At 46.8% G+C, this 69,318-nt stretch overlaps 1 protein-coding gene across 1 annotated transcript; it reads right to left on the bottom strand.

The window, feature by feature from the left end:
* Positions 1 to 941: 941 nt before the first annotated feature.
* NECTIN2 (nectin cell adhesion molecule 2) lies at positions 942 to 40,882 on the bottom strand. The gene is made up of 8 exons (XM_032227661.1): positions 40,489 to 40,882; positions 36,666 to 36,959; positions 35,933 to 36,050; positions 33,885 to 34,033; positions 7,982 to 8,126; positions 6,508 to 6,571; positions 4,933 to 5,037; positions 942 to 3,043 (listed from the first exon to the last, which is right to left on the bottom strand). The coding sequence occupies exons 1-8, from the start codon at positions 40,880 to 40,882 to the stop codon at positions 2,840 to 2,842; spliced, it is 1,473 nt and encodes a 490-aa protein (XP_032083552.1). The 3' UTR covers positions 942 to 2,839.
* Between the last annotated feature and the right edge of the window lie 28,436 nt (positions 40,883 to 69,318).

The following is a 69,318-nucleotide window of genomic DNA, read 5'->3' on the forward strand; positions in this document are numbered from 1 at the left end:
GAGCCTCTCCTTGCAAAGTATTGGAAGATAGACTGGCCAAGTTTCCTTGCAAACTGGGTTTGTCTGGTGAAAAGAAGGATCATCATAGCTCCGTTCCAATATTTGAGGGGCTGCCAGAAAGAAGAGTCGGGTCAACCTATTCTCCAAAGTACCTGAAGGCAGGACAAGAAGCAATGGAGGGAAATAAATCAAGGAGCGAAGCAACTTAGAACTAAGGAGAAATTTCCTGACTGCGAGAACAATTAATCCGTGGAACAACTTGCCACCAGAAGTTGTGGGTGCTCCAACAATGGAGGTTTTTAAGAAGAGATTGGAGAACCGTTTGGAGTGGTGTGGGGTTTCCTGATTGAGCAAGGGGTTGGACTAGAACAGGAGTCACCAACCTTTCGGACCTCAGGGACCATTAAAATCATAATTTTAAATCCCACGGACCACTAATATGAATCTTTTTAAAAGATAAATGGTATTTAGCGTGATATAAATAATGCAAATAATTTTTCAGCGGACCACCAAAGTTTTCTCACAGTGACCACTGAACTAGAAGACCTCCAAGGTCCCTTCCAATTCTGCAGAGTTGCTTTTCAAAAATGTGCACCTATTTCTGAAATTGTTTCTTGCATTTGTTATTTGCAATACAATAATTTGCATAGGCTTAGAACACATCTGCATTTATTCTGCTATCCTTTCCCTGCAGTTGAGGCAAAATGCACCATGAACAGCTCTCTCCCCCCCCCCCAACAACCTTCAAGGTTGCCAGCTATCATTCTTCCCAAATCCTCCTGAAGCATCAGACTACAAATACAATGAACCTGCTGGCTGAGCAGTTTAGGAATTGGGGTCCCACATTTGGAAGGCATCAAGTTTGGAAAGATTTACAAAGCTCAAGAGAGGACTTTGTGCTCCCTTTCCCCATCAACAGAACACATCGTGGCAGCCACATAGATTTGGAAAATTGTATTTATTTATTTTTTAACAAACATCTATCCGGAGTATAAAAATTTCCCTCTAGTGTCCTGGCTGAAATTCAACCCCCTCAAAAGTGTCAGATTGAGGCACATAAAAGATAGCAGGAGGGGGGGGGATCAGGTATAGTGTGCTTGTGTGTGACAATTGTGTGTGACAATTGTCCCCCCCTCCATTGCCCCTGAGATTCAGGTCTTGTTAGCAGGATTAGGTGAGCAACAGGTATGACAACAAAATGATAAACACAATTAAAAAATCCCACAGTGGCAATTGGTACCCGCATCTAAAAAAAAAAACAGAGCAGCAGCGGCAGAGCGTAAGAAAGACTGCCTCGGAATGCTAAATTAACTCATTTAAAAAAAAAAAACCCTCATTTATTTAAAATGTAGTTTTAAAAACATCCAACTCAAGAACGGCGATCGGGAAAAAAAACACACACCACACCCTTTCACATTTTCAGGTCAGGAGCCCCAAAGGATTAGAGTATTAACGGAAGCAGAACCGAAGATCTGGGGATGCAAAAATCACAATTCAAATAACAGCTGGAGCCTGTGTCAGAATGCTAAAAAAAAAAAAGCAGGAACAGTTTGGCACACCGGTTTTTACTAAACGGAGCAAGCTCCCCATTTAGAAATTTGGAAGGCTGTGCCCCCTGGATTGGAAACCTCAGTGCGGGAGCATTCAGGTCAAACTGAGTGCCACACAAGTGTCAGCGTATAAATCCTGTGATATATATATATATATTTTGGCCTTCTTTGTGCAATACACAGGCGACCTTACAAACTGGTTAATTCACAACGATTTGGGGAGTGTATATGCTGGTGTTTGTTTTTTTCAAAGCTGCATCTGTAGGATAAGCCTTTTCCTAGCCGAGTTTAATTGTGCTGTTAGCCTACTTCCAACAGAACTTCTCCATGCAATGCAGTGGAATTAGGGGCAGGATTTATAAGAAGTCTTACAAAACTATTTCTGCATGATTCATTTCAGAATTCCCCATCATGCATCTGTTTCCCTTTTTGGGGGGAAATTCTCCATGCATGGTCAGCTTGACGCTGGAAAGTCCCAGTCTTTATACCTGGTCTCAGGTATAACCTCTCTGCATATGACTTTTTTTTTTTAATGTTTTTTTTGAAGGGTTCCAGAATAAGGCTTAATCGAGCAGATTTTGGGCAAAAAAATAAACCCCATGATGCCCGTCACTGCAGTTTTTAAAAACGCTTTGCTCAACCCTGCAATTCAGAGCATCGGAGTCCAGGATTAGATTAGGCTGGCTCCTGTGAATCTTTTTAACAAGATTCCCCGCAGCCTCGCGGTACGGGATAAAATCTGAGGAAGATGGGAGGACACTCCCCCACCCCATTGAGGTGAAAGTGCAAGGCACTTACAGGTTGCAGCCCCCACAGTACGACCGGGTGTCTAGAGCGCTTCCACCTCATTGTAAACAGATTCCCCAAGCATTCAACTACATTCCCCGGATGGCAACATCCTTGCCGCGTGTGTGTGTGTGTGTGTGTGTGTGTGTGTGTGTGTGTGTTCAGAAGCAGCACAGGTTGGTTTGGAAGATCTACTAGATCTCAGGCCTGGAGCCCTTGGAGGAAAGATCCAGAACTGAAAAGTCTTAAGAAGTCAAGAGCACAGATTGGTCAAAACTACTGGAAGAAATACTGCTTCTGGCTGGATTGGCGTGGAAGGCACAGTGAAAGCCTTCTGAGCAAGAGAGGGTCTTGCCCACCTAAGGCCTGTGTGAAAACTGGAAGGTCCGGGAGATGGAGAAAGAAAACGCTTCTCTCCAGGACCGACACGGGGTATCTTTTTAGCAGCATCCCGGATTTGTTTGTTTTTTTTGGACTGTGGCCGTTGAGATTAGCCGGTAGATTTAGACGTACATGGCTCTGGACATCACGAAGGCCTTATCGGTGGGCAGAGAGCGCAAAGCCTCGTCGTCCTCCGCGGCCGTAAAGGAGAGGGCGTCATAGATGGGGTTGACCTGGTCTAAATATTCGTCTTCCAGACTGGGGCCGGCCTCGCTTGCCGCCTCTCGTTCCTCCAGCGTTGGTAGCTCGTGGTATCGCGGCACCTCCTGCAGAAGGGGCAAAGGAAGAGGGGGAGGGGAGGCAGTCACTAACTGGGACTATAATGCAGTCCTACTAACGACGGGCAGAAGAGTGGGGGTTTTTTTGTAGCGTTCTGAAGATGAAGCACTTCCCACAACCTGACATTTGATTATTTCTTAGATTTTTTTTTATCCTGCCTTTATATCTCTATATAAAAATGGTTGAGGTTTTTGTGTGTGTGTGTGTGTGTGTGTTTCAGCATAACTCTGGAACGCCTGGGCTACTGAAATGAAAAGGAATGAATTGTGTCTATAGTGTCAAATGACAGTACTTTCGACAGTGATAGTGTGCATTTTGGATTCAAGTTCTGTTAAGATAGAGCCTGTTGTGCCTTAAAATGGCTTCTACTGTACAGCACAGTGGAGTTGCTATGGTAACGGCTTCACAGTACTCCACAAGGGGGTTTCCTCTGATAAGGGGGATTAGTTCTTAAAAAAACAAACAAACATCCCCCTCTTGTATGGAGGATTGATTTGACACTATAGATATAATACATTCCTTTTCCTGTCTAAATAGGATTAAATGAATATCCGGGCAATGCCAGGTTATCAGCTAGTTTGATAAGTAATTCAAGGTGGCGGAAATACCAAATATCCCTTCTTCTCTTCTCCCCCGCTCCCTCCACAACAACAGCTCTGTGAGGTGGGTTGGGCTGAGAGAGAAAGGGACTGTCCCCTAGCCAGCTTTGAGGGGTAAGAGAGAACTAGAACTCACTGTCTCCTGGTGAATTGGCACAAAGTCACCCAGCCGTCTTTCAGGCCTAAGGCTGGATTAGAACTCGCCGTCTCCTGGGTATTGGCCCAAAGTCACCCAGCGGGCTTTCAGGCCTAAGGCGGGACTAGAACTCAGAGGCACCTGGTTTCTAGGCCAGCATCTTCCCCACGACTCCCAGAAGACCCTATGTGCGACCCGACTGAACTTGGCCTGGTTCGCACAACCTCCTAAGACAATGGCAGAGGTGTCAAAGCACATTACACTACACGACAAGGTCCACCATCACATTTTACCACAGTCTATTGCGTTGTGTGAATCCGCCGAGCCCCACAGCAGCCTGGTCTGAACTTTAGAAAGCAAGATAACCCTGAGCTAAAAGATGTGGCTATTTAAGGTTGCAACATGAGAAACTGAGGCACCAACCATATTGCTTCTATGGAGGGAGAAGGCAGATGCTGCCGTCTTCAGCTTCTCCATACTTGCTAGAGGTAGATCATCTTTCTCTCTGTCACGAGGACTAGAGACTTGTGTTACTTAAGGAAAAAAGACAGCCAGGAGTCTCCGAATTCTTACATGCGCATCCCCGATTACCCACCCTTTGAGGTCTGGTTTCTGATGCGCAAGATGAAATTTGGGAGGGCTTATGTACATTTATGTACGTACACTGAGAGCACACGCACCAAAGACAAGGTCAACTTGTAAAGCGCTGCCATGACTATTATCAGGTTGGCATTTGAAGGAGGATTCCATGTATACCTTCGGCCAGAGTCGGATCTCATATTTCTACAAACTTGTTGGTGAATGTGATTTATGACCCAGACAGAGGGGAGGGGACACAGGGGTAAAAGTTCAAACGCAATTAAGCGGAAATCAGTTTCGGCTCTGCAGAAGAACACGCCAGGATGTTGATCCTAATAAATGAATGGATTTCTTTTGAACTTTGTCTCGAGACTCGTAAATTAATTAGGTCATCTTCTGGGAACTTCACAGACAAATTCTCTGTGTGTCCAATCACACTTAGCCAATAAAGAATTCTCCTATTCCTATTTCCATTCCCATTCTATGTTTGATGTGAAGATTCTTGCCATAATGCCCACCCAGTTCTCCGCCTTCAACCCGTTTTACCAGATTTCCCCCTCACCTCTTTCGCGGTGGTACCGACCCCTCCAAAGAGATTGTCCGTGACGTTGGGTTCATAGTAAGGAGCTTTGAATGGGAGGCTTTCAGCTCCAGAGGCGTTGTCAACCTGGAATAAACCAGACAAGTGGTGAAAGACAGGATCGCACCTAAGCTGACAGGATATATTGCCTTGAAGAGTTTGAAAGCACCTAGTCCAGGAGACCCTGCCGTGGACCCTATTACTATTGGTAGTATCCTTGCTTGCCTTTGCCAATGTCGTTCTATTTCTATTTGTAGGTCTTCGTATTTTGTTATCTTCTCCAGTTCTTTCTCTTCTATTCGAGGCACTGCCAATTATTTCTATTATTATTTTTATATACTTCATTCATTAAACAAGAAACTCAGCCACCTGAACATTCAAAAATGCATCACAAATACCAGTGACTGGTGCTAATGGTTGATACGGGTTGCTGCCAGCGTCCTAGGTATTAACAAAGGACCTTCTTAAAATATGTTCCGAGTAGCGCAGTTTTTTGCAGTTCCGCTGGTGTTTCTTATAGCAATAGCAATAGCAGTTAGACTTATATACCGCTTCATAGGGCTTTCAGCCCTCTCTAAGCGGTTTACAGAGTCAGCATATTGCCCCCAACAACAATCCGGGTCCTCATTTTTACCCACCTCGGAAGGATGGAAGGCTGAGTCAACCCTGAGCCGGTGAGATTTGAACCGCCGAACTGCAGAACTGCAGAACTGCAGTCAGCTGAAGTAGCCTGCAGTGCTGCATTTAACCACTGCGCCACCTCGGCTCTTGATGTGTTTTCTAAAGTTCTTGGGCATGGTACCAAGTACCCCGATGACAATAGATTATCACTGTTGTTGTTGTTGTTGTTATTATTATTATTATTATTATTGGCAGTCCCCGACTTATGACCCACAATTGAGCCCAGAATTTCTGCTCCTAAGGGAGACGCTAGGTGAGTTTTTTTTCCTATTTTACAACCATTCTTGCCACAGTTGTTAAGCGAATCACTGCAATTGTTTTAAGTTAGTAAGATGGCTGTTAAGTGAGTCGGGCTTCCCCATTGACTTCGCTTGTCAGGACGTTGCAAAAGGGGTGTGTGTCACATGACCCTGGGACACGGCAACCGTCATAAAGGTGAGTCAGTTGCCAAGCATCTGAATTTTGTAGGCATTGGATATGTCTAGTTTGATGAGAAGAAGGACCAGGGGAGACATGATAGCAGTCTTCCAATATCTCAGGGGTTGCCACAAAGAAGAGGGAGTCAAGCTATTCTCCAAAGCACCGGAGGAAGCAATGGGTGGAAACTAATCAAGGAGAGAAGCAGCCTAGAATTAAGGAGCAATTTCCTGACAGTGAGGACAATTAACCAGTGGAACGACTTGCCACCAGAAGTTGTGGATCCTTCATCAGTGGACCTTTTTAAAGAAGATATTGGATAACCCTTTGTCTGAGGTGGTGTGGAGTCTCCTGCTTGAGCAGGGGGTTGGACTAGAAGACCTCCAAGGTCCCTTCCCACTCTTGCTATTCCGAAAGCAGATGCCTGCAGACCACGCTGGGAGCAGAGTTGGTACTTACCGGCTCTGTTTCCTCCGACAGTTGGCAAGGAGGGGGCGGCTTGTACGCTGGGGGTCCTTCCAAACTGAAGAGGCAGCAAGAAATAGCAGTTAGCAATAGCAGTTAGACTTATATACCGCTTCATAGGGCTTTCAGCCCTCTCTAAGCGGTTTTACAGAGTCAGCATATTGCCCCCAACAACAATCCGGGTCCTCATTTTACCCACCTCGGAAGGATGGAAGGCTGAGTCAACCCTGAGCCGGTGAGATTTGAACAGCCGAACTGCAGAACTAGCAGTCAGCTGAAGTAGCCTGCAGTGCTGCATTTAACCACTGCGCCACCTCGGCTCTGTTTAGTAATTTGTTTTACATTTATGCACGGTGCCAACCGATAGAACGGGGTTGAGATTGGAGTGTTTGCTTTCACACAACTGTGGGAGGGAGGGGGGGGGGCGGCACTGAGGCTCCCCAGATGTTGTCAAATTCCAACACCAGCACTTCCAGGCAGGTGAAGCAAGATCTGGGGCAGCCTCCCCCTCCATCAATTCACGCTTTAGATTTTTGGGGCTGCCTTTCGCTTAAGAGCTCAAAAGGGCCCCTTCCTGCCGTTTTTCTTCACGACAACCCTGTGGGGTAGGCTGAGACAGGCGAGCACCTGGCTCCAAGTCACCAGCATCTTCATCATACATTAAGTCAGAGGTGGATATATTTTGGATTGTGGGGGGAAAAAAGGAGCATGCAAGAATTGGGGGAGTCTCAGATCTTCCCCCACTTACAGAGTTCGGGTTTTGATTGGGAGGATACAAGACTTGCCCCGCCTCCTTTCGGCCCCACCCCTCCTTGCTTAGAGCTGAAGCCCCACCCATTCACGCTATGCAGCTCCGCTCCAGGGTTTACGCCAAGGATGGGCAGCTGGCAACTTTACGACCTGTGGACTTCAACTCCCAGAATTCCTGAGCCAACCAGGAGGGGCAATGATGGCCTCTTTATGTCCTGTGGACTTCAACTCCCAGAATTCCTGAGCCAACCAGGAGGGGCAATGATGGCCTCTTTATGTCCTGTGGACTTCAACTCCCAGATTTCCTGAGCCAACCAGGAGGGGCAATGATGGCCTCTTTATGACCTGTGGACTTCAACTCCCAGAATTCCTGAGCCAACCAGGAGGGGCAATGATGGCCTCTTTATGTCCTGTGGACTTCAACTCCCAGAATTCCTGAGCCAACCAGGAGGGGCAATGATGGCCTCTTTATGACCTGTGGACTTCAACTCCCAGAATTCCTGAGCCAGCCATGCTGGCTCAGGAATCCTGGGAGTTGAAGTCCACAAGTTGTAAAGATGCCATGGTGGCTTACTTCTGGTTAATACTCAAAGCAATGCAATCTTTGATGGAAGGAGGCCTGTTCCCACTGCGAGCAAATTCAGGGTGGGTGGGCGGGTGCCCTCTCCCCTCCACCAGTCCCCCTTCCCCTCTCGGCTTGGCTTCCCGGCTCACTTACTCGTCCTCCTCGGGATCCATCCGGTTCTTTTGCTGCTGCCGACAGATGAGGATTCCGGTGGCCACCACCGCCAGGGCCACGATGGTGGCTATCAGGCCTCCGATGATGCCCCCTGTGGTGGCTGTGCCAACCTCGCTGGGCTTTTCTGGACAAGGGAATAAAAGCAATAACCTCAGTAAAAGACAACGCAATTCTGCTCCATGGTTCATCCATCAAGGAGTCTGGGACCTATACATAGCATGTTACAGGTAGTCCTCACTTAACGACCACATGCTAAGCGATGTGGTCGTTAAGTGAGTCACGTCCAGTTTTACAGCCATGGCCTTCGCTTAATGACTGCCAGAAGAAACATCATAAAATCCAAGTCACCAACAAGATTGGCTAAAATGTACCCAAACATGAAGCCGACCTGCTTCATGTTTAGTGTAAAAAAGTACAAGGGGCTTATTATCACATATGGTGGATCTGCCTGGAAACACAAAAATATTGGACAAAAATTTGGAAATGGGTGCAAGAAATTACAGGAGAACAGATAAAACACAAACCCGAAATCTTTCTACTGGGAATAATCAAAGGGAAATATACAAAGAAAATTAAGTACATATTAACACTACAGCTAGAATAGCATTTGCCCAATGCTGGAAACAAAATAATACCCCCCTCGGATGAATTAGTGATAAAAAAAACTTTGGATTGTGCAGAGATGGACAAATTAACACTGAAATTAAAAGATAAAGAAGAGTCGGAATATTATGAAATTTGGCACAATTGGTACAAATGGCTGCAAAACAGGAATAAAATTAATTAAGCCAAAAAACAATATATATAAATATAGATAGAACTGTGTATAAAGGTGTGTAAATATAGAAGCGAAATATTATATACATGTACAGGTACGATGACGTAACAATGTTGATGTAATGACTGTAAGGTGTTGTAGAAGGGAAAAAATAATAATAAAAAAATCTGCTAATAAAAAATAAAAAATAAAATCCAAGTCAGTCACATGGCTGATCTTTGTTTACGACCGTAATGGGCAAGCTCCCCAACGGTTGTAATTAGAGGACTATCTTTACTCCAAGGTATTCTTTTCTTCAAACTAGGCCAGTGATTTCCAAACTTGGCAACTTTAAGACTTGTGGACTTCAACTCCCAGAATTCTCCAGCCAGCGCTGGCTGGAGAATTCTGGGAGTTGAAGTCCACAAGTCTTAAAGTTGCCAAGTTTGGGAACCACTGAACTAGGCCATCTTCAGGTACTCCTCGACGTACACCGGCAATTGAGGCCAACCTTTAAGTCTGGTAGGCGAGGCAGTTGTTAAGTGAGCTTTGTTCCGTTTGACGGCAGCTGCTAAGTTAGTAAGATGGTCGTTAAGTAAATCTGGCTTCCCCCGTTGATTTAGGGACCCGGGGATATTGCCACTGTCGTAAATACGAGTCAGTTGCCAGCGTGTGAATTTGGATCACATGACCATGGGGATGCTGCAACCGTCATAAGTGTGAAAACTGGGTCATGAGTCACTTTTTTTTCAGTGCGGTTGTAACTTTGGTCACTAAACGAACTGTTGTAAGTCAAGGACTACCCGTAATGGGTTCCGGGAAGCCGGATTCCTTGGTCCTGAGGCCTTCCCACCAGAATGGCTCCTTTCCACCCCCAACAGATTCACAACGTCCCACTTCTGCTGTCCATTAAGCGAGTCTGCCTCAGTTTCCCAGAATCCTAGACTTTTATCAGGGTTCACACACCCGCCTGAATATTGTTTATTATTTGGCATCTCCCGGAGTCAATTAAATTGGGTGGATCTCTTAATTTGATTAGTTAATTCTTCCCTTTCTGAGCATTGAGCTGTCATGCAAAATATTTCCGGCTGTTTCTTCACCGGCGCTGGCTTCAGCCCTCACGGAAGCGTGTTTGATTCACGGCTAAACATGTGGCGCAATCTCAGATGCTCTACAATCTCAGAATCACAGAGTAGCAAGGGACCTTGGAGGTCTTCTAGTCCAACCCCTTGCTCAAGCAGGAGACTGTATATATCGTTTGAGACAAATGGCGGTCTAATCTCTTCTTAAAAACCTCTAGGGAAAATGTAATTTAAACGAATGTTTTTCAACGCTGGCCACTTTAAGATGGGGATGGACTTCAACTCCCACAATTCCCCAGCGAGCTATGCTGGCTGGGGAATTCTGGGAGTTGAAGTCCACCCATCTTAAAGGGGCCAAGGTTGAGAAAACAATGCTGGCTGGGGAATTCTGGGAGTTGAAGTCCACCCATCTTAAAGGGACCAAGGTTGAGAAAACAATGCTGGCTGGGGAATTCTGGGAATTGAAGTCCACCCCCTCTTAAAAGTGGCCAAGGTTGAGAAACCCTGTTCTGGCTCGCCTTTTGCACTTTCCGCCACCAGATGGCGCTTCACTCCTGCACGGCAACCTTTCAGCTTACGGTATTTTCCCAGCAGAGTTCTGGTTGAACCTGCCTTGAATATATATCAACTTGTCTATTATTCACCACTTTGCAAACAGGGAAGAAGAAGAAAAAGAGAGAGTTGGCACAGCAGGGTTTTTATTGGCTGCCTCCTCTTACGTCTTCAGCTGTTGGGCCTCGGGGACATCTGGGTGAGAATGGGAATTCCCCAAGTGAATACAGATATCGTGCTGAAATACGACAAGCAAGGCATTTGGGGAATTCAGAAGGAATCAGGTTTCCTAGTTTCCAAGCAACTGTACCGCGCACGAGTTAGCGTTGGAGCCAGACACAGAGGTTAACATGCCATAAAAAAAAACCCCAAAACACCAAGCTGGCTTTTTTCCTTTCTTGAAATCAAGTTTCTAGTCCTTAAGATACACGTCAGCAGGGGAGGCATAGTCAGAAAGCACAGAATCAGTTTCCCAGCTATCACTGGCCGAGGGACCTCCAGCTGCTTTGCCATTGGGCTCTCCAGCTTGCCAGCCCTGCCGTAGGAAAAACAGCTGGATCTGGCGACGGAGCTATTTGGTTGGCCTCCAGATGTGCAAATCCCCCCACCTCCACCCCCATGCCACTGCCACACTGCATCTGGAAGGACCCAGCTTACAGAAAGCTGCCTTGAGTCCCCTTCGGGGGAAATGGGCGGCATATAAATAAAATAAACTTAACTTAACTAACTTAAGAAAAAAAACCAGCGTAGCTTCTCTGGTTCTTAGCATTCGCAATAGGGCCGCAATTCTTCTCGGCTTTAAAAGGTTTGGAAATGGTTGAAATCCGTAGATATTCCTTACGGAGGAGGGAGCCACCTTGGGAGAAAGGGTCTCACCCAAATTGCCCACCTAGGCTCTTCATAAGAGCTTGATGCCCAGTGGGGAATGCCTACAAAACAGGATGTGGTTTATTTATTTTGTTTATGATCTGCATCCAGCCCTTATTGTTTTTACAAATAACCCAAGGCGGCAAAACCTATCTGACACAGCTTCCTCGTCCTGTTTTTTCCCACAACAACAACCCTGTGAGGTGGGTTGGGCTGAGAGAGAGAGAGAGGGGAGGGGAGAGACTGGCCTAAAGTCACCCAGTTGGCTTTCACGGCTAAATGGGACTAGAACTCCCAGTCTCCTGGTAATTGGCCCAAAGTCACCCAGCCGGCTTTTCTGCCTGAGGTGGGACTAGAACTCTCCGCAACCTGGTGATTGCCCCAAAGTCGCCAAGCTATTTTCCATGTCAAGGGCAGGACTAGAACTCACAGACTCCTGGTGATTAACCCAAAGTCACCCAGCAGGCTTTTCTGCCTGAGGTGGGACTAGAACTCACCATCTCCCGATGATTGGCCCAAAGTCACCTGGCTGGCTTTCATGCCTAAGGTGGGACTAGAACTCCCAGTCTCCTGGTGATTGGCCCCAAAGTCACCCAGCTGGCTTTTCTGCCTGTGGTGGGACTAGAACTCACCATCTCCCGATGATTGGCCCAAAGTCACTTGGCTGGCTTTCATGGCTAAGGTGGGACTAGAACTCCCAGTCTCCTGGTGATTGGCCCCAAAGTCACCCAGCCAGCTTTTATATCTAAGGCAGGACTAGAATTCACCCTCTCTCATTTTCAACCTGATGCCTTAACCATCCAATCAGGGGCAGGAACAGATACCTGTAAAACAACCCTAAGCCCTAAATAACGGAATGACTATTCTTTCACATTTGTTTCCTGTCAATCATCCAGGCCCCAGAAAACCAGCGAAGGGCAAGGACAAGTGTCTTTTTTTTATTTCATTAGCAGATTTTAATTATTATTTTTTCCCTTCTACAACACCTTACAATCATTACATCAACACTGTTATGTCATCAACAAGATTGGCTAAAATGTACCCAAACATGAAGCCGACCTGCTGGAAGTGTAAAAAAAGTACAAGGGACTTATTATCACATATGGTGGACCTGCCCGGAAACACAAAAATATTGGACAAAAATTTGGAAATGGGTGCATGAAATTACAGGAGAACAGATAAAACACAAACCCGAAATCTTTCTGCTGGGAATAATCAAAGGGAAATATACAAAGAAAATTAAGTACATATTAACACATCTGCTAACTCCAGCTAGAATAGCATTTGCCCAATGCTGGAAACAAAATAATACCCCCTCGGATGAATTAGTGATAAAAAAAAACTTTGGATTGTGCAGAGATGGACAAATTAACACTGAAATTAAAAGACAAAGAAGAGTCGGAATATTATGAAATTTGGAACAATTGGTACAAATGGCTGCACAAACAAGAATAAAATTAATTAAGCCAAAAAACAACATATATTGTTATTGTTTCGCTGATAACGGATAAGAGCCTGTGGCCTAATGGCTAAGATGTTTGCCTAACATGTAATATAGCCCAGGTTCAAATCCCACTAAGGGTATGGCTAGCTGATGAGAGCTAAATAGCTTGAAATAGATCTATACTAGTCTCCCTTTATTTATTTATCAGCACAAATAAAAAAAAAACACAAATATAACAAAGGCAACAGTAAAAAACATTGGGTTTCTGTCGTGATGGACTCTTGTGACGAGCCGATTGACAGATGATGGAAGCAGTTAGCTTCCTCCCATAATTGGGGTTTACCAGGGGTTGTAAAAATCATATATATATATATATATATATATGTATGTATGTATGTATGTATGTATGTATGTATGTATGTATGTATGTATATTAACTGTATATAAAGGTGTGTAAATATAGAAGCAAAATATTATATACATGTACAGGTATGATGACATAACAATGAGGACGAGTGTCTTAAGGTCCATCCGAACTTCCCCTTTGCATGCAAAGAGTTTCAGAAACTCCCACCTGGCACACCTGGTGTCAGCCTCTGCTTTGCTGCTGCTTCGGCTGCCATTGAAACGGGGAGGGGGGGGGCATGGTATTTGGGAGGGGAATACTAATTGTGCTGGAGGAAGATTCTGGAGTTCTGCTGCCTGTCGGACTGCGCATGCGGAGGAGGTTTCCCGCCAAGGCCAACGGCACCGACATTCCATCTTGGTGATGCCTTTCGAAGTTATCTCACACCTGACATTTGGGAGAATTATGATTGGACTGCAACTGGGATGCCAAGGGGTGGGGAATGGGTTATTTTATATATCACTCGCTTTCGCGCCTAAATAATCAGTCTTCGCTTTGCTACGCTTCTGATCATTTATAATTAGTAAAAGTACACTTGATTTCTATCAATGGAGTCTTGTGGTTTTCTTTCCTAATTACTCAATGAAGGAGTGCTGACACCTGGAAGCTTACAGGCGACCTTTCCTGTGTCATCCGACGGCTTGCCAGCTTGGCATGGGCATCCCAGCAACAGATTTACACCCCCCCCAACTCCACAGCCCTCCCGGGGGGGGGGGAAGCCATAATTACACACAGCCCCATACATTATGCATGGAGGCGCTGGGAGCCAGGGGCCGCTTCTCTCGCAAGCAGAGCTCCAAATTCTTATTTTTAGATCCGAGAGGAAGGTTTCCGGTGGAATTCTTTTGACGCCGGCTCTCATGCCAAGAAGCTGGGCCAGTTAGGGATGCCGAAGGAAGAAGAGAAAGGGAAAGACGAAGGTCGGAAGACGGGAGGAGGAGAAATAATTGCTTCCCTTGGTAGAGAAAGATTCGCCTAGTTCCCCTCCCCCTCCCCAAGTCAAGGAATGAAGATAAATTTGGACGGACTGGCACATCTGGGCTACGGACACACGAGATCAGAGGAATCGCTCTACAGGTTGAGGCCCTAAGGGAAAGGTTCCCCTCGCACATCTGTGCTAGACGTTCCCAACTCTAGGGGGCGGTGCTCATCTCCGTTTCAAAGCCGAAGAGCCAGCGCTGTCCGAAGACGTCTCTGTGGTCATGTGGCTGGCATGACTCAACGGCGAAGGCGCATGGAACACTGTTCCCTTCCCACCAAAGGTGGTTCCTATTTTTCGACTTGCATTTTTCACCTGCTTTCGAACTGCTAGGTTGGCAGAAGCTGGGACAAGTAACGGGAGCTCACTCCGTTACGTGGCGCTAGGGATTTGAACCACTGAACTGCCAACCTTTCTGATCGACAAGCTCAGTGTCTTAGCCACTGAGCCACGGCATCCCTAGTTCATCAGACTAGATATACCCAATTCCTGGCCGAGGTGGTGCAGTGGTTAGGGTGCAGTACTGCAGGCCACTTCAGCTGACTGTTATGCAGTTCAGCGGTTCTAATCTCACCGGCTCAAGGTTGACTCAGCCTTCCATCCTTCCGAGGTGGGTGAAATGAGGACCCAGACTGTGGGGGCAATATGCTGACTCTGTAAACCGCTTAGAGAGGGCTGAAAGCCCTATGAAGCGGTATATAAGTCTAACTACTATATGTTTTAGGCCTCCAGTCCCCTAATCATCTTTCTCGCTCTTCTCTACACTCTTTCTAGAGTCTCACCCCCTTTCCATCATGGTGGCCAAAACTGGATGCAATGTCCCAGTCCCTCCCAGTTTATCCTCCCTGGTAAACCGGTCCCGAAGGACAGGTGTGCGCACACACCTGCGGTGTTGATGATGTCATTTCCCACCTTCTCTCGTTCTATCCACATCATCCACTTTCACCTTTTCAGCATACGCCCTGCCGGCTGGGCAGAGGAAAGGGACGAAGGGCCAGGCTGGTGTAGGTGACTCAACCAGCTCAAAGGCCACCTGGGAGGACATGAGATCATGCGTCAGAGGCTGATATGCTCTCGGCGTGCAGGAGGAAGCAAGGTCAGCCCCAGGAATGATGAGTTTTAGCTTCCTGGACTAACCTGGGGGAAGAAAGGATGAGTTGGTTCTGGGGCAAAGGACCAGTGGCAGGAAGAAACATCTGGCTGGAATGACTCTTCCTCTTCCCATGAGTACAGGTGGTCCTCGACTTACGGCCACGACAGAGCCCGACATTTCTGCTGCTCAGTGAGTTTTGCCCCCGTTTACGACTTTTCTCGCCACCGTGGTTAAGCGGATCACTGCTGTTGATACGTTAGTAACCTGGTTGTTAAGTAAATCTGGTTTCCCCTACGGGCTCGTTTGTCACAGAAAAGGAGATCGCACGACCTCCGGGACAAAACGACGGTCATAAAAATGAAGTGTGTGTGTGTGTGTGTGTGTGTGTGTCTGTCTGTCTGTCTGTCTGTCTGTGAGTTCCAGCATAACTCTGGAACGCCTCGAGCAATTTCAACCAAGCTTGGTACACAAATGACTTACTCTTTGGAAACAAATACCGTACAGGTAAGACGCCCCTAACACCCCTCAGGGTGTGTGTTCTGTTAAGATACAGCCTGTTGTGCCTTCAAATGGCTTCTACTGTACGGTGCACTGGAGTTGCCATGGTCACAGCTTCACAGTACTCCCTCCGCTAAGGGGGAAAATCCAACATTAGAAATTACGTTTGGTCTAGACATTTCCCCCCTATAAATCAATACCCGGGCAATGCCAGGTTATCAAATAGTCTTGTATATAAGCAGAGGAATCCCACTGGCATGGATGACGATACCTAGTTGGGTAATGAAACGTCTGCAGGAAAACAACTGGAAAAAAAGAGACTATTTTTCATTTTTCACCCGTACAACCCACAGCAGCAGCCTCCTTCGGATGCTTGGCAACTCACATTTATGACGGTCGCGTGTGTGTGTGGGGGGGGTGTCACGCGACCCTCTTGTGCGACGTTCTGATGGGCGAAGTCAATGGGGAAGCCCGATTCACTTAACAGCCATCTTACGGGGAAGATGGGAAGCCAGAGTTGCTTAACAAGCCAACACGGTTTGTCAATTTAACAACGGAAGCGATCTGCTTAACAACGGTGGCGGGAAAGGTCGTACAACAGGGGAAAGCTCGCTTTAACAACCGTCTTGCTCAACAATGGAAGTTTTGGAAGACTCAAACGGGGACGTAAATCGAGTATACATCGGGGTCCCTCTCTCATCGCCTGGGAGGGCTACCCCGTCCTCCAACATGCCTCCCTGCGGTGCAGGCCGAGCCCGTGGCAAACCGGTTCCTTGCCCAGAGGAGCCGTTGGGGGGAGCTGGGATCGAAAGGAAGCCTTTGACTGCAGAAGGAAAAAAACGCCGCGGTTGTCAAACCGGTCAAACCGGAGCGATTAATCCACTTTATCTGCTCGGATAATCCACGCTTGTCAGGTGCTTCCTAGGAAACAGGAGGGACTCGGGGGCCAGAGAGCCAGGTGGGGCACGGGGAAGCCAATGGGTGAGTCAGACAGGTGGGGCAAGGAAGGAGAGAAGGAGGGGGAAATGAAGGGGAGCGAAACCTGGCCGTTCTCATAAAGAGAAGGGGTTTCGGAGAAGGAAAAATGAGAGTCCGAGGTTCAGTTCCGGCAGGGAACGAGCTCAAATTCTCCAGGCGTGACAGCAAAGATACCCATCCACGCCCCGAACTGGGCACTAAGGGGGAAGGCGAGGAGGGGGCAGGGGAGGGAACCCAAGCTTGGCTCCACTTGCAATCTGCGTGCTTTATTCTAGTTTTTAAAGGGGGGGGGGTGTTTTTGCATGCTTTGCCCGCCCTGATATCTGGCAGGGCTCCCAATGGGGCACCTGCCAAATTCTTTTGTTTTCTTTTATTTGTATATCCTGCTGTTTATTTTTTTATTTATTTTTATCAGCAACTGAAAGTGAACAACTCAAAGCGCACATTCCTCCTGCTATTTTGTCCGCAACAACAACGACCCTGTGAGGTGGGTGGGGATGAGAGAGAGAGAGAGAGAGATGGACTCGCTCAAGGAGGGACTAGAACTCACAGTCTCCTGGTGATTCGCCTAAGCTGGGCTTTTGTGCCAAAGGCAGAACTAGAACTCACAATGTCCTGGTGATTGGCCCAAGGTCACCCAGCTGGCTTTCATGTCTAAGGAAGAACTAGAACTCACAGTCTCCTAGTGATCGGCCCAAAGTCGCCTAACTGGCTTTCATGCCTAAGGAAGAACTAGAACTCACAGTCTCCTAGTGATTGGCCCAAGGTCACCCAGCTAGCTTTCATGCCTAAGGCAGAACTAGAACTCACAGTCTCCTAGTGATTGGCCCAAGGTCACCCAGCTGGCTTTCATGCCTAAGGAAAAACTAGAACTCAGAGTCTCCTAGTGATCGGCCCAAGGTCACCTAGCTGGCTTTCATGGCTAAGGCAAAACTAGAACTCAGAGTCTCCTAGTGATCGGCCCAAAGTCACCCAACTGGCTTTCATGCCTAAAGCAGAACTAGAACTCACAGTCTCCTAGTGATTGGCCTAAAGTCACCTAACTGGCTTTCATGCCTAAGGAAGAACTAAAACTCACAGTCTCCTAGTGATTGGCCCAAGGTCACCCAGCTGGCTTTCATGCCTAAGGAAAAACTAGAACTCACAGTCTCCTAGTGATTGGCCCAAAGTCACCTAGCTGGCTTTCATGTCTAAGGCAGAACTAGAACTCACAGTCTCCTGTGATCGGGCCAAGGTCACCCAGCTGGCTTTCATGCCTAAGGAAAAACTAGAACTCACAGTCTCCTAGTGATTGGCCCAAGGTCACTTAGCTGGCTTTCATGTCTAAGGCAGAACTAGAACTCAGAGTCTCCTAGTGATCGGCCCAAGGTCACCTAGCTGGCTTTCATGCCTAAGGCAGAACTAGAACTCACAGTCTTCTAGTGATCGGCGCAAAGTCACCCAACTGGCTTTCATGCCTATGGCAGAACTAGAACTCACAGTCTCCTAGTGATCGGCCCAAGGTCACCCAGCTAGCTTTCATGCCTAAGGCAGAACTAGAACTCACAGTCTCCTAGTGATTGGCCTAAAGTCACCTAACTGGCTTTCATGCCTAAGGAAGAACTAAAACTCACAGTCTCCTAGTGATTGGCCCAAGGTCACCCAGCTGGCTTTCATGCCTAAGGAAAAACTAGAACTCACAGTCTCCTAGTGATTGGCCCAAAGTCACCTAGCTGGCTTTCATGTCTAAGGCAGAACTAGAACTCACAGTTTCCTAGTGATCGGCCCAAGGTCACCTAGCTGGCTTTCATGCCTAAGGAAGAGCTAGAACTCACTGTCTCCTAGTGATTGGCCCAAGGTCACCCAGCTGACTTTCATGCCTAAGGCAGAACTAGAACTCACAGTCTCCTATTGATTGGCCCAAGGTCACCCAGCTAGCTTTTATGCCTAAGGCAGAACTAGAACTCACCGTCTCCTAGTGGTGGGCCCAAAGTCACCTAACTGATTTTCATGCCTAAGGAAGAACTAGAACTCACAGTCTCCTAGTGATCGGACCAAGGTCACCCAGCTAGCTTTCATGCCTAAGGAAGAACTAGAACTCACAGTCTCCTAGTGATTGGCCCAGGTTCACCCAGTTGGCTTTTATGCCTAAGGCGGGACTAGAACTCCCAGTCTCCCAGTTTCTCGCCTTGTGCCTTAACCACTGGACAAGCTGGCTCCCTTTCTCCCAGACCATCATCCCCACCCACACCCACCCCTGGTATTTGGGAACCTGATGGGAGAGACAGCCTAAAGCTTCGGGAAGGGACCAGGAGAGGAGAGTGGTTGGGGGTACACCTTGTTCCTCATCTAAACCCCTCCCGCGCCCCCTGGCATTTCGTTTCATGCCAGGAGCGTGAGAGAAACCCGAACGGAGAATCTCGCGGCGGTGCCAACCCTTCTACGGGAATGCCAAATAAAACTGGCTTCTCGCTGCATTTCCTTCCAGAGTTTCTGCCCCTCCCTCGGGAATGTCTTTGCCCGTGTTTACATGAAACTAGACAAAAAGGGGATAAAAAAACAGGCTGTACTTTTGGCCTCGGGAGGGGAAAAAGTGAGCAGATGTGGCCACCCCTGGAGTCAGGGGGAACCACCGAGCCTGAGAACTCCGCGACCCGGAATCGAAAGCCAGAATATCAAACTTGAGAAGGACACACACACACACACACACACACACAAACACACACAAACACACCGGTCTGCCTTTTACACCACTCGTTCCCCCCCACCCACCTCTTGCAATCTCAGAACATTTTTATTTTATTTTATATTTTATTGCCGCCGCAGAGGCCAATAATCCCCTGCACTCCTACCCAGCAGAGCCGATACCAGAAATATTTCCAACCTCAATAGGTTGTGCATTGTTTCATGTGGCTTTGTTGGGGGGGGGGGGGAGGTTGATGGGGGGTGGGGGGAATGAAGAGGGGAAGGGTTGTTACTGGGTGCAGAATCCCCTTAAATAGCTAAGCCACAGGCAGAGGAGGGGGAGAGTGGAGTGGGGGAAGGAAAGAAAAGAGGATGTAGATAGTCTATTCCTGAATTTTATTATTATTATTTTTTTGCCACGCCGCAGAGAGAATCTCTTTTAACCTGACTTGCGGCTTGTGGAAAATAATCAGCGGCACTCAACTCATAATAGGATCGGGAGATATTTATCCGAGCTCCTTTGGAAACAGCGCGGGGACAAAAATAAGTTGGCTGTCACTAGGCGGGAGCGGAAAAATATTGCTCTGCTGGTCTTGTTGTATTCGGGTCTTTTCCCGCGTTACAATCTTACATTCGGAAAAGACCCGAATACAACAATACAACAAGACCAGCATGTGTGTGTGTGTGAGTGTGTGTGTGCATTGTGTCACAACCCCTGGTATGCCCAAATATGGGAGGGAGCATACTGCTTCCCATTTTTTGTCTATCGACTCACTCTGGGAGCCATCCAGGCAGAAAGCCTTTTTTTTTAATGTTGCCTTGTTACATTTGTGTTGCTATTTATTTATTTATCAACACAATTGCAACACACACACCCATATATATGATAGACAGATACACACACACACACACACACATATATATATATACACATCCATGCATCCATACACACAGACACATATACACATGTACACATGTGTGTGTGTGTGTATGTATATATATATATATTGGGTTTCTGTTGTGATGGACTCTTGTGACGAGCCGATTGACAGATGATGGAAGCAGTTAGCTTCCTCCCATAATTGGGGCTTACCAGGGGTTGTAAAAATCTAATAGATACCTTTCACCCTGGCTTCGCTGATAACGGATAAGAGCCTGTGGCCTAATGGCTAAGGAGTCTGCCTAGTATGTAATATAGCCCAGGTTCAAATCCCAGTAAGGGTATGGCTAGCTGATGAGAGCTAAATAGCTTGAAATAGATCTATACTAGTCTCCCTTTATTTATTTATCAGCACAAATAAAACACACACACACACACACACATATATATATATATGAGTTACAACCCCCGGTATGCCCAAATATGGGAGGAAGATCACTACTTCCATTCTCTGTCCTTCGGCTCGTCACAAGAGACCAGGCAGAAACCCAATATTTTTACTGTTGCCTTTTTGTTACATTTGTACAAATATAACAAATGTAACAAAAATATAGCATATATATATATATATGTATATGTATATGTATATATGTATATATATATATATATATACACATACACACACACATACATAGACATATATACACATGTATTTAAATCCTACCTTTTTTTTAAAAAAAAATCCCACTAGTTTCACCTTGCAATCCACCCTTCCTAAAATCCGGCATCAACAGTAGACTTCGTTTTGCAAAGAACACGATTAAAAATTAACTTTGTGCGATCTTTTTTTTTTTTTTTTTTGCCTTTCCAAATCTCGACTGAAAACATTTTTCTGCACGTAACCACCAGGGCTGAAGCAAAAAGAGGACAAACGGTGAAGGAAAATGGCGTGCTTTGCAGAATTTCTGAACAACAGAGTTGGAGGGGACCTTGGAGGTCTTCTAGTCCAACCCGCTGCTCAAGCAGGAGACTCTATACCAGCGGTGAGCAACTCGTGGCTCTGGAGCCGCATGTGGCTCTTTCATCCCTCTGGTGTGGCTCCTCGTCGCCTCCACCATTGATAGGGCTTTCGGTTAGGGCAGGTAGAGGAAAAAGGAGGCTGTGCTAGAAGGAGACTCTATGGTGGGGGAACCGGACTTCCGGTCAGGAGAGGAAAAAGGAGGCCGTGCTAGGTGGAGACTCTATGGTGGGGGAACCGGACTTCCGGTCAGGAGAGGAAAAAGGAGGTTGTGCTAGGTGGAGACTCTATGGTGGGGGAACCGGACTTCCGGTCAGGAGAGGAAAAAGGAGGCCGTGCTAGGTGGAGACTCTATGGTGGGGGAACCGGACTTTCGGTCAGGAGAGGAAAAAGGAGGCTGTGCTAGGAGGAGACTCTATGGTGGGGGAACCGGACTTCCAGTCGGCTCCAGAATTGAACGGGGGAGCTTCCGTTTAGGACCTTGGTGGCTCTTTGAGTGTTTAAGGTTGCTGACCCCTGCTATACCATTTTAAATAAATGGTTGTCCAATCTCTTCTTCAAAACCTCCATTGGTGGAGCACGCACGATTTTTGAAGACAAGGCATTCTATTGATTAATTGTTCTAAATGTCAAGGAATGTCTCCTTAATTCTGTTGGGAGAAATTTATGACAAGATAATTCCTTAGCATAATGTTTAGACTACTCTTCCTACGTTTTCATTCACCACATGGCTATGATTTGCTTTAAACCAGTGATTCTCAACACCGGGCACGTTTGAGGCAGGTGGACTTCACTTCCCAGAATTCCCCAGCCAGCCATGAATGCTGTGGAATTCTGGGAGTTGAAGTCCCCCCCCAATCCTAAACTTTCCAAGGTTGAAAAACACTGGTTTAAGCCATTCCTAGTTGAGTTCACCAACTCATAAATGCTTAATCGACAAGAGCACAATGGCTGAAAGTGGTGCCCATTATTGTAAATACATCTTTTTTTTAACTACTGGATGGCGACAGGACGTGGGAGGTGAAAATCCAACTGATAAAATATTTCGGAGATGTTGGGAAGCTTCCAATTTCACTTCCCCCTCCAGAAAACAGAGAAGGACCTTGGCAACAACGCTTAGATTCTTTCAACGCATTTCTCTCGAAAGCCTGCCACGTGGCCGTCAACACCAACAATCGGAGAGCATGCAAAATAAATTGGCAGACAAGTCTTAGACAATCTTGATTCCTTCAACACCGGATGACTGCACACTTACAGCGGTGACTCACTCGAAGAGTAGATTTGGCCACTGCAAAATTGTCACCACAGCTCTCGCCTGCCCGTACCAGAAACCCATGTAAACATTGGTAAAGATAAAAGTTCCCCTCGCACATATGTGCTAGTCGTTCCCGACTCTAGGGGGCGGTGCTCATCTCTGTTTCAAAGCCGAAGAGCCAGCGCTGTCCGAAGACGTCTCTGTGGTCATGTGGCCGGCATGACTCAACGGCGAAGGCGCATGGAACGCTGTTCCCTTCCCACCAAAGGGGGTCCCTATTTTTCCACTTCCATTATTTACGAACTGCTAGGTTGGCAGAAGCTGGGACAAGTCACGGGAGCTCACTCTGTTATGGGTGGCGCTCAGGATTCGAACCCCTGAACTGCCAAACTGCCAACTTTTTTCTTATTGACTAGCTCGGCATCTTAGCCGCTGAGCCACCGCAGCCCGTAAACATTGGTAGATATTTTTTCCCCACCCCAAGTCACAAGGGGCTGTGTTTGGAAAAAAATCTCCCATAGTAACCTGTTGCCAGCTTTGCAATGACACCGGGCTAATTATAAACGCCGTCCTGATTTGGCTATTAATATTCCATGAACTCTGCCCCGCTTTGAAGGAAGAAGACGGATTTCTTGTAAATGGAATATCATGCGACACCCAATGAAAAACCACTGCAAGGGTTTGTGACTGGTCTTAAGTTGTTTGCATGGTGAGCTAGCCATGCATGGGGTTTATTTTTAGTTTCCTGGTGACTAAATTCAGCTGTGGGTGAAAGGAAACTTCCCTAAGATTTCAACTTTTCCTCCCGAGACATAACCAACTTTCAAATTTGCTTGAGTGAGGACTAAGTTTATGCTTCACACTAAATTATTGGTGGTTCAACAACCATATTGTTGGTGATTCAGTGCTTTGGGCTTGCACATGCTAAACCATGCGCCAAGCTTTACAAATCCCAGTGGGTGACTTCACAGCCTCCTCTTCTCTGCAAAAAAGCCCACTCCCTTCTACTAGCACTGATGATGTTACCTAGTTGGGTAATGAAACGTCTGCAAGAAGACAGCCAAGATCAGAGAGCACCAAGGACCTCACATTTCTCTCTCTCCTCTCCACAAACACCATTCCCTTCCAGCACTGATGATGTTACCTAGTTTGGTTGTGAAACGTCCACAAGAAACCCACCAAGATCAGAGAGCACCAATAACCCTATAGTCGTCTTCCTCTTCCTCTTCCTCCTCCTCCTCCTCCTCTTCTTCTTCCTTCTTCTTCCTCCTCTTCCTCCTCCTCCTCCTCCTTCTTCTTCCTTCTCCTCCTCCTCTCTTCTTCTTCTTCCTCCTCCTCTTCCTCCTCCTCCTCTCTTCTTCTTCTTCCTCCTCCTCTTCCTCCCCACAAACCCCACTCCCTTTTAGCACTGATGGTGTTACCTAGTTTGGTTGTGAAACGTCCACAGGAAACCCACCAAGATCAGAAAGCACCAAGGACCCCACATTTCTCCTCCTCCTCCTCCCTCCTCCTCCTCCTCCTCCTCTCTTCTTCTTCTTCTTCCTCCTCCTCTTCCTCCCCACAAACCCCACTCCCTTTTAGCACTGATGGTGTTACCTAGTTTGGTTGTGAAACGTCCACAAGAAACCCACCAAGATCAGAGAGCACCAAGGACCCCCACATTTCTCCTCCTCCTCCTCCTCCTCCTCCTCCTCCTCCTGTCCGCAAACACCATTCCCTTCTAGCACTGATCATGTTACCTAGTTGGGTAATGAATCATCTGCAAGAAAACCACCAAGCTCAGAAAGTACCAAGGATCCCACAGTCCTCACCCACCCACCCTCCTTCTCTCCACAAACCGCACTTCCTTATAGCACTGATCATGTTACCTAGTTGGGTAATGAATCATCTGCAAGAAAACAACCAAGCTGAGAGAGTGCCAAGGTCCCTACACTCCTCCTCGTCTTTGCAAACCCCGCTCCTTTCTAGCGCTGATGTTGTTACCTAGTTGGGTCTTGAAACGTCTGCAAAAACACAGCCAAGGACCTCCTATTTCCTTCTGCTTGGGCTCTTCTGCTCCTACCACAGCCAACACAATCTACTTTCACTGAATTATCTTCTAGGGATAGAGGTATATTTTACTCCATTGATATGTCTTTCTTATTTTTCCCAGGGTTAATTAAACCAAACCTATGCAAAGCAAGCTCAGCTATATGATCCACGCGTGGCTGAATCCAGCTGGTTTTAATCCACTCAGTTTGCATTCACACAACACCCTGAGTTAGTCATCAATCGTGTGTTGGGTTGACAGAAGACACCAATCCACAAACCAAGGAAACCATTTGGGGCAGTGGTGGGATTCAGCTGGTTCGGTGGCGACCTGCGGGTGATTCATGCACCACCAGACCAAACAATTTATGAGAACACTAGCTGGATACCCGTGCTCTGCTACAAAACTGTTGTGGCCCAGCAGGAGCCGTTGGAGCTGCCACCAGACTCCGACAGCGAGGGGCCCTATGAGTCGGCTCTGGAGGATGTGGAGGACCCTGGACAGGGTTCCGACTCTGAGCAGGGCGCAGAGAGGCTGGTTGGCCACCCGGAGGCGCCTGAGCCTTGGACCAGTGGGGAGGAGACAAGGGAGAGTGATCCAGAAGCCAGCAGTGAGTTGTTCCTGGATGCACGCCATCGAAGAGCTACTAGGCGTCAGGAACAATTACGCAATTACAGGAGGTAATTGCGCTCAGCTGATGATCATTAGGCTCCTCTCCGGACTATAAAAAAGACTGCTTGTGGACACGCCCTCTTGCAGAAGCCAACGCATTGACTAAAGAGAACTGTTGTAACTAACTTGGCAGGCTGGATTGCTGCCAAGGTTTGTCTGAGTTGCTACCAAGGTCCTTATCTGTTTGTTTGCTTGGTTTTCAGCCACCGAGATTGTGGTCTTGCTAATTAAAGTACATTCCAGTTAAGCTTGTCTCAGCATTCGGTACTGGATGGAGGAGGGGGGTCAGAACACAAAGTTATGTGATTGGGCTCCTCTCCTGTCCCCTTCTCTCCTTCAGGCTTCTCCTATCTTATCCCTTTCTCTCCCTCAGTCTAACTCAAGAGTTTTTCAGGTGGGGAGGGGGAGTAGAATGTCTAAACTGCCATCCCGCAGGCCGGATGAGCCACACGTTGGCCACGCCCACACCCAAGTGGCAGTTGGAACAGAGTTCTTTTCAGGTGGGGAGGGAGAGTAGAATGTCTAAACTGCCATCCCGCAGGCCGGATGAGCCACACGTTGGCCGCGCCCGCGCCCAAGTGGCAGTTGGAACAGAGTTCTTTTCAGGTGGGGAGGGAGAGTAGAATGTCTAATTCCTTAGCATCAGATTGTGTTAATAATAATAATAATATAAGACATACAAATGATCTGATGGTCATTTCGAAAAATCCTTTCTTAGTGAGCACCTAGAAGCCAAAAAGAATATACGGGCCAAATTTCAAGTTTGTAGGTTTTACGGTTCTGGAGATTTTGTGATGATGTGTAAGTGATATTTCGCTTTTATAGAGAGAGATTATGGATAGAACATCTGACTCTGAGTCTTACAAGGATATGGTGTCAGGCCTTGACCTTGTTACAACCTCTCTCCAAAATTTAGCACTCTAAGTCGTTTTAATGGCCTTTTAAGTAGCAACAGCTGGCAAGCGTGTCTTCCTAGACCACATCCCGGATGGGCTGAAGGATGAAAATCATCGGTTATGGGTTTCAACAACACATCCAAAAATCCGTGGAGGGATTTCACGATTTGCAACAAGGGTTTAGCGGGACCCGGTCCTGATGTGGAGAGAGATGTCAACAGCTGGGTGAGAAGGAACAACTGGACCACATGTATGGCACATTAGCCAAGCCCTCCGGCCAAACCCTTCAATAACATGGATGCGTTTCTCCGGCCAGCAATCATGATGAAATTTCACCAAGCTTTTTCCGGTGGCAACTGCTTACAATGGGGATTTAAGATAACTGGATCCAGATCAGATGCCAAATAATCCTTTGGGACTCTGCAAAATTTCACCAGATTGCAAGCCATCCAAATCTTGCAGGAGGAGGTGGGAATTTCTTACTCTTCCATCTAAAGTTTTCATCCTACCAGCCAGGTTACCACCGATCGGGGGTGGCTGATAAAAAACGTGGGAAATGAAATAATAGGGAAGTAAAGAAAAGATGCGGTTTCCTTCCATCGCGGTTGAGGCCATGCTGCGAAGTGGAAGCGAGAATGGTTGGCCAGGACAGAGAGGCGCGGAGAGAGCTAGGGAATGAACCGTGTTAAGTAGAGATAGCTCTCGACTTACAATGGTTCGCTTAGAGACTGTTCCAAGTTACAACGGCACTGGAAAAAAGGGACATTACTATTTTTCAGAGTTCCAATTTTTGTAGCAACCCCTAAGTCACTAAATAAATCAAGGATGATCTGTACTGTCCATTTTCTACCCTGTTGGACTGTTTGGGGGTTTCATTTGAACCCACCCACCCACCCATCCAACCATCCATCCACACATCCACTCACCCACCCCCTTAATTTCTTGCATTTTAGAAACTCTGGATTTGCCCCGATCCCATAACTCACCCTTCCCTCATTGCGCAAAAAAACTGGGTCATTCCAGCTGTTCCTCAGCGGTTAACTCCCAACATCAGCCTTCACCACTGACAGTGGGAGATGCTGGGTGGAAATGATTTAACATCTGGAGCCCTACAGGTTTTCCAGTCCCACTTCTGCCCCTGCCCCCCGTTAAGATTCCCCCTTGTAAAAAAAAATAAAACCCCAAAAGGGGGCTTCCTAATTACGACAGTAGGCAAGCACAAAAGAGGTGCCCCCCCCCCAGGGTTGGGGGGGAGGGTGGGAGGGAGGGAGGCTTTACGAGGGTTGTTAGATTTTAATGTAATATGATTGCACATGTATACTGTCTTCTCTTATTTTTTCTTTAAAACTAGGATATGTTAAGTATACTGATATGGAAGCATAAATACCATCAACATAGAATGGAGTTTGCTCAGAAGCAGAAATACACCAATGAGAGGAAGAGTGGGAAACAGGAGAAGAAAGATGGGAAGAGAGGGATATGAGAGGGTAAGGGGGGAAGATGAGGAGGATAAGGAGGAGTGGAATGTAGAGAGAGGAGAAGGAGAAAGGAAGGGGAAGTAGAGTAGAAAATGATGGAAGGAAGACAGGATGTAGAAGAGTCGGAAGTAGAGGAAAGAAGAAGATAGGAAGAGAGGGATAGGAGAGAGGGTGAAGGGGGAAGATGAGGTGTATAAGGAGGAGTGGTAAGGGGAGAGAGGAGAAGGAGAAAGGAAGGGGAAGTAGAGTAGTATGGAAGCTGAAATACACCAATGAGAGGAAGAGTGGGAAACAGAGGAGAGAAGAAAGATGGGAAGAGAGGGATAGGAGAGGGTAAGGGGGGAAGATGAGGATAAGGAGGAGTGGAATGTAGAGAGAGGAAAAGGAGAAAGGAAGGGGAAGTAGAGTAGAAAAGGATGATGGAGGGAAGAAAGGAGGTAGGAGAGAGGGAGAAGAAAGAGGTGTATGGAGAGCAGAAGAGCTAACAATGGGTTTTTATCTTTCTGGATGTTGATGACAAGAGGAACTGATGTAATTACTACTTAATACAATAGGATATTGGCTATGTAACAGTATACATGTGATTGTATGTTATGAAAATGGAAAATAAAAAAGTATATTAAAAAAAAAAGAGGTGCCCCCCCCCCCTTCTTAACGGTTCCGTGTCTCTTCAAAACAGCCTCTCGGTCGCCCACCTGCCGATACAGCGGGGCGTTCGGCTGGCTGCTTTGAAGAAACGTGCGCTCCTTCGCGAGGCGAGACAGGTGGCCGTGGAGACATGTTGGGAATCGACAGCTCCGACGGTTCGGAAGCCACGGGGCACCTGCTCTCGCCAACAGAAGACGTTCTGAAGGTTGCTTAGAAGTGGCTGTCATGCAACATTGGAAGAGGCGGGGGGGTTGTTTAATGCCCAGAAATACAGAACCGGGGGGGGGTGGGGGGTGGAGGCAACGATGACAAAGTTGTGATTTCTACCTTTCCGAGTTCTTCTAAATTTAGAAAAAGACCTGCCAGCAAGTTAAAATCGGAAGAACAGACCGACCTGTTCCAGAATTAAAATACCAGGGAGGGTTACGAGAACTTGAGCGTGGCCACACTCACTCTCCGCCCAGGGTAAAAGGGGAGGGAGGGGAGTTTAAAAGGAAGGGAGAACACCCCAATAAAGCAGCAATTAATAAATTTCCGCAGGTCTATCCCCGGCCAACTGTTTAACCATCTCTATTTAGCTTTTGTCTTTGGACGTGGCAAGTGGGCACATTTCTATGTATTTCCATCCCATTTATTTACTTACTAGCTGATAACCCGGTATTGCCCGGGTATTTATTTATAGGGGGGGGGGGGAAATGTCCCGACCAAATGTAATTTCTAATGTTGGATTTTCCCTCTTACTAGAGGGCGCCCCCTTGTGGAGTAGTGTGAAGCCGTTACCACGGTAACTCCACAATGCTGTACCGTAGAAGCCATTTGAAGGCACAACAGGCTGTATCTTAACAGAGGAGTGTTAGGGGCGTCTTACCCCCACGGTATTTGTTTCCAGAGAGTAAGTCATCTGTGTACCAAGTTTGGTTGAAATTGCTCGAGGAGCTCCAGAGTTATGCTGGAACATACACACACACACACACACACACACACACCGCTGTATTATGTATGTATGTATGTATGTATGTATGTATGTATGCATGTATGTATATAGTGGTATGGGGGCCTGGGTCACTGGAACCGGCAGTGATCCAGGCCTGTCACGCCCCCAAACCAGTTCCCCGGTCTCTTCTGGTAGTCATCGACCTACAACAGTTCATTTAGTGACTATTCAAAGTTCCAACGGAGCTGAAAAAAATTGTCTTATGGCCACTTTTCACACTTAGCATCATGGTTGCATCCCACAAGGTCACACGATTTACATTCGAATCAGTGGTGGGTTCCGGATCCTGTTCCAACCGATACAATTGAAACGGGCACATTGGCATCTACATGGACGCGTGTAACATGTATCTTAGCGCCTCCGCGAGCATCCGTGATGCTCCAGCTGCTCTGCAGAGCATTGCGTATGCGCTGTATATGCCCTGCACATGCGCGGAAGCCTTGCAAAACAGGTAAGGAGCTCGGGTGGGCGGGCCCTCCAGAGTATCATACCAGAACAGTGTCTGGTGCTCGGGCAGGCTCCGGTACGCCCGTACAGGGGCGTACCGCCTGTAACCCACCGATTCGGATGCTTGACAACAGACTCACTTTTATGACGGTTGCAGCGTCCCAGAGTCCTGCGACCTCTGTTTTTGTGACCCCGACAAGCAACATCAATGGGGAAGCCAAATTCCCCTAACGACCACGTGACTAATTTAAGAACTGTGGCAATTCTCTTAACAAACGCAGCGAGAAACATCGCAAAATGAGGCAAAACTCCCTCCCCAGACATCTCCCTTAACGACACAAATGTCGGGCTCAACTGTGGTCGTTAAGTCGAGGAGTACTTGTATTCTCATCTGGAAATATTTTTTGTTTCGTATTGTGGCGGGGCGGGGGGTGGGGGGGAAGAGAAACTTTCCTGCAGAAAGAAATACCGTTCCGGCATTTTAATGTCAGGCTAAGGCTGCATCAACCGGACCGCCATGGCTCCCAGATGCCTGGAAGACATGATTAAATAAATGCAGAAAATGTCTATTCATATCACATTAAGAATTGCAGAATCTGCTGGCAACCTTGGAGAGGTTGAGAGGGAGCCACATCCCAAACCATTTGGGAGCGTGATCAGGCCGGCTGGTGAAGTAATGAGACTACCTGGCAGTTCTGTACGGTTGTTGAAGGAAATGTAAATGTGTGTTAAATCAAAGTCGGGTTTTCTCCTGTTATCGATCGGCTTTTCAGATGGCAGCCTTAGTGTCCATTTGCCCCCCATTCTCCCCCCCCCCGCATTAAGGACCTGCACTTTTGAATCTCCATATCTCTCTCTGGCCACCATGCGATTGTATCTGCTGAACAAAACTCCGTAATGGTGACAGGAAGGGCATCCAGCCAGTAAACATTCAGCTACATTCAGTTGCCCGGACTCCACCCCACAAGGGGATTATAGGGCTGTTAAAAGAGGATGTTGATAAAGGTAGTCCTTGACTTACAATAAGATTGTTTAGTGGCCATTTCAAGTGACAACGGTGAGTAGCACGGTTGTTCAGTGAATCTGGCTTCCCCACTGATCGTGTTCGTCGGAAGGGGGTCACAAAAAGGGGGTGGCAATGTCCCCGGGACACTGCAACCGTCATAAACAATAGCAATAGCAGTTAGACTTATATGTTTCTGTAACCAAAATGTCATTGGCAGATCCTATAAACTTTGGCCCAAGTTTCTTGCTAGGGAGTTTTAACCTCAAATATTTGGTGGAGAGGTAGACTTTCTCTACCAACTGGAATGGCCCTTGCGGAGTTCAGTGTTTTATGCCGGTTGCTTATAGGTCTGTGCCGCTTTGGCGAGCGTTTTCTTGATATTTTCCCAGGTTGCTTTCAGTGTTGACATCCAATCAGTCAAGCTGGCTGAGGAGGGGGGGAATTCCTTGGGTATTTGGGCATTGGGACGAAATCCATGCCACTCGCTACTTTGAACGGGGTTAGTCCCATGCTATTGTGAGCAGAATTGTATGCAGCCTCAGCAAAAGATAGAAGAAGGTTCACCCCATTGGACTGCTGATAGTTCACATAGCACCTCAGGTACTGCTCTACCATGGCATTCAGTCTCTCTGCCCCCCCATTTGTGCATGGGTGAAAAGCCGAGCTAAGGCTATTTGGAACCCTGGCTGTCATTTTCTCTTACACCTGAATTGGGAACGATGACCCTTTCAGGACTTGTGGACTTCGACTCCCAGAATTCCTGACCCAGCCTGGGCTCAGGAATTCTGGGAGTCGAAGTCCACAAATCTTAAAGGGGCCACGTACAATTCCCCACCCCTCGTCTTAACATAGCCGTTTCTCCGGCTGACCTCCCAGGACATCTTCGTTTGCAACCGATTCCTGCACCATCACCGCTTTCTAAATCCAAGTGCAACGGGCCAAACATTAATAAGGTCGAGACAAGAGCCTCTCTTGTCACTCTATTAAGAACCATTTCAATTTCACCTCCGGCAATGCTGATATTTATTTTTACACCATTCCAGGCACCCATCCAAGTTTGAAAGAGGAGCCAGCGAGAAAGATAAGAGGTAGGTTTTGAGAAAGCATTTAATTACACACAAGCAAAGGCAGAATTGATGTTGAGATATTGGGGGGGGGGGGGGAAGGACAAGGGAAGGCACAGCCAAACCTAGTATGAAAATATCTCTTTGTGCTTTTTGCTGTTGTTTTGTTTTTGTTTTAAAGCTTGGCTATTTACAGACAACAGAGAGAGGACACATAAAGAAGAGCACAAAGGTAGCGTGTGAACATGGGCGACCCAAGAAATGGCTCAGTTCCCATTACGGGAGAGCCACCCCTTTCAGCCTTCCATGTGAGACCGTTGTAGCGATGGGAGGAGGACGTGGCACACAGCCAAACCACGGAATCCACAAGACGGACAACCTCAAGCAATTCCCGGATAATTCCTTAAACCCTGGAGTTTTTTTTTTTTAAAAAAAGAGATCTCGCCACAGGGCTCCTTCATTTCCCCCAACCCTCCCAGGATGCTATAAAACACAACAACACAGGACATTTGAAGTCCCAGTTTTCCTGGATAAAGGGACAGCCGGGGGGAAGCCCGGCCTTTGAAAGCAGCCGAGTCTCTTGCAAATCAAAGTTGAGAGCACCAATTCTCAGGGAAGTCCCGTCGGAGAGGGCATCGGAGTCTCCCGTCCCTCACCAGGGAAGGTCCCGTTTCACGAGGATGCTGGATCAGTTTCATTCCTTTCCTGCACCGCTCGGAGTGCCAGGTATTACCATCTGGTTTGCCATCTCCTCCAACATTAAAAACAAAGATTTTAAAATCCTTCTAAGGCAGCGGGACCGAAAAGATTTCTTCAGAAGGGACAGTTTCGAAGGCCTTGATAGTTTTCTCCTCAGTTTTCTTTTTCCTCAGGGACAAACCCCATTGGTTTTTTCCTCCAATGCCCACCTGCCCTGGCAGCTGCCGCTCATTCCTTAAGGAGGGCTGCTGTGGGCAGAGTCCGTAAGTTTAAAAAAAACAAAACAACATTAAAAATCCTTCAGGGAGTTTTCGAGAGTCTTTGGGAGGGAGCTTTGTTCTCTTGCTGTTCCCCAGAACGGCTGTCCGGACCGAGCTCACTCACACGTAGACTGCCGTTTTGGAGATGATGGACCCGTCGTGCTGCGATTCCATGTCGTCGTAGTCGTAGCCGTGCGGGTCAGGGCTGAACCGCAGGATTGGGCCCAGCTGGTCAAATCGTTCCCCCTCGTCTTCCCGGTGCCGCGGGGCGTAGCCATAGGGAGGGTGCCGCCGCTCCTCGCGCTCCTCCTCTCTGTAATCGTCATCGTCATCGTCCTCCTCCAGTTTTCGGCCCGTAGCAGGTTTCAGCGGCCGGTCGAGCTCGGTGAAGTCGTGCGTCGGGGGCTGAGAAGTGCCGTTGCCAAAGACTCGTGTCTTGGAGTCAAAGGAGCCTTTGGAAGCTCGGGGGTGCCGGCGGTGCAGGATGAAGAAGACTATGATCCCCAGAACTGCCAGGGCCAGGATCCCCCCCACGATACCCCCGGCCAGGGCTCCAACGTTGCGGCTCTGACTCTTCACTGGCTGGTCTGAGTAAAGAAAGGAAGACGGGGAAGTCACTCCGAGAAATGCCAGTTGTTAGTAATACCAGCACTGGGGAAGGGGCAGAGCCTCAACTGGATCCAGGAAAGGGAAGGCCGGGGGGTCCTCTGGGACCCTGCCATCTACCATCATCATCATCATCATCATCACTCTCATCATGTCTTGCAGGGGACCAAGGGGCCCCGAACATCAAAAGAGAAACTAGGGTATCAGAGGGTCGAGAAAAGCACCGTTCGCCCCACATGTGAGGCTCCCCAGCTATCTTTCTCCCCACAAACTGCTCTGCACCCACAATGCATCTGGCTCCATGCATTGGACTAGTGAAACCTCACACCGTCCTTTTGCGCAAAGCACCACACGTTGAATTTGTGACAGAAGAGGAAGAATTCAAATATTTGCATCCCCCAGATTAGGTTAAAAAAAACACACACACTGATTATTCCACCATGCATTTGATGAGACTCTGGACGCGTACCAAGCGGGATCGGCTCAACATGCCTGCCCTCCCACCCCGCGCAGCAAAAGTGGCACCAAAAATCTTGCTTCATCTTCATCCCGCACACGCCATTAGCCCCACACAGACACGGCGAAGGTTGCAAAGGCCCACAGCTCTTACCTCGGACGAGGATGATTTGGTGTGTCGAAACCCGCCCGACGCGATTGGTGGCTTGGCAGATGAAGGTGGTATTCACAGAGTAATCCACTTTTTTCACGAAGAGGCGCTGACCCTGAACCTCTACCGACTTCGGAAGTGACCCATTGGACCTAGGAAATCAAGCAAGACCGGTTAAGCTATAAAGAAAATCCAGGAATCAGATAGATAAGGTAGGTAGGTAGGTAGGTAGGTAGGTAGGTAGGTAGGTAGGTAGGTAGGTAGGTAGGTAGACACAGACAGATGATAGATAGATAGATAATAGATAGATAGACAGAGAGATAATAGATAGATAGATAGATAGATAGATAGATAGATAGATAGATAGATAATAGATAGATAGAAAGATAGATAGACAGACAGAGATAATAGATAGACAGACAGAGAGATAATAGATAGATAGATAGATAGATAGATAGATAGATAGATAGACAGACAGACAGAGAGATAATAGATAGATAGACAGAGAGATAATAGATAGATAGATAGATAGATAGATAGATAGATAGATAGATAGATAGACAGACAGACAGACAGAGAGATAATAGATAGATAGACAGAGAGATAATAGATAGATAGATAGATAGATAGATAGATAGATAGATAGATAGATAATAGATAGATAGATAGATAGACAGACAGACAGACAGAGAGATAATAGATGGATAGAGAGATAATAGATAGATAGATAGATAGATAGATAGATAGATAGATAGACAGACAGACAGACAGACAGACAGATAATAGATGGATAGACAGAGAGATAATAGATAGATAGATAGATAGATAGATAGATAGATAATAGATAGATAGATAGACAGACAGAGAGATAATAGATAGATAGATAGATAGATAGATAGATAGATAATAGATAGATAGATAGATAGATAGATAGATAGATAGATAGATAGATAGATAGATAGACAGACAGACATAATAGACAGAGAGATAATAGAAAGATAGATAGATAGATAGATAGATAGATAGATAGATAGATAGATAGATAGATATAGATAGATAGATAATAGATAGATAATAGATAGATAGATAGATAGATAGATAGATAGATAGATAGATAGAAAGATAGATAGACAGACAGAGAGATAATAGATAGATAGACAGAGAGATAATAGATAGATAGATAGATAGATAGATAGATAGATAGATAATAGATAGATAGATAGACAGACAGACAGACAGACAGAGAGATAATAGATGGATAGAGATAATAGATAGATAGATAGATAGATAGATAGATAGATAGATAGATAGATAGACAGACAGACAGATAATAGATGGATAGACAGAGAGATAATAGATAGATAGATAGATAGATAGATAGATAGATAGACAGACAGACAGAGAGATAATAGATAGATAGATAGATAGATAGATAGATAGATAGATAGATAGATAATAGATAGATAGATAGATAGATAGATAGATAGATAGATAGATAGATAGATAGACAGACATAATAGACAGAGAGATAATAGAAAGATAGATAGATAGATAGATAGATAGATAGATAGATAGATAGATAGATAGATAGATAGACAGACAGACAGACAGACAGACAGATAATAGATGGATAGACATAGAGATAATAGATAGATAGATAGATAGATAGATAGATAGATAGATAGATAGATAGATAGACAGACAGACAGACAGACAGATAGATATGGACGGACGGACGGACATAGGCAGGCAAGTAGACAAACAAATGTAATATATAGAATATACTACAATATAAGGAAATAGGAAAAACATTTCCACTGGCCCAGCGGTGGGCAACTCTGGCCCCTTTACCACCTGTGGACTTCAACTCCCAGAAGCCCTGAGCCAACTCCCAGGACCAACTTCCATGCGGGCTCAGGAATCCTGGGAGTTGAAGTCCACAGGTGGTAAAGGGGCCAGAGTGGCCTCCCTCCATGCTCCAGGCTGACAACTGTGTTGTATTGGGACGGTGCGGACGAAGGGAAAACAGGAAAAGGTTAGGTAGGACTCACGTGCTCCAGGAGAAATCTACCGGGGCGGGATTCCCCTTCGCGTTGCAAACGAGGATGACATCATTGCGGGTCAAATACCAGTTATCGTCGTAGCCCTCTATGGAAACTTCAGGAGCATCTGCGGAGAAAGCCGTCAAAAAAAGCTCACATTTGGCTGAAGGAATCCCCATGCACAGATCCACCCACCCACCCTTTTCTTTCCTTGAACATGAGCTGCGGCAGACAGCCAAGCTTAGAGTTCCCCAACCTTCCCGGCTTTGCGGACTGACTGTGTGTGTGTAAGAGAGAACTTTTGCGGCCTGGTTCCGGACAACTCAAGGCTCGTAGTGGGCCACGTCCCGGGGATTGGAGACCCCTGGCCTAACTGCTGCCAAAGGTCCGATTTTCTCCACCCCAAGCATCCTTAACTCCTGGTCTAACCACAGGTGCTGGGGAACTGCCTGGAAGGAGGGAGGAAATAGGGAACTAGCCTAGAGTCCTCGCGGCATAAACTCACTCTCTCTCTCTCTCTCTCTCTCTCTCCCCCTCCCTCCCTCCCTCCCTCCCTCCCTCCCTCCCTCTCTCTCTCAGTCCAGCCTATCACATAGGATGGTCATTGAGGGGCAGAAATACAAGTCGGGAATGGGAAGCGTGTTGCCTTGCCTTCCTGAAGATCTAACCCAGAAATGAACTCCCAGGCACAACCTCCCGCAGCCCCCAAAGCAGCGGCACCCCCCCCCCCCAACCAACTCACACAATATGGAAAGTTGGACTGGGTAGGACTCGATCTGTGGCAGGGCCACGTGTTCCACGAGGCAGGTGATCTGCTGCTCGTTGGCTTCCTTGGTGGGGATCAGGTTGTAGTGGCTGGTGACGGTGACGGTGCCGTCGGAGTTATTCGTCTGCTTGACGCTAGAGTTGCCAGTCAGCTTCGACTGCCAGATGACGCGAGCCGGCGGCTTCCCGTTTCTGGATGTGCACACGGCCACGGGCTGCTCCAGGTTGCTGGATTTGACCTCCACGGGCTCAGCACTACTGGTGGGCTTGGCTAGAAGAGAAACAAGAGGTTGCATTGGTGGGAAGGTCGCATTGGCAGAAGATACGTGACTCTTAAGACCAGGTTGTACGAGAAGCATTACTCAACCCGGGACAATGTTGTAGATACAAGAACTTTGATTGCACTGAATTCTGGGAGTTGAAGTCCATGCATGCTGATTGGGGAATTCTGGGAGTTGAAGTCCATGCATGCTGACTAGGGAATTCTGGGAGTTGAAGCCCATGCATGCTGACTAGGGAATTCTGGGAGTTGAAATCCACGCATGCTGACTGGGGAATTCTGGGAGTTGAAGTCCATGCGTGCTGATTGGGGAATTCTGGGAGTTGAAGCCCATGCATGATGACTGGGGAATTCTGGGAGTTGAAGTCCATGCATGCTGACTGGGGAATTCTGGGAGTTGAAGTCCATGCATGCTGACTGGGGAATTCTGGGAGTTGAAGTCCATGCGTGCTGACTGGGGAATTCTGGGAGTTGAAGTCCATGCGTGCTGACTGGGGAATTCTGGGAGTTGAAGTCCATGCATGCTGACTGGGGAATTCTGGGAGTTGAAGTCCATGCATGCTGACTGGGGAATTCTGGGAGTTGAAGTCCATGCATGCTGACTAGGGAATTCTGGGAGTTGAAATCCACGCATGTTGACTGGGGAATTCTGGGAGTTGAAGTCCATGCGTGCTGATTGGGGAATTCTGGGAGTTGAAGCCCATGCATGATGACTGGGGAATTCTGGGAGTTGAAGTCCATGCATGCTGACTGGGGAATTCTGGGAGTTGAAGTCCATGCATGCTGACTGGGGAATTCTGGGAGTTGAAGTCCATGCGTGCTGACTGGGGAATTCTGGGAGTTGAAGTCCATGCATGCTGACTGGGGAATTCTGGGAGTTGAAGTCCATGCATGCTGACTGGGGAATTCTGGGAGTTGAAGTCCATGCGTGCTGACTGGGGAATTCTGGGAGTTGAAGTCCATGCATGCTGACTGGGGAATTCTGGGAGTTGAAGTCCATGCGTGCTGACTGGGGAATTCTGGGAGTTGAAGTCCATGCATGCTGACTGGGGAATTTTGGGGAGTTGAAATCCCCAAGTCTTAAAGTTGCTAAGGTTGGACACCCGTGGTTTAAATTATGGGTATTATGCACCCAACCCACCCCGGCCAGAAGTTATGAGTTATAATTGGAGCCTAATATTTTCCTTGCACCACCTAATCTCTCTGAAGAGCCGTGCCCCACTTCAGGCATGGGTGGGTGGGGTGGGGAAGTACCCCCAATGCTAGTTCCAAAGCTAGTGTCCAGGGGACCTTCGTCTGCAATTAATTTTGCACGGCGTAAACACATTGGGGCGGGGGGAGGAAAGGAGACTACAACAAACAAGGGCCTCTTCTACCATTTTCTCATCCTTTGCCAGCTCTCCCCACCCAGAGGTGCCATTCTATCTCGGAGAGAAAAGTTCTGTAATCATAAAGTCCTAGAGGGGTTGCTATTCTTGCAACGAAAATGAATGGGATTTCCAGTTAAAAGGGAGGCGTTTGGAAGTTTCCCACCGATTGCCCTGTAATCACAAGGGCCAGAAGAAATTCTGTGTAGAACGCACAGCACAAAAGGGCAGAAATCCCTATAATCTTCGTAATTGCAACTTAGGCAAACTCATTCTCAGGAGATACCTTAGTTTTGTAGGTCATTTAAAAAAAACAGGGGGAGGGGGAAAATAAGATGGAGGTTGGGATTCTACCCCCAAACTGCTGAAAACTTTTGCAAGTTCTCAAAAATCTCAAAATTTTCAAGCAGGCGTTGCCCCCCCCCCCACCTCTGATTTTTTTCCCCCCCTTGGTAATTCTACATCACATGTAGTCCTCAACTCACAACCGTTCATTTGGCAATCATCCAGAGTTACATGGGCACTAAAAAAAAAGTGACTTATGATCAATTCTGTTTCTTTATGTCCATTGAAGGCCTGGGGCTGTTGACCTCATTGTTGAGGTCCAGCCCCGACTAGAATGAATGTATGAGGGTGTTTGTTGTTTTTAAATTGTTTTCTTTATCGTTATGTGTTTTTTCTTATATTTTTTATAAGCCGCCCGGAATCCTTCGGGATTGGGCAGCATATAAATATATTTAATAAATAAATAAATAAATAAATAAAATAAATAGAGAACATATGCACCAAATTCCTTGTGTACAATCACACTTGGCCAATAAAGAATTCTATTCTATTCTGTTCTATTCTATTCTATTTTCTATTCCATTCTAATTCTAGTCCCTACTCTCTCTCTTCTCTTCTTTCCTATTCCATTCCATTCCATCCTATTCTATTTTCTGTCCTCTGTACTCTATTTTATTCTACTCTTCTCATCTCTTCTCTATATTCTTTTCTCTTCTCTTCTTTCCCATTCCATTCTATTCATTATTCTATTCTATTCTATTTTCTATTCCATTCTAATTCTATTCTATTCATCTAATTCTACTCTAACTTGAAAGAGCACCCCTTTACCAAATCTCCCTGCAGATATTGGAAAGTGAATCTGAAGTAGTGTAAGATCTGAGCAGACTCCAGCCTTTGGGGGGGGGGCAGGGGGGATGGTATTTTGCTTCTCCACTATTACTAAGTGTCATTAGCCTAGTTCATCATGCAATAAATGAATGGCCCGTAATTAATTGAAAGAATGGGGACATGGCCGCGCTCTCTCTCTCTCCCTCTCTCCTTCTCTCTCGCAATCCTCGAATGCATGACCTAGCATATCTGCTTCAGCGCACAACAGCCCCTGGGAAGTCATTCAAAACCGTGAGGAACACTTGAGTACCAGATGCAGGGGGCATAGAAACAGATGTGGTTGGCTCCGCGCACTGGGGAGTCAGTGGGCTGAAGGGGCCCACAACCACCAGGGGACTCTCGGGGCGAGGCTGGAGTGCTTCAGCAAATGAAGGAATAAACTCTAAGGCTGGTTGGGGGGTCTTTAGAAGAGAGGGTGTTCCTTTGTCTCTAGGCCTTTTAAAATTATCTTTCCCAAACAGCCATTCGGGTATTTAACCGATTGTTATTGTTGTTTTGGCCTATTGCACCAGAACAACTAGACACAAGGACAGTTTTTTCTCCTAAATGCCATCCCTCTACTAAACAACTAATTCCCACAACACTGTCAAATTACCTACTAAGACTATATTACTATTATTCCTCTGGAGGGCCCGCCCGCCTGCCTGCCCGCCTGAGCTCCTTACCTGTCCTTTAAGCCTTTGGCGCTTCCGTGCGCGCATGGTGCGTACAGCCCCTGCGCTATGCTCTGCTGAGCGTTGCGGAGGCTTGCGGAGGCGTTGCAGGCGAGTGCGCGACGGCGGGCCCATTCCAACCATACCGGTTGCAACGGGATCTGGGACCCACCACTGGTGTGGAGCCACGCCTTATGAGCTCCTCCACGCACCGCAACCTCAGTGGTCCGCAACTTCATTTTGGGTGTGGGTGGGTGGGAACCCTGCAAAGTGTTAGCTGGAGGGCTTTCCCCTGCTGAGGGAAGGCAAATGGCTCTTGGCTCTTACCTAAGATGATCAGGTTGGTGGTGCCGACTTCGTTGCCGTTGGGATAGGTGGCAAACTCGCAGGAGTAGGTGCCCTCGTCCGTCATGAGGAGGTGTTCAATGATCAGCGAGGCGTCCGTCAAGGACTGTGTGGAGAAGCTGATCCGCCTGCTGTTCTTCTCCATCGGGTAGTTTTGTCCATGCACTGGATGGTGGACGGCCACATTCTGCCTCCGGCCTCCGACCTCCTTCACCCAGGTCACTTGGCTGACTTTCATGTCAGGTCCAGTTACCGCAATGTTGCAGGGCAGAACCACTCTCTTCCCCAGGTACCCGGTGACCTCATGGCGGACCGTCACTTGCTGGGCAAGGGCAACTAGAGAAGGAAAACACAAGACTGTTGAGTGATGGGTCATGTTCCTGGCCCGTTGTCGCTTTCTGGTAACCGAGAAGCACTTTTGAAGGCAGCCCAGGAGAGTTTTTACCTCAGGAGAGTTTTTACCTCAGGATTTTATTTTATCTTCTAAAGCAGTGTTTCCCAAAGTGTGGTACGCATACCCCCAGGGGTACGGGAAGAGTTTGGTGGGGATACTTCATATTTACACGAAATTGCTTTTTCTGCATTTGTAGACATTAAGTCGAAAAAAAGGAACAGACTATTGGACGTGGAACTGCATCTCGGATTAAAATTAACAACCAGGGAACCAAATTATGACGATCTGTCATCTCAACATAAACAATTTCATCCTTCTCATTGAATCAAATAAATGATATATATATATATATATATATATATATATATATATATATATATATATATATATATATATATATATGAAAATTTTATTAATTTCATATACACATTCACAATTATACGATCTCATAACTGTTATTAATAATATGTATTTATAACAATTTTTCCCCTACAGTTGACAATATACTTGAAATTACTTTACCATCCCATAACTCCATCTTATCTTACAACATTCCTACTTCTTCTTCCTCATTCCCTTCTTTCCCTCCTTTCTTCTCTCCTACTCTCCTTCCCTCCCTCCTTCCCCCTTCCCTCCTTCCCTCTCCCCTTTCTTCTCTCCTTCTCTCCTTCCCTCCTCCTTCCCTGCTTCCTTCCCTTTCTTCTCTCCTCCTCTCCTTCCTTTCCCCCTTCCTTTCCTCCTACCTTCCCCCCTTCCTTCTCTCCTACATTCCCTCCTTCCTTCCCTCCTTCCTTCCCTCCTTGCTTTCCTCCCTCCTTCCCTCCTTCCCTCCCCCCTTTCTTCTCTTTCTTCTCTCCTTCCTTCCTTCCTCCTCTCTTTTCCCTTCTCTCCTTCCCCTTCCTCCCCTTTACCCTTCCCCTCATCCTCCCTTATCTCCCCTCTCTCCTACTCTTACATTCCCTCCAATTCTTCTTCTGCTTTTCCCTCTCTCCTATTCCTCTCCTTTCTCCTCACCTTCCTATCTTTCTAAATGTTCTTTATAATATAACTTTCATTTATTTTGCGTATGTACCAAAAAAATAAAAAATAAATATATTTTGATTTTTATTAAAGCATATGTTTTTTATGAGGGGTTACTCAGCGTTACGAAAATTATAGAAGGGGTACACATATGTCAAAAGTTTGGGAAACACTGTTCTAAAGGAGCAACGATTTGGCTGCGCTTGCCAAATCTGGACACGGATGGGATTCACACGACGCACTAAAACCCCAAAGCGGGTCGAGCAAACAACGGCCAAGTTCACCTCACCAGGAATTGAGTGATGTGGTGGCCTGGAGGTGGAACTCTCTCCTCACAATCAGGAGGCGGTGAGTTCGATCCTAGGTAGAGGCAGATATTTCTCTCTCTGGGCACGATGAGAATATATATCTGCTGGATATAACTCCGCAATGGCGACATGAAAGGCATCCGGCCAGTATACACTCAGCTCCCTTCAGTTGTCCAGACTCCACCCCGCAAGGGATTATTGGGGTCGTTAAAAGATAATGATCGCACCAGGGATGCCCAAAGAAATGAAGACCCACCCGTAGGTCGCTGCTACCGCGTCGCTCGAACTGGTCTAAACTGGCTGGATACCACCACTGCTTAAAACCATCCTATTTAGACACACATGACTTGGGCTTGTCCTACAATTCCCCTTATGGTTAATATCTTTTTTTGGAGAGCAGAAAAAAAGCTTTAGACATATTGATGAGACGCTGAATTAACATACTGAAACCCTAGTAAATTGGGAAGAACACCAAATGCCCAAAGCAAAGAGAGCAATTAAAAGGATTGTTCCACTTTATTGCAAAAACAGGATCTAAAGTCTCAGACTGACGTACAGGGTCACTCTCTCCCTTCAAACTAACCCTTTTATGGTCATAAAAGAAGGTTTATGAAATAGTCCTCGGCTCACAACCACAATTAAGCCCCAGATTTCCGTTGTTAAGCAACGCAGTTGTTTTTAAGTGAGCTTTGCCCCAATTTTACAAACCCTCTTTCCATTCGTTGTTAAGTGAATCACTGCAGTTGTCAAGTCAGTAAGACGGTTGTTAAGCGAGTCTGGCTTCCCCCATCAACTTCGCTTGTTGGAAGTTCGCAAAAGGGGGTCACGTGGCCTCGGGGACACTGTGACCGTCCGTCATAAATACGAGTCAGTTGCCAAGCATCCAAATTTTGATCACATGACCATGGGGACGTTGCAAATGGCTGTACATGTGAAAAAGAGTCCTTAAGTCAATTTTTGCCTTAAGGACTCTTTGAATGGTCAGTTGTAATTTGAGGACTACCCGTATATGCTTCTGCGTGGTTAAGATTGTATTTCTCCTATTTTTTTTAATATTTACAGGCTGCAGATCGTTGTCTTCATCTTTTCTATTTTTGTTTATCTGCTTCTTTCTATATAGTTTGGTAGGGCTTCCCCCCCCCCCAATCCCTTTTCTCTTATTTACATAAATAGTTTACGTCTACCAATGGAAATAGCAATAGCAGTTAGACTTATATACCGCTTCATAGGGCTTTCAGCCCTCTCTAAGCGGTTTACAGAGTCAGCATATTGCCCCCAACAATCCGGGTCCTCATTTTACCCACCTCGGAAGGATGGAAGGCTGAGTCAACCCTGAGCCGGTGAGATTTGAACAGCTGAACTGCAGAACTAGCAGTCAGCTGAAGTAGCCTGCAGTACTGCACTCTATCCACTGCGCCACCTCGGCTAATAAGAACGCTATTCATTGAAATATATATAAAAGCAACATTAAACTGATTGTGTGTATCAGGGCCTTCTCTGTGGTGGCCCCAATGCTGTGAAATGTGCATCTCTTGGGCCCCCTTCTTCCGAATTTCAGAAAAGGGTTCAAATTCTCCGTATTAAAAAGGCTCTTGATGCCAAAATTAAGGAAGAAAGCAACGACCATCTCGGTTTTTTACAAGCTGATTTTTAAAAAGTCCATTTAAGTACATCGGCAGATGGTTTTATGCTGTACTTTTTCCCTAATAAGTCCAGAGTCGTTGATAATATTATGCCTCCTGCCTCCCAAGGACTCAACTGTTAATTGCAACTATTAATTTAAAAAAGGAAAACACTTTCAGGCTAATGGGTACATAGACTGGCACACCTGAGTCAATCATCTAACCTGCTTTTCAACTCTTCCCCACCCTGAGAGATAGTTTGGGCTGACCCAAAGCCATTTCCTCAGTGAGAATGGACGTGAATATGAATCTCATATAAACTAAGTCTTTAATTATTACCATGATCTTTTAGTGAACTTTGTACTCCTCCTTTGTGGCACTGCCACTTAAATTGAAATAATGGGTGTTTCTCCAGCTGCCGGGACAAATTAAGACACTGATGCTGTGCCATACTTTCAGCAAAGGTGTTTTGTGAACTTTTTGTAAGTTGCAACAGGGCAGCCTAGTATGTTGCTTATATTTATTCATTGGCTAAACCCATGGGCACTTTTAAGATGAGTGGACTTCAACTCCCAGAATTCAACTCTCTGGGAGTTGGAAGTCCACACATCTTAACTAAGCCAAGGTTGAGAAACAACACTGGCTGGGGAATTCTGGGAGTTGAAGTCCACCCACCTTGAAGGGCCAAGGTTGAGAAACAACACTGGCTGGGGAATTCTGGGAGTTGAAGTCCACCCATCTTAAAGAGCCAAGGTTGAGAAACAATGCTGACTGGGGAATTCTGGGAGTTGAAGTCCACCCATCTTAAAGAGCCAAGGTTGAGAAACAATGCTGACTGGGGAATTCTGGGAGTTGAAGTCCACCCATCTTGAAGGGCCAAGGTTGAGAAAACAATGCTAGGTAGGGAATTCTGGGAGTTGAAGTCCACCCATCTTGAAGGGCCAAGGTTGAGAAACAATACTGTCTGGGGAATTCTGGGAGTTGAAGTCCACCCACCTTAAAGTGGCCAAGGTTTAGATCCCAAGAGAAAACAGGCTTCACACCCACCTCCCCATTGCAGCCTGGATTACAAAGGAACTTTTAATCTTGGCACTTCCTGAATTAAAACCAGTAAGATCGTCATTTAAGGGTGACATCATCGAGTGGAAGGGAAGGCAGCTCAGCCAGCCGAGTAGACCTGCCCAATGCTCAAGAAAGGTGTGGCGGCGTGGCACAGCCGCTTCAAACGAAACCCCGCATTGTCCAGGCTCTGCATGGAGCCACGGGTTCAAGGGAAGCAGGATGTCACCTCTGCGGAGTCACAACAAACCCTTGGATTGATTGCCTGGTTATGAAAGTAAACATCTGGCAGGATGTTTTTTTCCCCCCAGTTGTGGGTGGAAAAGCAGCTTGCTCCCCCAAACCCTGGTTAGCAGTCAATATTTATTTATTTAAAATATTGATACAGACGCCCCTCTCGATATCAAAGTTGAGATTTAAGAGAAGGGAGGCTAAGGATGAAGACGGTTTGTGCTTCTCTAGGGAGAGAACATGGCTAAACCCCATCAAGTTGACCGCCTAGGTTCTGCCATCCCAGAGTGCAGGGAGGTCATCTAGTCCAACCCCCTGGCGGAGCGCAGCGCAACTGCAGCTTCTCTGACCTGCGGCCATCCAGGATCTCTCTCAGCACTGAGAACCCACCCCAGGTTCCAAGATCAGTTTCTCCTCCTGGCGAACAAACTCTGGGCGCGAGGATTGTTTTCTTATGGGTCCTAAAGATGCCAGCGGCTTGGTTTATTTATTTATTTATATCCCACCTTTTAAAGAAAGATTCAAGGCAGTGAATATTATCCAACACGCTGTCCTTCTCCTGTTTTCTCCACAACAACCCTGTGAGGTGGGTTGGCCTGAGAGGGACTGGCTCAAAGACACCCAGCTGGCTTTCATGCCTAAGACGGGACTAGAATTCACACTCTCCCAGTGATTGGCCCAAAGACGCCCAGCCGGCTTTCATTCCTAGGATGGGACTAGAATTCACCGTCTCCCGGTGATTGGCCCAAAAACACCCAACTGGCTTTCATTCCTAAAGCGGGACTAGAATTCACTGTCTCCCGGTGATTGACCCAAAGATACCCAACTGGCTTTCATTCCTAAAGCGGGACTAGAATTCACTGTCTCCCGGTGATTGGCCCAAAGACACCTAACTGGATTTCATTCCTAAAGCGGGACTAGAATTCACTGTCTCCCGGTGATTGGCCCAAAGACACCCAACTGACATTCCCTAAGACAGGACTAACATTCACTGTCTCCTCGTTATTAGCCCCAAATCTCCTGGAGCGGGATTTGAACTCATAGGCTCTTGCTTTCTAGCCTGGTAGCTTAACCACTAGACCAAACTGGCTCGCCTTGATGCTAGAAACTGGCGTCGTTTTGTAGCAGGCAGTTTCTCAATCTATCAAAAAGGACCTTTCCAAAAATCTTGGTAAGCCAAGGGAGTTTTGGGTGCCAGAGCAAGTGGCCTGCCAAGTGAAACCTTCTCAACTTTCCAGGGAAGTGGATGGGGTATGGCTGCCCGCCTGGCATCCGAAGGAGCTTCAAAGGAGGATGTAGGCTCTTTGCAAAGGATTTAGCAGGCTGCGTCCCACAGGAGGGGGACGGCTTCTCCAGGCCGTGGCACAGAACGGAGCAAGAAGGATTCGCAGGGGGGGGGGGGGGAAGGATCTCTTAGCACAACTATTTGAGTCCCATTATTACGGTAACGGATCAGGCTGCGCTCCATTTAACACACACACACACACACACACACACAGAGTGCCCATTTCGTTTAGCACCACTGGGTTGACTGCATGGTGAAAATGGATGTTGGCCTCAGAAAAGCTTGAAACTGCCATTCAGAAGAGAGAGACGGAGGGGGTACAAAATAAGGTTGTAATAAATTGTTAAGTCCCTTCTTCTTCTCTTCCCTTAAGGTGGAGGGTGGGGGCTGCTTCTGCCCTCCATCCTTGTCAGAAAGAATCTGCACATAAGCCTAAGTCAGCACAGGGGGCGAAACCAATTTGGGCCATTCATTAAAATTAATGCCCACCTCCAGGTTTTAATCTGGAAGGACAGATTCGGAAAGGAACAAGGAGAATGCGGTACTGTAAGCCATGCACTTAGCAATAGCAATAGCAGTTAGACTTATATACCGCTTCATAGGGCTTTCAGCCCCCTCTAAGCGGTTTACAGAGTTAGCATATTGCCCCCAACAATCCGGGTCCTCATTTCACCCACCTCGGAAGGATGGAAGGCTGAGTCAACCTTGAGCCTGTGAGATTTGAACCGCTGAACTGCAGATAGCAGTCAGCTGAAATGGCCTGCAGTGCTGCACCCTAACCACTGCGCCACCTTGGCTCTTCACTTATCATGTGAAGCTTGGCTGGCTGAGGAATTTGGGGAGCAGGCCACACCTACAGAAGAGGTTCCAAAAATTTTTGAAACCTACCACTGGCAGAGATGCTCTGATTTGATGCCATCCAAAGTCCTTAAGTGGCAGGGATCCCCCCCCCCCCAAAAATGAAACGGGCCGAAGAAATAGGATAATGCCGGGGGGGGGGGGAGCTGATCAGTGAGCTGGAGGCTCAAATATAGGACGGACAGTTGCAGGAACTGGATATGTCCAGTCTAATGAAGAGAAGGACCAGGGGAGACATGATAGCAGTCTTCCAATATCTCAGGGGTTGCCACAAAGAAGAGGGAGTCAAACTATTCTCCTAAGCGATTGAAGGCAGAACAAGGAGCAATGGACGGAAACGAATCAAGGAGAGAAGTAACCTAGAACTAAGGAGGAATTTCCTGATAGTGAGAACAAATTAACCAGTGGAACAGTTTGCCTCCAGAAGTTGTGAATGCTCATGTAGGAAATTAGCACCCACCCTTCTCCTACGTAGAAAAATGAAATATTTTAGGAAATATTAAAAGGGCAGAATAGTTCCCCTAAAAGGGAGGCAGAAACTCACCCCTCCCACCTTTGTCAATGGGCCATTAATGTCTGGGCCAGTCTATTCTACATAACAAAGATCTACCTCCTTCAGGCGTGATAGGAATCCCAAAGCTCTTTCATTACAGCATCACCCAGCAGGAGTCAACCAAGCTTGGGACTCAGGACAGCCTACAGAGTTGCCCCTGCATGGCCCCACGGGAGTCGGACAACCGATCAGAATACGAACTCAAATTCAATAGCCCAGATAGGCCATAAAACAGCATCTCTTCTCTTTTCCCCCCCCCATCATCTCAAGCCATGTGATCCTGTTTTATCAATAAACCTTCCATGAATCCAGTCTCTTTTTCCCCACTTGGAATTGAACTCCGAAGGGCATTTCTTCCAACAATTCATCCCTGGAAGTTTTCCAGAAGAGCCCGGACAGTCATTTGTCTGAAAAGGTATAGGTTTAGAAGAAAGGGGGGGGTTGGACTAGAAGACCTCCAAGGTCCCTTTCAACTCGGTTATTCTGTTATTGAGTTACGGGAGAAAAAGATTGCCGATTTTAACATTTCAGCGCCGAACGCTTTAGACTGGATCTCTTTGCTACGGTCAACCCTTCTCAGATCTGCCCTTTATTCAGAGTTTCTCTCCTAGCCGAAGGATTTCGACACACGATGCAAAACGCTTAATTCACGACTTCTTTACCCTAATTTTCTTTTGCAAAAAGAAAAAAGTCAGGCCAATTTGAGGAAAGGAGAGGGGGGGGGAAATATTGCAGAAGATGTGCAAGGGAGCCCGTAGCAGAAGTCGAAACAAGCACTCGGTGCATGCAAAATCCAGTTGTGGTTTTCCATGCATTGCAAAATGGGAAGGGAGAGAGGGAGGGAGGGAAGGAGGGGGACCAGAGATACAGGAAGGCCATCAATCTGCACCAAAGAAACAAAGTGAATTTGGGGGTCTGAGAACACCTGTGTGCTCCAGGATAGAGCGGCTCAAAGGTTACCTGGTAAGCCTTTGGGAAGCTCAGTCCTATTTGGCAGTTTTTTAAAAAAATATTATTAATATTCTATTGTTCCTCCCTTTCAAACAGATGGTTTCCTGTTTGATTCAGAAGATGCTTTTCAAAACAGAAGAGGAAAAAAAAGAGAGCTTAGAACAATGCAGAGAGCAGGAAGGAGGGGGAAATAAAGAGGGTTTTTTGGGGGGGTGTTTTGGAGGGAGAGAAGGAGAAAGAGACACCAAGGACAGAACATCCGGTGTGGTTTAACCACCTGGCACATTTTCAAATGGGTGGGAGAAAGACGACAATGAACCCCACAAGAGGAAGAGTACGGAGTTGCCCCTGTATTAACATCTCGGCTCTGGAGAGGGAAGTTCATTTGCAAGTTCATATGAACTGGCTGAACTGCAGGACAAGATTTTCTTTTCGTCTGGACATATGGAGATAGAGAGAATACTTCAAATTTTGCAAGATAAGCAGCGTTAAGCCGTCTGGAGGTTCAGGGTGGGGTGTTTTTTTTTTGCGGGGGGGAGAGAGCCATGCCCCTTTAAACTCAGGGATTCGAAGTTGAGTTAACTCTCCCTTTGGGCGGTGGCTGCTGGATTTTGGGTCTCGTGTCCATCCACACCGGTCGGGCCGAGCCAAGCACGCTAAGCAGAAAGGAAGGAAACTGAAAGAGAAAGGAAAGGAGGCCAAGAGGCCATCCACATTGCCCTGGGACAATCAGACCTGACGAAGCCGTGGAAGCAGCTGCAGGTTTCTCATTTGTTCTAAAAGTTGTGACTATTTTATATCTGGGATTTTTAATGGAGGGAGGGAAGGGATAGGTTTATTTATTGATTTATTTATTATAAATTTTTATTTTAAACACATAAACACATCAACAGAAACAGACACATGGCTTAAGACAACATAGGAACAAGAAGTTCCATTGTATATCATACAGCAGTTCTGTATCGGTTTCTTTGCAATTAGTGTTTTCCCTTCTATACATTTCTATCTTGCGTTCATGGTCCCCTTATTCGTTATCCATTTTTATGTACTATTCTATATTTATTTATACTCAGCTATTTATAACCAAATATTGTTTATCTATATTGTGCTATATATTCTTACTAACATTTATTCTCTTACATACAATTCTAGGTATACATTCACATGGTTATTCTTTTTCTTTGCCATTCTTATACTTTTGTTATTCCATTTAAAAGGTTATAAGGTACAGTTTGGATTGCTTTGTTTACCATCTCTAGCGCCTGTTATGACACCACCTTATTTTCTCTTTTCTTTTCTCTCTCCCTTCCTTCCCTACTTCCCTCCTTCCTCCTCTCCTTCCCCTTCTTTCTTCCCTTACCTCTCCCCTACTCTTACCCTCTCTCTTCCCCTTCCTACCCTCTCCCCTTCTCTTTCTCTCCCTTCCACCCACCTCTCCCTTATCTCTTTCTTCTTCGGGGAAGGGGTAGTTTTGAAGCGCTTTTAAGGTTTAAGCTGGGGGGGGGGGCTTTTAAGGTTTAACATGGGTGCAAATACAGCTGCATCCCATGCAGTCAAGATTGCCCCCCCACACACACCAGGAATTCCTCCATTAAGGAACAGCATCATCTAAATGAGGGGGTCCCCTAAATTTACTAAATTCACAAAAAACCTCACTAAATTCATAATTTTAAATCCCCGCGGACCACTAATATGATCTGCCTAATGATTGGGTGGGCGGGCGTGGCAAGGTGGTCATGTGACTGGGTGGGCAGGGCCAACTTGATGTCACTCACGTCCAGGGGCGCCTCGCGGGCCTCTATTCGCTCCCAGCCACCCGCAATTGCCGGAGCTCCTTAGGGCTCCAATAGGAAGCAGTTGCAGGAGCTAAGCAGCCCCCAGGAGAAAGAGTTGGCCAAACAGCTCAGTTCCAATGGGATCTGACCCAGAAGGAGGCTCAGCAGAGGCACCTCACTGAGGACTAGGAGCATAGGCTTTCCAAGCAGAGGGAAGACCTGCAGGAGTGCAAGGCCAGGTACCGGCGCCTGGAGACTCAACAGGCTGAGATGGTCAGCCAGTTCCAGGCCAGGATGCCGTCCCACTGGAACGAGGCCCTCCGGTTCTTCGCCAACAGTGGTTCTTCCCTCCAGCCTTTGCCCAAAGCCCCCCACGAGGAGGCTGAAGCAGACCCCAAGTCAGAATTTGTGCCCCCCACAAAAAGACCCCAGAGGGGGGAGACTCTCTGCAGCAACACAAACATTCATTGCACGTATCCACCCCAGGGGCCGTAGCTTGAGGACCCCCTGATTTAGTGCCATATAAAAAAAGCAAATATTTTTTTCCTGCGGACCACCAATTAAATGGTTTCCGAAAGGCAAATTAAGCAGCTAATAAAGGCTGGAAGATATAGCACCCCCCCCCTTCCCTCCACCACCACCACCCTCCTCTCATCCTGGGCAAACGATAACTCGGAAGCCACGATTCACAAGTTGCCAGCCTCGTCTCCAGCCTCCCCGCACGATGACAGACCATAATTGGCAGCAGAAGATGGCGTGTGTCTCTCCCACCCCCCCTTTCCCTTTGCTTTGCCCCAGCAGTCCTGAGTTTCTTTTCTGGAAGGACAGTTTTAAAAATAGACCGTAATTATGTTATTCTGCATTCCAGGAGGAAGGGAAGGAAAAAAAAGCTACAGCGAAGAGAAAAGCTCCAGGCAGGTTTTGCTAGACAATTCTGCTCTGAAGGGAAGATTTTGCTAAGGATGCAGACAAGAAGCACTTTGGGGGATTTTTTTCCCCCTGGAAAAATAATATATATATATATATGGTATGGCTATATATATATATAGGGTATGGCTAGCTGATGAGAGCTAAATAGCTTGAAATAGATCTATACTAGTCTCCCTTTATTTATTTATCAGCACAAATATAACAAATACATATACATATGCATATACATATATATATATCATCTATCTATCTATCTATCTATCTATCTATCTATCTATCTATCTATCTATCTATATATATATATATATATATATATATATATATATATATATATATATAGTTATCAAGTCCTTCCACCCCCACCTCCCCTCCTGCTATCCAAGCCTCCTCCTTTTCAGTTTCTGCATTCCGAAAGGGGATTGTTCTGGGGGGGGGGGGGGTGTTTCGTGTTGGCTTCCTTTTATTTTAAGCGGCCCATCCTGGCTCAGGACAATTTATCCCGGCAAGCTGAACGAACCACCGCCAAGTCTCTCCCTAATGGGAAGTGACATTCCCATCCTAAGTCCTGTGTTCCAGTCACGGCAATTTGGACAGCATGAATGAAGGCTGCTTAATTTGATAAGAAAACAGATCGAGTGTAAAGTGGAAGCATTAAGAATTCAGCTTACGCATGTGTCTCTGGAAAGGGACTTCTCCCCCCGCCTCTCTTTTTCCCTTTTAAAGGAACAAGTTAAAAAACGAGGGCAGATGTGGGAACGGCTGGCTCGTCTCCCCCCCCCCCCCCCCCCGATCTGCTGTTTCCAAGCAGGCTTGTTTCCCTCGTATCTCCATGGGGGGAGAAGAGGGAGAAAAATCCGTATTTGAATGCACAATTATGCTAACGTGGATCAGAGCGCGGCTTGGCGTGCGCGCTGGAGTTTTTTTGCAGAAGGGCAGGGAAGCGCAGCCTTAATTAAAAGGGACTTGGCAAGTTTCTAGCCCTCAAGATCTGCTACGGTAGGCAACACCTGCCTCCGTCTTGCCTACCCAAGGCTGAGCTGAACTCACAAGGGTTTTTAATGGTTTCTCGGAGGAGCCAAACCAGAGTAAGTGGAAGAAAGAGTTGAATCAAAAGGTTTTGACAAAACCGGAGAGTTGGATGATTAAATTAAATGATGTATTCTTTATCTCGACTCCTTTTCCACTCCTACCTCAAGAAAATTGGAGGATGTTAATTCTTCTTTAGTGTTTCTCAACCGTGGGCCACTTTAAGAGGTAGGGACTTCAACTCCCAGAATTCCCAGAGACAGCTTGGGAATTCTGGGAGTTGAAGTCCACTTGTCTAGCCATGTCGAGGGGTGCCTCGCTGGTTTCTACTTGCCCCTCCCCTGCCAGCCACTCCTTGCCTGCCCGCCCGGGCTCCTTAGGGCCCCAACAGGACGCAGTTGCTGGAGGTAAGCAGCCACCATGAGAAAGAGTTGGCAAAACAGCTGGCTCAGTTCAAACTGGATCTAACCAAGAAGGAGGCTCAGCAGAAGCACCTTACCGAGGACTAGGAGCATGGGCTTTCCAAGCAGAGGGAAGGCCTGCGGGAGTGCAAAGCCAGCTACTGGCATCTGGAGGCTCAGCAGGCTGAGATGGCAGCCAGTTCCAGGCCATGATGCCGTCCCACTGGAACGAGGCCCTCCGGCTCTTCGCCACCAGCAGTGCTTCCCTCCAGCCTTCACCCAAAGCCCCCCACCAGGAGGCTTAAGCAGACCCCAAGTCAGAATTTCTGCCCCCTTTCGACCCGCACAGAAAGACCCCAAAGGGGGAGACTCTCTGCAGCAACGCAAGCATTTATTGCACGTATCCATCCCAGGGGCCATAGTTTGAGGACCCCTGATTTAGTGCAATATAAAAAATGCAAATAATTTTTCTGTGGGCCACCAATTGGTGACCTCTCTATGCTGCAGATTCCACATGTCCCAAATTAAGAAGATTGAGAAACAGGTTAAGGTCTACTTCTGTTAATATTTATGGGACAATATTTACTGTGGATAATTGTCTTGACCAACCGACCAAAGCATTTATTGGGCTGTCACCTTCGTCTGGGAATTTAGCTTCCCTGCCTAGATTACACCCGTGGCTTTCTGGGAAAACTCTGATTCAAGGTTTAACCACGGTCCAGAGGATGAGTAAGCATGATAATCTCGTCCTTCATCTGTTCCACTCCTTTCCTTTCGAAACCTACGAAGCATGACTGGTGCAATCCCAGAATCCACCTCAAAATCCACGTTCAAGAGCGGTGAAGAAACAAGCAGCCCACGTTTCTCAACTACAGAGAGTCCTCGACTTACAACAGTTTCACTTACCGACCCTTCCAAGTGACGATGGTACTGAAAAATGTGGCAATTTTTCAGAGTTATGACCTTTCCAGTATTCCCACGATCAAAATTCAGACGCCTGGCAATGGCTTCATACTTATGACCTTTGCACTGTCCCGGGGGGGGGGGGGGATCACGTGATCCGCTGTTGCGACCTTCTGACAAGCCAACTCAATGGGGAAGCCTGGTTCACTTAACGACGCAGTTACTAACAACAACTGCAGTGATTCACTTAAACCACACGTGGAAAGAAAGCTATTATAAAAAATGAGGCAAAACTCAGTAACTTTTTTGGGGGGGGGGGTCGTTGTCACTTTCAACCGTCACTCAATAATGGTTGTAAGTTGAGGACTGCCTGTATTCATTACACTTTATTTCTTTGAATGTATTGCTTAATATGTGCCGCCATACTAAAGTAAGGTAAGGTAAAAGGTTCTCCTTACACATCTGTGCTAGTCATTCCCGACTCTAGGGGGAGTTGCTCATCTCCGTTTCAAAGCCGAAGAGCCAGAACTGTCCAAAGACACCTCCATAATCATGTGGCCGGCATGACTTCACAGCAAAGGCGCACAGAACGTTGTTACCTTCCCACCAAAGGTGGTTCCTATTTTTCTACTTGCATTTTTACATGCTTTCGAACTGCTAGGTTGGCAGAAGCTGGGACGAGTAACAGGAGCTCACTCTGTTACGCGGCGCTGGGGATTCGAACCGCCGACCTTTCGGATCGACAAGCTCAGTGTCTTAGCCACCGAGCCACCTAGGCATACCCAATTCCTGTAACCGTTCTTCATATGTTAAGCCTCCTTAATCACCTTAGTTGCTCTTCTCCGCACTTCTTCCAAAGTCTCAACATCTTCTTTTGTAATGTGGTGACCAAAACTGGATGCAGGTGTGAACTTACTAAGGATTGATAAAACGGTACTAATATAACGAATCGTGTGGCCGGCATGACTAAAGGCCGAAGGTGCACAGAACGCCGTTTCCCTCCCACCAAAGTTGGTCCCTATTTTCTATTTGCAATTTTTACATGCTTTTGAAATGCTAGGTTGGCAGAAGCTGGGACAAGTCACGGGAGCTCACTCTGTTGTATGGCGCTAGGGATTCGAACTGCCAAACTGTCAACCTTTCTGATCGACAAGCTCAGCTTCTTAGCCACTGAGCCGCCGCATCCCTCTTAATACTAAAGCAGTGTTTCTCAACCTTGGCAACTTGAAGATGTCCGGACTTCAACTCCCAGAATTCCCCAGCCAGCATTCGCTGGCTGGGGAATTCTGAGAGTTGAAGTCCGGACATCTTCAAGTTACCAAGGTTGAGAAGCACTGTACTAAAGTATTAGTAAATACAAAATGATTTGATAAAAAAATATTTTTAAAAAGCTTAATCAAACTGCAAAGGCACCAGTTCACCTTTCCAACCATAGCAGAGTACAGTAGCTGGTACCTTGGCATCTGCTCCCATGTTAAAGGAAAATATGCCATCAAAACCTCCGTTGGGAGCCAATGAGTTCACCACACCAAGAAAATACCTGGCACCGGAGGCAAAAAAAATCAAAACGAACTAGTCCAAAAGGGCAGGGAAATCAAGCATGAAACACTTGGTATGTCTGAGGCTGATCTAATTTTAGGCAGCGCCAAGCAGAGGAATATTGATATCAAACTTTTTACTGACAATTCGGTATCCTTTGGGGGAGTTAAGTTCGAAAGGCAAAAATTCCCCCGAGATGAGCTTCCCTTGACATAAATATGGACGAGGCTGGGCACTGCTCGTTGCCTGAGAGAGGGAGGGAAGGAGGGAGAGAGAGAGATAGAGAGAGAGAGAGAGGAAAGAGAGTGGGAGAGGAGAGAGAAAAAAACAGAGAGGTAGATGGAGAGAGACAAAACTAAGAGAGAAGGAAAGAAGAAGAAAGAGGGGGAAGAGAGAGAGAGAAAAAGAGAAGTACATAGAGGGAAAGAGACGGAGCTAGACAGAGAAGGAGAGAAAGAGTGGGAAGAGAGAGAGAAAAAGAGAAGTATATAGAGGGAAAGAGATAGAGCTAGACAGAGAAGGAGAGAAAGAGGGAGAAGAGAGAGCGAAGTATAGAGGGAAAGAGACGGAGAAGTATAGAGGGAAAGAGATGGAGCTAGACAGAGAAGGAGAGAAAGAGGGGGAAGAGAGAGCGAAAAAGAGAAGTATAGAGGGAGAGCTAGACAGAGAAGGAAAGAGGGGGAAGAGAGCGAAAAAGAGAAGTACATAGAAGGAAAGAGATGGAGCTACATAGAAAGGGAGAGAGAGAATAGTAAGAAGAGAGAAAGAGAGATATAGAGGAGAGAAAGAGGTAGAGATGGAGCAACAGAGAGGAAAGAGAGAAAAAGAGAGAGGGAGCTACTGAAAGAAAGAGGAGAGACAGAGAAACAGAGGTAGATAGAAAGAGAGGGAGAGGAAGGAAAAGAGATAGAGAAGGGGGAGAGGGGCAGGGAGAGAGAGGGAAAAAATGATTTTCTAATCTAGTTTACGGGTTCTCTTAGTGGTCTCCGGTCCAAGAATTAACCAACTCTGATTCTCCTTTTCCAACATCCCTCAAAACCCGTTTCCCCCTCCCTTTTTTTTGGCTGCCCAACTCAAGTTCTTTACCGTCCCATTTTAAAATCACCAGATTTTAGAAACATGTTTTGCCCTGCCTGAAAACCCAAGAATAATAGTAGTTAAAAAGAAAAGTCCTAGCATTAAAACCTGCATAGCCAACCAGCTACTAGCATTAAAAAAAAAACAAAAAAAAACCCCAAACCCTTGGAGATTTTCACCCAAGAGCGAGGAGGCGAACGGAGGTTCTTACAGTGAGCCACAGACGCCCGTCAAGGAAGGAGGATGGCAGCTACAAAGGGCTGAGAGAGACAATCAATAAAATTTAATCAGAATCCAAGTATCCCTGCAGGGGATGGATTTTATATACCCTTAATATACATGCAAATTGTCTGGGAGAATTAAGTAGGTCACCTCCTTACAGGCTGTGCAAAGAAACAAGAATATGGGAAAAGAAATACAGGGCGGGGGGGGGAAATCTACTGGCTTGGCAGCGCAAAATGGGGGGGGGGACTTGCATATACCTAAAGTGATGTTTTCATGTTCAGAAAAAGTGAAAGAAAAAAGCCACGATGGTTCTAAACACAACAAGCATTCAGGGAAAACTGGGCATTTAAAGCCAGGGAGCTAAAAATCACCCATGTAGTTTCCAGGCTCTGCATTCAAAATGCAGGCAAGAAAGGCGGGGGGGGGGGGGAGGGGGGGATTGAAAAACCAACGGATAAAACCAGGATGGCAAACCTATCGTACGCGTGAACGTTTCCGCACAACCGTTTTTGGCACACGGTGCCAAAAAGGTTCGCCATCACTGGGATAACACATCTTTGATTGAGGGGGGGGGGAGGAGAGAAGCACCTGGTGGGCTGCGAGAACTGCAGGAATCCTGGCAAGGCTTACAATGTCCTTCTGGAGTCTTGCCTTAATTCTTTGGTATGCTTTTCATTGGCCTCCCCTGGAAACGGCAAAGGCAAAGATGATTCACGGAGATGAGTCGGTGAGTTTTGCAATGTGGTGGGGAAGTGGTTGCTGAGACGGTTCTCCGGGAATTTGGGTTCTATTATGGGCATTTGGTTTTATCCTAATATTCCAGAGTTTCTCAGTCTTTGGCCCCTTTTAAGACATGTGGACTTCGACTCCCAGAATCTCCCAGCCAGCCACAACTTAAAAAGGGGCCAAGGTTGAGAAACAATGCTGGTTGGGGGATTCTGGGAGCTGAAGTCTTAAAGGGGCCAAGGTTGAGAAACAATGCTGGCTGGAGGATTCTGGGAGTTGAAGTCTTAAAGGGGCCAAGGTTGAGAAACAATGCTGGCTGGAGGATTCTGGGAGTTGAAGTCCACACGTCTTAAAGGGGCCAAGGTTAAGAAACAATGCTGGCTGGGGGGATTCTGGGAGTTGAAGTCTTAAAGGGGTCAAGGTTAAGAATGCTGGCTGGGCGATTCTGGGAGTTGAAGTCTTAAAGGGGTCAAGGTTAAGAAACAATGCTAGCTGAGGGATTATGGGAGTTGAAGTCCACACTTCTTAAAGGGGCCAAGGTTAAGAAAGAATGCTGGCTGGGGGATTCTGGGAGTTGAAGTCTTAAAGGGGTCAAGGTTATGAATGCTGGCTGGGGGATTATGGAAGTTGAAGTCTTAAAGGGGCCAAGGTTAAGAAACAATGCTAGCTGAGGGATTATGGGAGTTGAAGTCCACACTTCTTAAAGGGGCCAAGGTTAAGAAAGAATGCTGGCTGGGGGATTCTGGGAGTTGAAGTCTTAAAGGGGTCAAGGTTAAGAATGCTGGCAGGGGGATTCTGGGAGTTGAAGTCTTAAAGGGGTCAAGGTTATGAATGCTGGCTGGGGGATTATGGAAGTTGAAGTCTTAAAGGGGCCAAGGTTAAGAAACAATGCTAGCTGAGGGATTATGGGAGTTGAAGTCCACACTTCTTAAAGGGGCCAAGGTTAAGAAACAATGCTGGCTGGGGGGATTCTGGGAGTTGAAGTCTTAAAGGGGTCAAGGTTAAGAATGCTGGCTGGGGGATTCTGGGAGTTGAAGTCTTAAAGGGGTCAAGGTTAAGAAACAATGCTAGCTGAGGGATTATGGGAGTTGAAGTCCACACTTCCTAAAGGGGCCAAGGTTAAGAAAGAATGCTGGCTGGGGGATTCTGGGAGTTGAAGTCTTAAAGGGGTCAAGGTTAAGAATGCTGGCAGGGGGATTCTGGGAGTTGAAGTCTTAAAGGGGCCAAGGTTATGAATGCTGGCTGGGGGATTATGGAAGTTGAAGTCTTAAAGGGGCCAAGGTTAAGAAACAATGCTAGCTGAGGGATTATGGGAGTTGAAGTCCACACTTCTTAAAGGGGCCAAGGTTGAGAGGCACAGCGATAATCAATGGCTCTGGCTTAGCCAGACTTTCTTTCATGCCATGATCTGCAAAGAACCTGAGCATCTCCGATTTACATTTCCCTTGTTGCGACCTTCTGACCAAGCAAAAATCCGCAGGGAAACCAGATTCACTTAACAACCGTGTGACTAACTTAATTGCAGGGACAAGAAAGGTGGCAAAATGGGACAAAAACTCACTTAACAACACAAATTTTGGGCTCAGTCGTGGTCGCAAGTTGAGGGCTACCTGTATTTATTTTAAACTGATAACCTGATGTTGCCCGGCTATTTATTTATCCCAATTTATCCATCAACGTTGCCGCAATTACTAATGTTGGATTTTCCCCCTTACCAGAGGCAGCCCCCTTGTGGAGTACTGTGAAGCTGTTACCCTGGCAACTCCACAGCGCTGTACAGTAGAAGCCATTTTAAGGCAGTACAGTGGAAGCCGTTTTAAGGCACAACAAGCTGTATCTTAACAGAACAACCCCCCCCCAGAGGGGTGTTAGGGGTGTCTTACTCCCACAGTATTTGTTTCCAGAGAGTAAGTCATCTGTGTACCAAGTTTGGTTAAAATTGCTGGAGGTGTTCCAAAGTTATACCTATGTATACACAGACAGAGCCATTTTTTAATATATAAAATATAAGAAAGAAGATCGATAAAAGGGGATTGAAGGAAAATTTTGCAGTTTTTATTCACCCACCCAAGCCCACCAACATGGAGGGCAAGATGCCAGGCAGTACTAACTGTAGTTTCAAAGGAGTTAGCACCGTATATATATATGTGTGTGTGTGTGTGTGTGTGTGTGTGTGTGTGTGTGTGTGTATGTATGTATGTATGTATGTATGTATGTATGTATATGTATTTAGTGTCACAAACCCTGGTATGCCCAAATATGGGAGGAAGCCTACTGCTTCCTTTCTCTGTCTATCGGCTCGTCACAAGAGACCATCCAGACAGAAACCCAATATTTTTACTGTTGCCTTTGTTACATTTGTGTTGTATTTGTGCTGGTAAATAAATAAATAAAGGGGAGACTAGTATAGATCTATTTCAAGCTATTTAGCTCTCATCAGCTAGCCATACCCTTACTGGGATTCGAACACATCTGCCTAAGATGCAACACAGCACAGGTTCAAATCCCAGTAAGGGTATGGCTAGCTGATGAGAGCTAAATAGCTTGAAATAGATCTATACTAGTCTCCCTTTATTTATTTATCAGCGCGCGCACACACACACACACACACACACGTTTTTATCCGGTGGGCACTCCAGATTTTAGAGTGCGCTTCATCAACCTGTATTAGGCTTCTAACTCACAGAAGGAAAAGGAGGAACATTCATTGGGGTCTAATTATTCCCCAAAGATCCATCGGAAGAGACTATCGGCAAACCATTCTCTTCTGCGGAGAGATTGATGCCAATCTCTACCCAGACAAGAGTCGTTACAATCTGCGAGGACTCTACACGGAGCGCTGTATAGTAATCTGGTATTTGATAACTTCTCCGGTTGCCATAGGCGACCAGGTTCTCCCGCTAGATGAAGTGAAGATGCTGGCAGATGGATTTTGCACTCGCTTTCTTCTCTATGCCCCCCCTCCCCTGGTTTTCTGCATTCAGTTGGCCAGGTGTTTCTCCCCTGCTTCTACTGTGGAACACCCAAGAATCCAGCGTGAACCACCGAGCCTAACTCCACCCTCATTCAAGCCAAGTTTGTCCCACAGATGCTTTTTAAAAACCTGGACTTTTGTTTTTTTCCTTGAAGAAGAGGTTTCGCTTCTCATCCCAGAAGCCTCTTCCCTTCTGACTCGAATGATGACGAAGGGAAGGGTTTATATTCAGAAGGGAAGGATAGGAATAGGAAAGTTTATTTATAGGCCGCCCTTTTCCCTGGGGGGACTCAGGGCGGCTTACAATTCATGGGGAGGGGAATACAAACAGTGAGACATAAACAATACATAATTAAAAATAAAACACAACATTCATCATTCGGGTGGGGACGGATTACAATCTAACCCCAGGCCTGACGGGATAGCCAGATCTTAAGGGCTGTGCGGAAGGTCTGGAGGGTGGTGAGGGTACGGATCTCCACGGGGAGATCGTTCCACAGGGTCGGAGCTACTACAGAGAAGGCTCTCCTCCGCGTAGTCGCCAGTCGACACTGACTGGCAGATGGAATTCGGAGGAGGCCTCGAACGCCTGCGAGGATTTATATTCCTCGCAGGCGTTCCCATTCCCCGCCGTTCGGTCAGAATAGAAGGAAGCTTCTGGGATGAGAAGCGAAACCTCTTCAAGGAAGTGGGGAAAAAAAGCACCATTGGAATGGACAGGGATCTAATGGCGGGGAAGAGAACTGCGTGCAGGTTTTACGTAGCCCGAGTAAAGTTAAGCTCCTCCACGTCCATAGGAATTACTCTTCTCCTAGTAGATTCACCGAGCCCAAGGCGCCGCAGAGTCAACGGGGAGATTTTGACGAGCAGAGACAGTGCTTCACAGCTCATCTTTTCAACTTCCATGTTCTGCAGGGAGCTTTTTCCTCGTCTTCTCCTTGCCTGTCTTCCTCCTCCTCCTCCTCCTCCTCCTCCTCCTCCTCCTAAGAGGAGATGTAACCCCGATGGATTCAGTGAAGCAAAGCTACAGAGCCAGCATGGTGAGCATTTCTGCCCAAGATGAGGTTTGGCTAACCACCATCCTTAAACCCCCAACCCCACCTGCGTGTGAACTCAGCCCCTCTCCAAGCTGTGTGATAGCTTTGTCTGTTCAAAAGGACCGTTGCTATGTCCCCGCAATTCCCCCTTTTACGACCTTCTCACAAGCAAAAGTCAATAGGGGGGGGGAGGCGCTACATTCACTTAACGATTGGGTTAACCGGCTTAACTACAGTGATTCACTTAATAACTGCAGCAAGAAAGGTTGTAAAACGGGGGGCTCAAACTCACTGAACAAATGTCTGACTTAATGACATATATTTTGGCCTCAATCATGGTCATAAGTTGAGGACTATCCATGTTTCCTCTCTTCTTGGAAGAACTCTAGAAGAACTCTAGATAGAAGTTTTGCTTCTATCGTGGTTAGATAGATCCAGATTCTTTTAATGGGAGTTTAAGATGATCACACCTTGAAAACCACTACGGTAAATTTTAACTTTGGCATCGGGCATCTTTCGGAAACCTGACAGTTGGGGAGTTTTAAGGTAAAAGGTAAAGGTTCCCCTCACACATCTGTGCTAGTCGTTCCCGACTCTAGGGGGCGGTGCTCATCTCCGTTTCAAAGCCAAAGAGCCAGTGCTGTCTGAAGACATCTCCGTGATCATGTGGCCGGCATGACTTAAATACCGCATAGACGCACAGAACGCTGTTCCTTTCCCACCAAAGTTGGTTCCTATTTTTCTACTTGCATATCTTACGTGTTTTCGAACTGCTAGGTTGGCAGAAGCCGGGACAAGTAACGGGAGCTCACTCCATTATGCGGCGCTAGGGATTCGTACCGCCGAACTGCCGAGCTTTCTGATCGACAAGCGCAGCGTCTTAGCCACTGAGCCACCGCCTCCCGTTGGGAGTCTTAGGGTTAACAAAATCTTTGCCACACAAAACACGGCAAGGCAAAACAACCACAATCTTCTGTTTAGAAAACAGGATGATTCGGTGTTGGGGAGGCCATCTGCATGCAGCCCACGGTGTGATTAGTGAAGGAATTCTGCATTTGCAATGCAGATGTTTACAATCCTCGCTATCACCCCAATTTTGCTAATCCAGGGAGGAGCACAAACATCATCCCAAACAATTGGAAGAGGCGCTCTTTAATTATCCTATTAGCAACTCCGCTGAACATAAAAGGATAATTGCAATTTGGGGAATAACAAGAGTAAGTAAAGCATTTCCAGCAGTCTAACTGAAGATATCAGCGGCAGAGTTGAGTGGGAAGCCTTGAATTTCCAAAGACTTTGGCAACACCTTGAAGCAGATAAGAGAAAACGGGTCTCTCTCGGAGCATTTAAACCAGGGTCTCCCAACCTTGACAACTTTCAAGAGCCATGGACTTCAACTCCTTTCATGCTGGCTGGGGAATTCTGGGAGTTGAAGTCCACGAGTTTTATAGTTGCCACGCTTAGGAAACTCTGATTTAAAGTATAAAACAGAGATGCAGAGTGAACCTTTCTCCGGAGTCAAACTTTTCCACTTCAGGCAAAGTTTTCAGCCGATTGTTTAAATAAAACAAAAACCCAACCAGATGTAAAATATATTGCAATGGCCTATTCATTTATTTCCAACCGCCCAACCCACCTTGCTTGCAAAATCCAGTACAATTCCCCCCCCCCCCATTGCACATTGTTTCATTTATCAGGCCTCTTCAACCCTCATAAAACAGGCTGAATTGATGTTTATTTATTTTTGGTGTGCGTCAAGGAACAACGCCCCGAATCCTTGTGACGACGATGAATAGGCTAGCTGAAATCATTTGCAGCGTTCCCAAGGGTGGAAAAAAAAATGTAAGATTCAACATTTCCTGCAAAATCTGGGGGTCTCTGCCCGTAAGTAGAATTTCTGTGTCCCTCCCCTTTCCATAATCTGGATGAAGACCACTGTCTGAAACGGTTAAATATGCCAGTATAAAGAATTTCATGCTTCCTGTTTCAGAAATAGGTGGACAGCAGCATGTGTGAAAAGAGGGAAGGAAGTTAATGAGAATGTAAGAATGGTCCTTTCGGGTCAACCATCATCTAGCCATCATTCAGTCTTATATGTTGGTCAGTGGTGGGATTCAAATAATTTAACAACCGGTTCTCTGCCCTAATGACCAGCTGGGTAGGCGGGGCTCAGTGGTCATGTGACTGGGTGGGTGTGGCCAACTCAACATCACTCACGTCGATGGGCGCTTCGCCCTTAGCCGTGACAATGTAATAAGGGTTAACCGGAGAGGCAGTTTCTGTAAGCAGGGCAATAAAGATGAGGCTAGAAACAACACTAGAATGTTTCCTTCCTGCCTTCCTTATAGGATTAGCCTTGTAAAGTGGGAAAAAACAAAAGGAGATTTCTTCCAACAACTGGTTCTCCGAATTGTTTAGAAAGTTAACAACCGGTTCTCCCGGATATGTGCGAACCGGCTGAATCCCACCACTGATGTTGGTCCACCAGGTTGAAATGGCTTCTCTCCCTCCATTCCTGCTGCCTGTAGATAGAAGAAGGCTGGTCCCGTGCCAAGGGGCATTACCAGCCATTAAAGTTAAATAAATTTGATATCACATTAAATATAAGAATTTGGACCATAAGAAAAGCTGAGTGCCAAAGTATTAAGGCCTTTTGAACTCTGGTGCTAGAGAAGACTCCTGAGAGTCCCTTGGACTGCAAGGCCATCCAACCGGACAGTCCTAGAGGAGATCAACCCTGACTGCTCTTGAGAAGGCCAGATCCTGAAGAGGAAACTCAAAGACTTTGGCCACCTGATGAGAAGGAAGACGGACTCCCTGGAGAAGAGCCTCATGGTGGGAACAATTGAGGGCAGAAGAAGAAGGAGATGACAGAGAATGAGGTGGCTGGATGGAGTCACCGAAGCAGTCGGCGTGAGCTTAAATGGACTCCGGAGGATGGTACAGGACAGGAAGGCCTGGAGGAACGTGATCCATGGGGTCGCGATGGGTTGGACTTCACTTCACAACTAACAACAACAAAAGTTGGTAACTCCTCACCACCCTGTCCTCCAGGAACCTTTCTGGACCTTTTCCCGTGCCATCTAAAATAGCAGCCCCATCATTTTTCAAGTCTCAAAAGCCAGTTTGGTCTCGTGGCTAAAGGCCCCAGATGAGAAACCAGGAGATAGTGAGTTCTAGTCCCGCTTTGGGTGTGAAATCCGGCTGGATGATTTGGTGCCGATTATCATGAGATGGTGAGTTATAGTTGCACCCTAAGCATGAAAGCCAGCTGGGTGACTTTCAACCAATCACCAGGACACAGTAAGTTCTAGTCCTGTCTTGGGCATGAAAGCCAGCTGGGCGACCTTGGGCCAATCACTAGGAGATGGAGAGTTCTAGTCCCGCCTTAGCTATTAAAGCCAACTGGGTGACTTTGGGCCAATCACTAGGAGACTATGAGTTCTAGTCCTGCTTTAGCCATGAAAGCCAGTTGGGTAATTTTAGGCCAATCGCCAGGTGACTGTGAGTTCTAGTCCTGCCTTAGGCATGAAAGTCGTTTGGCTGACTTTGGGCCAGTCCCTCTCTCTCAGCCTAACCCACCTCACAGGGCTGTTGTTGGGAGGAAAAACGAGTAGTAGTAAGGGAGTTTCCCTCCCTTAATCTTAGGCTTAATCTTAGGCTTTAACCAAATCTAATTAAAAACATCTTCTTGGAGGGTTATTTCACAGGCTCATTACAGACCATGTGAACAAGTATTATTTCCCCCCCCCTCTTGTGAGTCTTGAACCTGTTGCTTGACAGGTTCCCTGGTTAGCTTCTCGTTCTAACATGACAGGAAGTGAAGAAAGCCAGCTCACCCCTTGTTAGGATTGAAATTCTTTGTGGAGACCTGGGAGCTTGGCCGCTGGCCTGCAGATGTTTCATTACGCAGCGGATGATGCTACTGGTTTGAATCATGAGACCTCTGCAAGGAAGCCACCAAGCACCAAGGAGGCCTCGGTTCAACCCTGAGCTACAAATATTTCTCTTTTGTTGGCACTGGAATTCTCGCCCATCAAGAAGTCTCCTTTTTTTTCTTTTTCTTCTTCTTCTTCTCCTCCTCCTCCTCCTCCCTCTCCCTCGTCTTCTTCTCCCTCCTCCTCCTATCCTCTTCTTCTTCTTTCTTCTTGTTCTCCCTCTTCTCCTCTTTCTTCTTCTCTTCTTCTTCCTCTCCCTCTTCTTTCTTTCTTCTTCTCCCTCTCCCTCGTCTTCTTCTTCTCCCTCTTCTTCCTCTTCTCCCTCTTCCTCTTCTCCTTCTCCTTCTTCTCCCTCTCCTTCTCCTCCTCTTCTTCTTCTTCTTCTCCTCCTCCTCCCTCCCTCGTCTTCTTCTTCTTCTCCTCCTCCTCCCTCCCCTCTTCTTCTTTCTTCTTCTTCTTCTCCCTCTTCCTTCTTTCTCTTCTTCTTCTCCCTCTCCCTCTTCTTTCTTCTTCTTCTCCCTCTCCCTCGTCTTCTTCTTTCTTCTTCTTCTCCCTCTTCTTCCTCTCCCTCTTTCTTCTCCTTTCCTTCTTCTTCTCCCTCTTCCTTCTTCTTCTTCCTCTCCTCTCCCTCTCTTTCTTCTTCTTCTCCCTCTCCCTCGTCTTCTTCTTTCTTCTTCTTCTCCCTCTCCCTCTTCTTTCTTTTTCTTCTCCCTCTTCTTCCTCTCCCTCTTTCTTCTTTCTTCTCCTTTCTTCTTCTTCTCCCTCTCCCTCTTCTTCTTCTTCCTCTTCTCCCTCTCCCCCCTCCTCCTCCTCTTCTTCTTCTTCTTCTCCCTCTCCTTCTTCTTCTTATTTGTCTCCTCCTCCTGCCATATCCCTCATCGGACGTTGGCGATCCCATTTTTATCAACAGCTGCATGAAAAAGTGCTGCTGAGTTTTGTCCAAACCACTCCCTTGGATTTTGAAGCCATGGTGTTTTTCTTCCGCCTTGGACCTTCAACCTTTCCCTGAAGAATTGCCGTATTTTTCAGAGTATAAGACGCACCGGAGTATAAGATGCACCAAGGTTTTGAAGAGGCAAATTAAAAAAGAAAAGGTTTTTGCACTGTTTTTTGTCAAAAAAAAAGTGCATGCATAGCCTTTAGAAGGTTTATAGAGTGCTCCTGGGGACTGGGGGGGGGGAGAGGAAATTGAGCAAAAAATGACCCATTTTTTTCACTCATTTCTGCCCATTTCTGCCCTCCCCAGCACCAGGAGCTCTCTGGAAGCCTCCTAAAGGCTCTGCATGGCCATTTTGGTGAAGGGGGCGGGTCTTCGGGAGGCAAAAAAATGATGTATTCCGTGTATAAGACGCACCCAGATTTTCAGCCTCTTTTTTGAGGGGGAAAAGGTGCGTCTTATACTCCGAAAAATACAGTAAGTGAAGTTACAGCGTATTTTCCCGGGTGTCGCATCAACCTGTCCAAAAATATTCTAACTGTTGGGAGGGGAAGAGCCTGACTCTGTAAACCGCTTAGAGAAGGCTGTAACAAAGCACCCGTAAAGCGGTATGTAAGTCTAAGTGTTATTGCTATTGAAGACTAACTCTGCCCACTGCAAGGAGTTCAATCCTGACCGGCTCAAGTTTGACTCAGCCTTCTATTCTTTCCGAGGTGGGTGAAAGGAAGACCCAGATTGTTGGGGGCAAGAGGCTGGCTCTGCAAACCGCTTAGAGAGGGCTGTAACAAAGCATTGTAAAGTGTATATAAGTCTTAAGTCAGTGTTTCTCAACCTTGGCGACTTTAAATCTGATGGACTTCAACGCCCAGAATCCCCCAGCTGGCTGGGGAATTCTGGGCATTGAAGTCCACCAGATTTAAAGTCGCCAAGGTTGAGAAACACTGGTCTTAAGTGCTAAAACGAGGCAAAATTCACTCCACAGTTCATTCAACAAGAGAAACGTTGGGTCTCAATTATGGTCTGGTCGTAAGTCGAGGACTACCTGTAGCTGCATAACAAGAGGATTCCCGCTGGAGCCCCTTCTGCTGTTTGCCCCCAAAAAGCAGCCCTTATTCAATCTTCGGCTGCCCTTTGTCCTTAACCCAAATTCTTGGCTGTCGGCCTCTGAAGATGAGTTGCAAAACCGCCCGATGCAGGATGCAGACACTTGAGTTTTATTTGTGTGCTCTGCTCTTAAGGTCAAACCAGAGAAACACCCCTCACCCATCTTTCTCCTTTGTACTTTATGGGGAGGGGGGGTCCCCCTTTCCCGGAAAAGGGGCAGGGATGGGGAGGGGGGCTCTCAGAGGCCAAAGTCTGACCCTTCTCCGCCGGCTTTTGACTCCCTCTTCAAAGTCGCTCTTCGCAGGCAGGCAGAATCCCCCCCCCCCACTCAGCCTGCATCTCCCCCAGCCCCACCCCAGCACCCTCCCTGGGAAGGCCAGTGCCAGGCCCCTTACTCATCAGGAAGAATGAGAGAAGGGAGAGGAAGGAGTGGGTGGATTCCTCACCCCCCACATACCTTGAGGAATGTTATTATCTGCAAAAGGAGACCATGAAGTTTACCTTTTGGCTGGTGGGAAAGCAGAGGGGGGAAAGGGAGGAGAAAGGGGGCAGACCCTGGCCCTTCCCCTCCGGGGAAATTTCCTTGGAGACCAGACCGAAGAAAAGAGATATCTCTGCAGTTTGGTACCGGGGAGAACTGCCAAACAACACGCCGAATAACAGAGTTGGAAAAGGGACATTGGAGGTCTTCTAGCCCAACCCTCCTGCTCATGTAATTCCAGACAAAGGGCTTTCCAATCTCCTCTTTTAAAAAAGCCTCCTCCGGTGTGATTCCATCACAAAGACAAACACACACACACACACACACACAACTGGCTCAAGAAAACAGGGATCTGGATTGGGCTCCAGGACACCAATTTTGTGCACAGATACGTCTTGACCGTTCCAAGTTACAACAGACCCGAAAAAAAAGTGAATTGCGATTGGTTTTTCACACTTACAACCACTGCGGCATCCCCGGGGGTCACGTGATTTAAAAATTCAGACCCCCCCCCTGGCAATGGGTTCATATTTACAACGGTGGCGGTTTGCTAGGGTCGTGTGATTTTGGCGACCTTCCCGTCAAGGGGGAAGCCAGTTTCAACAACTCCGTTGCTTCCTAAACAACTGCTCTTAACTACAAGCCAGAAAGGTCGTTTAAAAAAAAAAGGGGGGGGGTGAAAACTCATTGAACTGTCTCGCTTGGCAAAACTCAAAAATGCCTCAATCGTGGTGGCAAAACCAGGAGCCCCTTTAATGGTTGGGGTCCCGATGAGCAGGGGAAAGGAACTGCGGTAGGAAAGACGCAACTTCCACTTGGGAAGGCAGGTTTAAAAGGGACGAGACTCATCCCAAGTGTTTTAACAAACTGGCAGCTCGGCTGGGCAAGCCGGTTTTAAATGATAGTTTAACTGCATTCCTTGGGAACCGCGTTGCCAAGTTGAATTCACCGCAGCCGGTCAGTTTTTTTTAACAGCTATAAAGAGGGAAATGTTTTGTGCGTTACACTCGCTCCCAATCTGTTAATGCGGGTTTTTTCAATTGCAAAAAATAAAACACCCCATTTTTCCTTATGCACAGTGTCATCTGGGTACAAACAAACGTTTTCTGGGCATTTTCTTTTGCGGTGGCCGTTAAGCAAACACGGCGGCCGTTAAGTGAGTGCGACAGTCGCTAAATGAATCCGTGATACCCAATGAATACGACCTGTATTCGTTTCAACTGCCCGGACTCCTGATTCCCGCCCCCTCCCCTCCCGCTTGACAGGAAGTGACAAATGGCCATATTGGCGAGTCTCAAAGTACCCAAAATATAATCATATGACGTCTGTGTGTGTGTGTGTGTGTTTGTAACTTTAAAATTGGATTGTAAAGTCTTAGGGTGGGAGTTAGTCATAGCGTCAAACAGTCGCAGACTGAGGAATACCTCTTAAGATTTAGTCTGGCAATATTTGTGCAAA

This window comes from Thamnophis elegans, chromosome 12, assembly GCF_009769535.1.
Source record: "Thamnophis elegans isolate rThaEle1 chromosome 12, rThaEle1.pri, whole genome shotgun sequence".
Lineage (NCBI taxonomy): Eukaryota > Metazoa > Chordata > Lepidosauria > Squamata > Colubridae > Thamnophis > Thamnophis elegans.

Excerpts from the sequence above, each read along its gene's own strand:
- NECTIN2 (XM_032227661.1), bottom strand. The coding sequence starts at position 40,882 with ATGACCCATCACTCAACAGTCTTGTGTTTTCCTTCTCTAGTTGCCCTT. Across the intron at positions 36,051-36,665 it reads AGTCCAACTTTCCATATTGT|ATGCTCCTGAAGTTTCCATA; the intron begins GTGAGTTGGTTG and ends CTTTCTCCGCAG. Across the intron at positions 8,127-33,884 it reads CCAAATCATCCTCGTCCGAG|AAAAGCCCAGCGAGGTTGGC; the intron begins GTAAGAGCTGTG and ends TCCCTTGTCCAG.